This window comes from Coregonus clupeaformis, unplaced genomic scaffold (genome assembly GCF_020615455.1).
Source record: "Coregonus clupeaformis isolate EN_2021a unplaced genomic scaffold, ASM2061545v1 scaf2862, whole genome shotgun sequence".
NCBI lineage: Eukaryota > Metazoa > Chordata > Actinopteri > Salmoniformes > Salmonidae > Coregonus > Coregonus clupeaformis.
Window position 1 is genome coordinate 1 of NW_025536316.1, and position 62,427 is coordinate 62,427.

The 62,427-nt window shown below is 46.0% G+C and overlaps 1 protein-coding gene and 2 pseudogenes across 1 annotated transcript; all 3 read left to right on the plus strand.

Moving 5' to 3' along the window:
- Positions 1-30,700: 30,700 nt before the first annotated feature.
- Positions 30,701-31,086, plus strand: LOC121583434 (cortexin domain-containing 1-like). The gene has a single exon (XM_045219888.1). The coding sequence runs from the start codon at positions 30,764-30,766 to the stop codon at positions 30,944-30,946; it is 183 nt and encodes a 60-aa protein (XP_045075823.1). The 5' UTR covers positions 30,701-30,763; the 3' UTR covers positions 30,947-31,086.
- Positions 31,087-41,413: 10,327 nt separating this feature from the next.
- On the plus strand, positions 41,414-42,552 carry LOC123489201 (annotated as a pseudogene).
- Positions 42,553-44,642: 2,090 nt separating this feature from the next.
- On the plus strand, positions 44,643-46,091 carry LOC123489200 (annotated as a pseudogene).
- Positions 46,092-62,427: the final 16,336 nt, after the last annotated feature.

Below are 62,427 nucleotides of genomic sequence, written 5' to 3' on the forward strand. Positions count from 1 at the left end.
GACAATAGGCAAGCAGCTTGGTGAGAAGGCAACAACTGTTGGCGCAATTATTAGAAAATGGAAGAAGTTCAAGATGACGGTCAATCACCCTCGGTCTGGGGCTCCATGCAAGATCTCACCTTGTGGTGTCACAAGCCGGGCTAGAACTCCGGTCTCAGATGTGGAAAGCTGGGGGTACTACCCCTTAGCCACAGAGGAGGTGTTGTAGGACCCAAATGAAACACCCAAGGCAATACTCCAGGTAAGTTGATTTAATGTTCCGAAACAGGAGGCAAAACAAAACAACTCCACGAGGGAGAAAAACAAACTAAAGATAACTTCAAACAGCTTACTAGGACAGACACGGTGGGACACAGCAGGAGACACATAGTCAGGACGCAATAACCAAGTGAGAAACAAGGGGAAAACACACAGCTAAAATACTAAAGGGCAAACAAGGCACAGGTGACCTGGATCAAACTAATGAGGACACACGAGGAAGAACTAAGGCAGAGGGGGGGAACACAGCTGACCTCTAGAGGCCCGGAGACAAACAGGAGAAGCAGGAAGCTGACAGGGACCCCCTCCTCTAGGAACGACTCCTGACGTTCCTTCCAGAACACCCTGGCCCCCGGGGTGCGAAAATCTCGGATCAACCCTGGGTCCAGGATGTCCCTGGCTGGAACCCAGGAGCGCTCCTCTGGCCCGTAGCCCTCCCAGTCCACCAGATACTGCAGAGAGTTCTGGACCCTCCGGGAGTCCAGTATCCGGCGGACTGTGTAGGCTGGCTGGCCGTCAATGATCCTGGGAGGTGGCGGGGGTCTGCGTGGGGGGCAAAGGGAGAAGACAAGACAGGTTTAATAAGTGAAACATGGAAAGTGGGGTTAATTCTAAGGGAACGAGGGAGAACCAAACGATAAGACACAGGGTTAACCTTTCTAGCAATGCGGAAAGGGCCGATGTATCTCTGGGAAAGCTTCTTGGACTCGACCCGGAGGGGCAGGTTCTTGGTGGCCAACCAAACTCTCTGACCAGCTCGGAAACTAGGGACCGTCGCGGTGGCGATTAGCCTGACTTTGGTATCTCTGGGAGGTCCGAAGGAGGGCACGCCTGGCCTTCTTCCAGGTCCGCCTACAGCGTTGGACAAAGCGCTGGGCCGAGGGAACACCAACTTGCGCCTCCTCCTCTGGAAATAATGGAGGGTTGTAACCGAACTGGCATTCGAAGGGGGGACAATCCGGTGGCTGAGGACTGGAGGGTGTTGTGGGCATATTCAGCCCAAATGATATAGGTGGCCCAAGACGTGGGATTACTGGCCGCCATACACCGCAGGGTGGTCTCCAGATCCTGATTAATCCGTTCCGTTTGACCATTAGACTCTGGATGGAACCCTGACGATAGGCTGGCTGTGGCCCCAACAAGCCTGCAGAAGGCCCCCAAAACCGGGACGAGAATGGGGACCTCGGTCAGAGACCACGTCCAGGGGAATACCAAATATCCGGAAGACATGGTTCATGAGGAGCTCAGCAGTCTCCTTAGCCGAGGGCAGCTTGGGCAGGGGAATAAACCGGGCAGCCTTAGAGAAACGGTCTACCACCACTAGGATGACGGTGTTGCCCTGGGATAGAGGAAGTCCCGTAACAAAGTCCAGAGACAGGTGTGACCATGGCCTTCGAGGAACAGGTAAGGGATGGAGCAGTCCCTGGGGTCGCTGGCGTGTCGACTTTCCCTGGTTGCACACCGGGCAGGCCTCCACATAGACCTGCACGTCCTTCTTGATGGACGGCCACCAAAACCGCCGTCGGAGGAACTCCAGTGTGCGAGCACTGCCTGGATGGCATGTCAAGGGCGACTCATGACCCCACTGCAAGACGCGGCCCGAACAGAGAGAGGAACGTACAGGCGACCCGGCAGGACCACCGCCTGGATCGGGCTCATGGACAAGAGCTTCTCGTCCCTCTTTCTAGTTCCCACTGAAGAGGTGCGACGATCCTAGACCTCGGAATAATCGATGCCAAGGGCTTCTCTCGTACCTCGGGAGAATAGACTCGAGACAGGGCATCCGGCTTGACGTTCTTGGTGCCAGGTCGGTAAGACAGGAGGAACTGGAATCGATTGAAGAAAAGGGACCATCGTGCTTGCCGAGGGTTCATCCGCTTAGCCTGTTGGAGATATTCCAGGTTCTTGTGGTCTGTGAGAACCTGGAAAGGGTGCTGAGCCCCTCAAGCCAATGGCGCCACTCCTCCAAGGCCAGTTTTACCGCAAGCAACTCTAGATCCCCCACGTGGTAGTTGCGCTCGGCCTCAGACAGGCGGCGAGACATGAAGGCACAAGGGTGTAATCTCCCATCCGCACCCCTCTGTGACAGGACGGCTCCCACCCCCACCTCTGAGGCGTCCACCTCCACCACGAAAGGTCTTTCTGGGTCAGGGGTCACCAGAATCGAGCAGAAGTGAAGCGGCGCTTGAGATCCTCGAAGGCCCCTGCTGCTTCCGGACCCCAGTGAATCCTGGTCCCTCCTCCCTTGGTAAGCGTCGCCAAGGGGGCTACCACCGAGCTGAAATTCTTGATGAACTTCCGATAGAAGTTAGAAAAGCCAATGAACCGTTGAACCTCCTTGACCGTGGCAGGTGTGGGCCAATCGTGGACCGCCTTGACCTTCTTGGGATCCATCTCTAGGTGCCCAGGAGTGACAATAAACCCGAGAAACTGAGTCTGAGAAACATGAAATTCACACTTCTCAGGCTTAACGTAGAGGTGATTGTCAAGGAGCCTCTCGGAGAACCCGGCTAACATGCCCCTCATGCTCCTTCAGTGACCTCGAGAAGATGAGGATATCGTCCAGGTACAGCTAAAACGAACAGATTAAGCATATCCCGGAGAACATCATTAATCAGGGCTTGGAATACTGCGGGGGCATTGGTGAGCCCGAACGGCATCACCCGATATTCATAGTGCCCCGTGGGCGTGTTGAACGCCGTCTTCCATTCGTCTCCTGGCCGGATCCGCACGAGATGGTAAGCATTGCGGAGATCCAGCTTAGTAAAAATGGAAGCCCCTTGAAGCAGCTCAAAAGCAGTGGCCATGAGAGGAAGGGGGGTATCGATTCCGAACCGTGATCTTGTTGAGTCCCCGGTAATCAATACAAGGCCTAAGACCCCGTCTTTCTTTTCAACAAAAAGAAGCCCGCCCCAGCCGGGAAGTAGAGGCATAGATGAGGCCGGCTGCCAAGGACTCCTTAATGTAGGTGTCCATAGCTGCGTGCTCGGGGAGGACAAGGAAAAGATCCGACCTCTAGGAGGGCAGCACCCAGGGAGTAGATCAATGGCACAGTCATACGTGCGATGAGGCGGTAAGGCAGTAGCCCGGGCCTTGCTGAACACTGCCTTGAACCGATGGTAAACACTGGGGACTCGGGAGACGTCAACAGACTCTTGAAACTGGGTACTAGGGGCTGAGGGACTCTGAAGCATGCAGGTGAGTTGGCAAGTGGGACCCCAGCTTAGAATGGTGCCAGTAGGCCAGTCGATCTGGGGATTATGTCTGCATAGCCAAGGGTGACCCAGGATAATAGGATACTGGGAGAGTCAATAAGATAGAAGGTCTCCTCCTGCTGGTGTTGAGAGATGGTAAGTCGCAGGGACTGAGTCGCCTCGGTAACCTTTCCTGGTTCCAGAGGTCTGCCATCTAAGGCTGTAACGGCCTGGGGGTTGAGGAAGTAGTTGGGTAGGGATCTTAAGTTCCTTAGCCAAGGTTACATCCAGGAAATCACCTGCGGCACCGGAATCGATCATAGCCTGGACCCGATGCTGGTGGCCCCCCAGGACAGAGTGGCTGGAATAGCCAGGACAGCGTTAGTAGGAGGCGCTCTAATTCTCCCCATCACAGCCCTCCTGTAGCTGGGCGGGGACAGGCGTTTCCCAGCTTCGGGGGCAAGTGGAGCGGAAGTGGCCGGCAACCCCGCAGTAGAGGCACCGACGCTCCCTCATGCGACGTTCCCTTTCGTTGGGAGAAAGCCTGGAACGGCCTAACTGCATGCTCTCCGGGGAATCCTGGAGCAGTTCAGGAGCCGGGAAGCTCTGAATGACGGAGTCCAAACAGGAGAAACAGAGCTGCTCAGAGGAACTTGGGACTGAGACACCTGACGGCGAGCCGTTCTCCGCTCTCTTAGACGATTGTCCAGGCGGATGGCCAAGGCTATGAGGGACTCGAGATCTCCAGCTGGTTCCCGGGTGGCTAACTCATCTTGAAGGGGCTCAGATAACCCTCCCTGAAAGCAGACCCTCAGCGCTTCATCATTCCATCCGCTCCTTGCTGCTATGGTCCGGAACTCAATGGCAAAATCTGCCGTGCTTCGGGGGCCCTGACGGAGAGACAGTAGGCGCTTGGAAGCCTCCCGCCCACTGACAGGATGATCGAACACCCGCTTGAACTCTTCTACAAATGCAGCGTGGGAGTCACAACAGGCCTCCTGGGACTGCCACACCGCAGAAGCCCAGGCGAGCGCCTTGTCTGAAAGAAGGGTAATGATGTAGGCAATCTTGGAACGGTCTGTGGGAAAACTTGAGGGTTGGAGCTCGAAGGTGAGGGAGCATTGGGTGAGGAAACCCTGGCAAGAGCTTGGATCCCCAGAAAAGGGCTTGGGAGGTGGTAGTCGGGGCTCCGCCAACCGAGAAGGCCGGTCGTCACTGGGGGTGACCTGGGGGGAAGGGGAGAGGACCAGGGAGGCGTTCAAAGAGCTGGCGGAGGGAACTCATCATTTCGGCCAGGAGTTGAGAATGACTAGCCATCAGCTCCTCTTGTCGGCTGAGAACGGCTTCATGGCGCTGGAAAGAAGCCTCATGTCGAGTGATCACCGCCAACAGGTCCTGGGAACTGAGTGTTTCTGGGTCCATGAGTGACTTGGTTATTCTGTCACAAGCCGGGCTAGAACTCCGGTCTCAGATGTGGAAAGCTGGGGGTACTACCCCTTAGCCACAGAGGAGGTGTTGTAGGACCCAAATGAAACACCCAAGGCAATACTCCAGGTAAGTTGATTTAATGTTCCAAAACAGGAGGCAAAACAAAACAACTCCACGAGGGAGAAAAAACAAACTAAAGATAACTTCGAACAGCTTACTAGGACAGACACGGTGGGACACAGCAGGAGACACATAGTCAGGACGCAATAACCAAGTGAGAAACAAGGGGAAAACACACAGCTAAAATACTAAAGGGCAAACAAGGCACAGGTGACCTGGATCAAACTAATGAGGACACACGAGGAAGAACTAAGGCAGAGGGGAACACAGCTGACCTCTAGAGGCCCGGAGACAAACAGGAGAAGCAGGAAGCTGACATGTGGGGCATCAATGGTCATGAGGAAGGTGAGGGATCAGCCCAGAACTACACGGCAGGACCTGGTCAATGACCTGAAGAGAGCTGGGACCACAGTCTCAAAGAAAACCATTAGTAACACACTACGCCGTCATGGATTAAAATCCTGCAGCGCAAGGTCCCCCTGCTCAAGCCAGCGCATGTCCAGGCCCGTCTGAAGTTTGCCAATGACCATCTGGATGATCCAGAGGAGGAATGGGAGAAGGTCATGTGGTCTGATGAGACAAAAATATAGCTTTTTGGTCTAAACTCCACTTGCCGTGCTTGGAGGAAGAAGAAGGATGAGTACAACCCCAAGAACACCATCCCAACCGTGAAGCATGGAGGTAGAAACATCATTCTTTGGGGATGCTTTTCTGCAAAGGGGACAGGACGACTGCACCGTATTGAGGGGAGGATGGATGGGGCCATGTATCGCGAGATCTTGGCCAACAACCTCCTTCCCTCAGTAAGAGCATTGAAGATGGGTCGTGGCTGGGTCTTCCAGCATGACAACGACCCGAAACACACAGCCAGGGCAACTAAGGAGTGGCTCCGTAAGAAGCATCTCAAGGTCCTGGAGTGGCCTAGCCAGTCTCCAGACCTGAACCCAATATAACATCTTTGGAGGGAGCTGAAAGTCCATATTGCCCAGCGACAGCCCCGAAACCTGAAGGATCTGGAGAAGGTCTGTATGGAGGAGTGGGCCAAAATCCCTGCTGCAGTGTGTGCAAACCTGGTCAAGACCTACAGGAAACATAGATCTCTGTAATTGCAAAGAAAGGTTTCTGTACCAAATATTCAGTTCTGCTTTTCTGATGTATCAAATACTTATGTCATGCAATAAAATGCAAATTAATTACTTAAAAATCATACAGTTGAAGTGTACCTATGATAAAAATTACAGACCTCTACATGCTTTGTAAGTAAGAAAACCTGCAAAATCGGCAGTGTATCAAATTCTTGTTCTCCCCACTGTATAGTGCACTATTGTTGACCAGGGCCCATTAGGCTATTCCCTATATAGTACACTACTTTTGAACAGGGCCCATAGGGCTTTGGTCAAAAGTAGTGTACTATATAGGCAATAGGCTGCCATTTGGGACACAGCCTCTGATTCAGCCCTTTCTCTCCTGCCTTCTTATCCCTGACTGACTAACTGACTGACACTTCTGCCCAGGGCTCACTCAGGGGAGAGGTTATCAGTGTGTGTGTGTGTGTGTGTGTGTGTGTGTGTGTGTGTGTGTGTGTGTGTGTGTGTGTGTGTGTGTGTGTGTGTGTGTGTGTGTGTGTGTGTGTGTGTGTGTGTGTGTGTGTGTGTGTGTGTGTGCGTGTGTGTGTGTGTGTGTGAATGACTGACTGGGGATTGACTTAAGCTCTTCCTGTCAGGTTTTGGCCATGACTGTTCGGGTTTTGGTCACTAGATGTCCCCATTGCACCTTTTTTGTACCTTTTGTTTTTTCTTGATCTAATTATTGTTTGCACCTGTAGGTCATTCCCTTGTTAGTATTTAAACCCTGTGTGTTCCTCAGTTCCTTGCTCAGTGTTTGTAGTTAGCACCCAGCCCCAGCCCAAGCCTTGTGTTATATGGATATTTCTCTGGTGGGATTTTTACCACTTTGTGGAGTTTCTTTGTTTTTGGAGGTTTTCCTCTTTGTGCCTCTTGGCTTTATTTTTTGGACATTGTGGATTTAGTTTCTTTGCCTGAGGATTTTGTTCTTTATTAAACCACCATCTCTAGTACTGCTGTGTCTGCCTCATCTTCTGGGTTCTGACAATTATTAGTGACTGTTTCTCGCACCGGGTCCTGACAGAAACACTGAGCCATTATTATGAACCCAGAGGCAGCCAGTACCCAGGATTTTTTTTTCCATGCTGTCCCACCAGGAGGGGACTGTCCAACGCCACGAAGCTGCTCTGGTTCAGCAAGAGGCCTTAATGGCTAGACATTCTCAACTTCTGTCAGAGATGCTGACTTCCATAAAGCAGATTTCGGATCGACTTTCCCCGGCAACCGCTTCTGCTCCAGTTCATCCGATTCAAGGGCTCCTGGCAGTTAATCCCTGGCGGAACCTCGTCTGCCGCCTCCTCAACGGTTCTCAGGGGACCCAAGTGTTTGTAAGGGGTTTTTCACCCAATGTTCTCTCTCCTTTGAGCTGCAACCATCGTCGTTTCCCACCGACCGGTCCAAGATAGCATATATCATCACCCTGCTGTCGGAAAAGGCTCTAGCCTGGGCTACTGCTGTGTGGGATGCCCAAAGTCCCTGCTGTGCCAGCTACTCTACCTTTGCTGAAGAATTCAAGCGAGTGTTTCAAGGTCCTACCAACGGCCCTGACTCAGCCAAACAGCTCCTGATTCTCCGCCAAGGTCGGCGCAGCGTGACGGACTATGCCATCCAGTTCCGCACTGTGGCAGCAGCAAGTGGCTGGAACGACGAGGCGCTCACAGTGTGTTTTTTTGAAGGGCCTTTCTGACACCATCCAAGATGAACTGGCCACTCGGGAACCACCGGACAACCTCGAGTCCCTTATCAAGTTGGCTTCACGCATAGACCAGCGTCTGAGAGAGAGAGAACAAAACCATAGACCGCTCACCCTAGTTCCTATCGGTTCCAACTCCGAGTCTCCACCTTTATCCTCGCTGGCTCCACCAGAACCCATGCAGGTTGGACGCATCTCCCAGGCTGAGAGAGATCGCCGAATGAGGGAGCAATGCTGTCTATATTGCGGCAAACCGGGCCATTTCCGCTCCACGTGTCCCGGGCTCCAGGGAAACGCACTCTCCCGTGCAGGCCTGGGAGGACGGTAACGGGGAGACATAACCTCCTCCCATCTATCCAACTCCCGCCTGCTCATTCCTGTTACCCTTTCCTGGGACGACCACGAGGTTTCTCTTCAAGCCTTGGTAGACTCTGGAGCCGCAGGTAACTTCATGGATGGGATCTGGGCGAAGGAGAATGGCGTTCCTTCTGAACCTCTAAGTGACCCCATAAGGGTTACTACGTTGGATAGAAGTCCTTTGGGATCTGGACTTGTCACTCGTGCCACTACCCCCTTACGACTTTCAGTTTCCCAACACAAGGAAGTGATGAACTTTCATCTGATCGCCTGTTCCGAGTTTCCTCTCGTCCTTGGCTATCCCTGGCTTCACAGCCATAACCCTCACATCGACTGGTCTGTGGGCACTATCAAGCAGTGGGGTCCCACGTGCCAAGCCACTTGTATCTTCCCGAGTTCCCAGAGTTCTCCTTCCGAGTCTCTAGAATCCATCGACTTGTCCCGAGTTCCCGAGTGTTACCATGACCTCAAACTGGTATTTAGCAAACAGAGGGCCACCAAACTACCACCCCATAGACCTTACGATTGCACCATCGACCTGTTGCCAGGGACCTGCCCTCCCAGGGGGTCGGATCTTTTCCCTTTCTCCTCCCGAACGAGGTTGCTATGGATACCTACATCAAGGACGCTCTGACAGCAGGCCTCATGCGTCCATCTACCTCGCCGGCGGGAGCAGGGTTTTTCTTTGTGGCCAAGAAAGACGGCGGATTACGACCTTGCATCGACTACCGGGGACTCAATGCCATAACCGTCCGTAACCGCTACCCGCTACCTCTTATGGCCACAGCCTTTGAGCTGCTCCAGGAAGCAGTTGTCTTCACTAAGCTTGACCTGCGAACGCATACCATCTGGTGCGGATCAAACCCGGGGGACGAGTGGAAGACCGCTTTCAACACGCCTACTGGTCACTACGAATACTCGGTGATGCCCTTCGGCCTGACCAACGCTCCGGCTGTGTTCCAAGCGCTCATAAACGGTGTGCTTAGGGATATGCTTAACATCTTCGTGTTTGTGTACTTGGATGACATCCTCATCTTTTCGAGCTCCCTTCAAGAACACACTAAGCATGTCAGACAAGTGCTCAAACGCCTCCTAGACAGCCATTTGTACGTTAAGCCGGAGAAGTGTGAATTCCATTCCTCTCGAGTACAATTCCTGGGATTTATAGTGGAACCCGGACGAGTCCAGATGGACCCCAAGAAGGTAGAGGCGGTAGCGGATTGGCCCACCCCCAAGTCCGTTAAGGAAGTTCAACGTTTCCTGGGCTTCACCAACTTTTACCGCAAGTTCATCAGGAACTTCAGCTCGGTGGCAGCCCCTCTCTCGGCGGTAACCAAGGGTGGCAACACAAGGTTTCTGTGGGGAAGAGAAGCTGAGACGGCCTTCCAAGGACTCAAGCAGCGCATCCTCTCTGCTCCCATCCTGACACTACCAACGGCGGAGGAACCTTTTGTGGTGGAGGTAGACGCATCAGAGGTTGGGGTTGGAGCTGTCCTGTCTCAGAGGGGTGAAGACAAGAAGCTTCATCCTTGCGCCTTCTTCTCTCACCGGCTTACCCGGCCGAGAGGAATTACGATGTGGGGACCGTGAACTCCTAAGCGGTTAAGATGGCATTGAAGGAATGGAGACACTGGCTCGAGGGGGCTTCTCAACCGTTTCAAGTGCTTACGGACCACAAGAATCTGGAGTATATCCAGCAGGCGAAGCGGTTGAACGCCAGACAGGCTCGATGGTCTCTTTTCTTCAGCCGATTTCAGTTTATCCTCACCTATAGACCCGGGTCGAAGAATCTCAAACCGGACGCCTTGTCACGAATCTACTCTCCTGCCATTCGAGAAGATACTGACATGACTGTCCTTCCGGCCGCTAAGATCGTGGCTCCGATCTCGTGGCAAGTGGAGGATACCGTGAAACAAGCTCAAGCCATCGAACCGGGCCCTGGTGGAGGTCCTGCTAATCGGTTGTTTGTTCCCAAGGCAGCAAGGTCCCAAGTCCTTCGGTGGGGGCACTCCTCTCGCCTCACCTGTCACCCGGGCATAGGCCGCACCTTGGAGTTCATCCAGCGTAAGTTCTGGTGGCCCACCATGAAGGAAGACATTGCCACTTTCATCAAGGCCTGTTCCGTGTGCTGTCAGGGCAAATCTTCTCACCTTCGCCCTCAAGGACTCCTTCACCCTCTATCTATTCCCCCACCGACCCTGGTCCCATATCTCATTGGACTTTATTACTGGCCTTCCTCCGTCCCATGGTAATACTACGATCCTAGTCATCATCGACAGGTTTTCTAAGGCGGCCAGGTTTGTTCCTTTGACCAAATTACCTTCTGCCAAGGAAACAGCTGAGTTGGTGATTAACCATGTGTTCCGAGTCTTTGGGATCCCGCAAGATATGGTTTCCGACAGAGGTCCCCAGTTCGCCTCAAGGTTTTGGAAGGCCTTCTGCCAACTCATAGGGGCCACGGCCAGTTTATCTTCCGGGTACCATCCGAGTCCAATGGCCAAACTGAGAGGATGAATCAGGAGCTGGAAACCACCCTCAGATGCATGGTTTCCAACAACCCGTCCACTTGGTCATCCTTCATTGTTTGGGCGAGTACGCGCACAACACCTTGTGCTCCTCCTCCACTGGTATGTCCCCGCATGAGTGTCAGTTTGGCTATGCACCTCTATTGTTCCCGGACCAGGAGGCAGAAGTCAGAGTGCCTTCAGCCTCGAGGTTCATCAGACGCTGTCGGCTTACGTGGAAGAAGGCACGTCTTAATCTTCTGCGTTCCTCTCAGCAGTACCAACGACAAGCCAACAGAGGTCGCCGTCCCGGTCCTACCCTGTACCCCGGCCAGAGAGTATGGCTCTCAACTAAGAACCTACCGCTACGGGTGGAGTCTCGCAAGCTGTCCCAGAGGTTCATCGGTCCCTTTAAGATTGCCAGGAGAGTCAATCCCGTTACTTTTCGCCTGCACTTACCCAGATCCCTTAAGATCAATCCCACATTTCACATTTCTTTATTAAAACCTGTTGTTTTTTCTCCCCTTATTCCGGCAGGCAGACCTCCCCCTCCGCCCCGTGTCATCGGTGGCCAGTCGGCTTATACCGTCCACCGGATACTGGATTCCCGCCGGGTGCAGCGGTCCTGGCAGTATCTGGTGGACTGGGAAGGCTACGGTCCCGAGGAGCGCTCCTGGGTTCCTGCCAAGGACATACTGGACCCTGACCTCATTCGTCAGTTCAGGGCCCTCCACCCTGAGAAGGCTGGTAGGAACGTCAGGAGCCGTTCCTAGGGGGGGGGATTCTGTCAGGTTTTGGCCATGACTGTTCGGGTTTTGGTCACTAGATGTCCCCATTGCACCTTTTTTGTACCTTTTTGTTTTTTCTTGATCTAATTATTGTTTGCACCTGTAGGTCATTCCCTTGTTAGTATTTAAACCCTGTGTGTTCCTCAGTTCCTTGCTCAGTGTTTGTAGTTAGCACCCAGCCCCAGCCCAAGCCTTGTGTTATATGGATATTTCTCTGGTGGGATTTTTTACCACTTTGTGGAGTTTCTTTGTTTTTGGAGGTTTTCCTCTTTGTGCCTCTTGGCTTTATTTTTGGACATTGTGGATTTAGTTTCTTTGCCTGAGGATTTTGTTCTTTATTAAACCACCATCTCTAGTACTGCTGTGTCTGCCTCATCTTCTGGGTTCTGACAATTATTAGTGACTGTTTCTCGCACCGGGTCGTGACACTTCCCATGATTGCAGCTTGTTAATCATAGCAGATCATTATGAGAGGTGTGTGTGTCAAACTATATTACAGCTGAAATAATTTAGACATAAGCCATTTATCTACTTCCACAGAGTCTCTTCTGCTTTCCATCTGTACCACTCTCTGTCTCTCTGTCTCTCTCTCTCTGTCTCTCTGTCTTTGTACTCTCTGTCGCTCTGTCTCTGTACTCTCTGTCTCTCTGTCTCTCTCTCTCTGTCTCTCTGTCTTTGTACTCTCTGTCTCTCTGTCTCTGTACTTTCTGTACTCTCTGTCTCTATGTCTCTCTGTCTCTCTGTCTCTATGTCTCTCTGTCTCTCTCTCTGTGTCTCTCTGTCTCTCTGTCTCTCTGTCGCTGTCTCTCTGTACTCTCTGTCTCTCTGTCTCTCTGTCTCTGTACTTTCTGTACTCTCTGTCTCTCTGTCTCTCTGTCTCTCTGTCTCTCTGTCTCTCTGTCTCTGTCTCTCTGTACTCTCTGTCTCTCTGTCTCTCTGTCTCTCTGTCTCTGTCTCTCTGTACTCTATGTCTCTCTGTCTCTCTGTCTCTCTGTCTCTCTGTCTCTCTGTCTCTCTGTCTCTCTGTACTCTCTGTACTCTCTGTCTCTGTACTCTCTGTCTCTCTGTCTCTCTGTCTCTCTGTCTCTTTGTCTCGTTGTCTCTCTGTCTCTGTACTCTCTGTCTCTCTGTCTCTCTGTCTCTGTCTCTCTGTCTCTGTACTCTCGTTCTCTCTGTCTCTGTACTCTCTGTACTCTCTGTCTCTGTACTCTCTGTCTCTCTGTCTCTCTGTGCTCTCTGTCTCTCTGTCTCTCTGTCTCTGTACTCTCTGTCTCTCTGTCTCTCTGTCTCTGTACTCTCTGTCTCTTTGTCTCGCTGTCTCTCTGTACTCTCTACTCTCTGTCTCTCTGTCTCTCTGTCTCTCTGTACTCTCTGTCTCTGTACTCTCTGTCTCTCTGTACTCTCTGTCTCTGTACTCTCTGTACTCTCTGTACTCTCTGTCTCTCTGTCTCTCTGTACTCTCTGTCTCTCTCTCTCTCTCTCTCTCTCTCTCTCTCTCTCTCTCTCTCTCTCTCTCTCTCTCTCTCTCTCTCTCTCTCTCTCTCTCTCTCTCTGTCTCCCTGTCTCTCTCTCTATCCCACTCTGTCTCAGTTTCTTTGTCTCTCTGTCTCTCTCTCTCTCTCTCTCTGTCTCTCTGTCTCTCTGTCTCTCTGTACTCTTTGTCTCTCTGTCTCTCTGTCTCTCTGTCTCTCTGTACTCTCTGTCTCTCTGTACTCTCTGTACTCTCTGTCTCTCTGTCTCTCTGTCTCTCTGTCTCTGTACTCTCTGTCTCTCTGTACTCTCTGTCTCGCTGTCTCTCTGTACTCTCTACTCTCTGTCTCTGTCTCTGTACTATCTTTCTCTCTGTTTCTCTCTCTCTGTCTCTCTCTCTCTCTCTCTGTCTCTCTGTCTCTCTCTCTCTCTCTCTCTCTCTCTCTCTCTCTCTCTCTCTCTCTCTCTCTCTCTCTCTCTCTCTCTCTCTCTCTCTCTCTCTCTCTCTCTCTCTCTCTCTATCCCACTCTGTCTCAGTTTCTTTGTCTATCTGTCCCCCCCTTCCTTCTCTCCACTTCTCCCTCTCTGTATGGGGGTAATGCTTCCCAGACCCCCTCATGCATAAATACAGCACCTCCAATGCAAGGTACAGTGAGAGATGGTGTTTGTGTGTGTGCGCGCATGCGTGCACATGCATGTTCGAGTGTGTGTGTGCTTGCCTGCGTGCTTGCGTGTGCACATCTGTGCGTGCGTGCAAATGCATGTTTGTGTGTGTGTGTGTGTGTTTACTTACTAATGGCTCGGTCCCCATATGGCCCTGCCTAGTGGTTTAAGCAGAATCACTGCAATATGAAGCCTTTTCACCATTCTAATTAGCAGCCCATATAGCAGCCATTATCATTGATCACAGTATGCTATTAGAAAGGCACCAATGCACTTTGATGTCAGACTTGACTCTGGCTATTCTTTCTGGCTACTGTATCCTTGGGGCCAGGAGTTTTTCATTTTTTTCAATTTGTTCTACTCTGGGCCTTAGCTAAAGCCTAAATCTAGGGAGTTTTCCCTGATGGTATGATCTTAGTAAAAGCTCTACCATACTAGTTTATTGACCTTATGATCTTATTTAGTAAAACTCTACTATAGTAGTTCTAGCCTTTACCAAGGGTCCAGAGTTTTTCATTTAGGTACGGTATGTATGCTGTAGGCTCAAGACAATAATATAAATCACTTTAGACAATTGGAGGTTTTCAAGTGAATTTGTATGCTAGAGACAACCTGGAATAAGTGGGTTGTTTTAACATTAAAAACACATTACATTTATTCTACCTTGCTTCAGGTAACACAAGTAATCTGGTTGATTTGTATGCAGAAGGTGGGGGCAGTTTCCACTGAGAAGGCAGAGGGTGGTGGGGGTGGGTGCTAAGACCTTAGAATATCATTAATTATACTGAGCTATATTCAGTACATTGTGTATTGTCTTGCCCCCACTTAGATATCCTACAAAACACTTTCTGATATAATCTATCAAACTACAGTCCATCAAAGGCCAGGCAATGCAATCAAATGACCTCTGAACTCAAGGAAAAGAGAAACCTGTATCATTCAGAAATGGAGCGTGTTTTTCTTTACAATGACAAACTGAAGGAGATGTTTGATGGGTCTGGCTCTGTCTTTTCTCTCCCTCTCTCTCTGTCTCACCCCCCCTCCCCCTCTCTATCTCTATCTCTCACCCCCCACCCCTCCCCCTCTTTATCTCTCTCTCTCCCCCCCTTTCTCTCTCTCACCCCCCTCTCTCTCTCTCTCACCCCCTCACCCTCCCCCTCTCGCTCTCTGTCTCACCCCCTTCCCCCCTCTCTCTCTATCTCTCTCTGTATATTTGCATAAACAGATGGATATATCAAAGCTGTATGGTTGTACATGTTGCCTCGGTGCTGGCTGAGTTAATTCGCAGATGAAAGGTGGCTGTTTTGTCGGAAAAGGCTTTGGTTGACGGAGTCAGCTGTAATTCTCCATTAAATTGCTAATGGAGTTACCAAGGTTACAGTTGCATGAGTCGTTGAGAGAGAGAGAAAGAGAGAGAGAGAGGTGGGGCAGGGGTAGAGAGAGAGAGGGGACAGACAGACAGACAGACAGATAGACAGACAGACAGACAGACAGACAGACAGACAGACAGACAGACAGACAGACAGACAGACAGACAGACAGACAGACAGACAGACAGACAGACAGACAGACAGACAGAGAGAGAGAGAGAGAGAGAGAGAGAGAGAGAGAGAGAGAGAGAGAGAGAGGTGGGTCAGGGGTAGAGAGAGAGGGGACAGACAGACAGACAGACGCAGAGAGAGAGAGAAAGAGAGAGAAAGAGAGGCCGACAGACACAGAGAGAGAGAGAAAGAGAGGTCGACAAACACAGAGAGAAAGAGGCAGGCAGACAGACAGGACAAAATTACGTGGAAGGATTCCTACTTGGTTGTATTGACAAATACGGCGCATGTGACAAATACATTTTATTTGATTACTACCAAAGACTCTTATTTCCAAGCTATACAGCAAATGCTCTGGCAAACAGAAACCTGAAAACACCATCCAACCTGGCACTGAGTGAGTAACGTTTAGTCTGAAGCTACTTTTTAAAGCCAAGAAGAAAAATACATTACAATGATATATTTTACTTTATAAAGACTGAATGCTAAGTTAAGGCTGCCAAGCTTGCTAGGACAGAACGATGTTAGCGATGGGTGGAAACTCAGGATACTAGACAATGAGGACTCTGAGTCAGCCAATGTCAACCTGTGTAAGTCTGGAACAGTAATGGTACAGGGCAACCCCAAACAGTTTCAGATGGACTTTCACATAATCAAAGAGATAGCTCAGCAGGATAAGCTCTCTCTTGAGAAAGATACCCCCACCCCAAGCGTGTCAGACCAGACCTCTTCATTATACAACCCCACAGACGAGCAACCCCAAGCGGAAGGTCAACCTTCCAGCACAGAGTACTACTCCCTCATTGAAATGAAGGATACATTCACGCAGCTGGAGGTAAAGCAGGTGGAGCTGGAATAGCAGGTGAACACACTCCAGTCAGCACAAAAAATTGTCCAGCTCAACAACACCCCCTCAACCAGACCCGGATAGCTGGAGGTGGAGAGAGACATATCTGGACTGTGGTGAGACAACATCAACAGGAGAAAGAGCAGGAGCAGGAGAAGAACATAGCACTAGAGGAGAGGATCAAAGTGCTGGAGGAGAGGGTGAAGGGAATGGCGTGTGACAGAGAATAACCCATTAGAGAGCTGGCCACCCCCGCAGAGAAGCCAGCAGAACAGCCCACCTCAGAACCTGACCAAAGTCTCGACACCACAGCAGAACAGTCCACCCCAGACCCTGACCATAGCCTCGACATCACAGCAGGACAGACAAATGAACAACCCAGAAGGTTAGGACACCAGAGTTTATTTTCTTGTATATATTTCCCATTTGAGTCCATAAGAAGTACAATATGTGGCTTGTGTATGTCCTCAGTGGGTGTGGGGGGGTTGTCAGGAGCGCTATCAGGGTGGGATCCCACCCCCTCTGAGCACCCCCACTGTCAGCCACCCTGATAGCCCTCCTGACAACCCCCCCACACCCACTGAGGACATGCACAAGCCACAGATTGTACTTCTTATGGACTCAAACAGGAAATATATACAAGAAAATAAACTCTGGTATCCTAACCTTCTGTCTGAGGATCAACTAGGGTCACCCAGCCACATAATAATACATATTAAATACACACATTAATACACACACAGGCACAAACGACCTGAGAGCACAGCAGGAAAGGGTGGCCACAGCACTCAAGGGAGGGATTGAAAAAGCTTATTCTACTTTCCCCAATGCACAAGTGGTTATCTTAAACCTGCTATCACAAAAAGACTTCCACCCTGCTACCATACAACAGGTAAACGCAAGTATTTCCCGTGACTGTGCCTCAAAACCAAATATTTACCTGGCCCACCACTCCACCCTGGACATGAACAGCCTTTACGACCAGGTTCACCTATACATAGCAGCAGTGCCCACATTTGCCCGGACCCTAAAGGACCTTACATTTACATTTTTTACATTTTAGTCATTTAGCAGACGCTCTTATCCAGAGCGACTTACAGTTAGTGAATACATATATATATATTTTTATACTGGCCCCCCGTGGGAATCGAACCCACAACCCTGGCGTTGCAAACGCCATGCTCTATCAACTGAGCTACATCCCTGCCGGCCATTCCCTCCCCTACCCTGGACGACGCTGGGCCAATTGTGCGCCGCCCATGAGTCTCCCGGTCGCGGCCGGCTGCGACAGAGCCTGGACCTCACCCTCAACCACAGCCCGAACACCTCACACAGGATCAACAGATCAACAGACACCCCGCCCAGACCAGCGAGACTCTCTCCCAGACCTGCGGGACCCCCCGGACCTACACATAGACCCACGCCGAGAGGACCTACATCCAGACCACAGCACCATCAGCCACATCTACACCCCCACCCCCACCAATTAACACCCCCCAAGTCAACCATGCCCACCACCCCAATTAGGCCCCCTCAGATCAGACCTATGGCCCTCCTGCCCACCCCATGCCACCCACTCCTGCAAAGAGGGCTTCAACATGAAAGTCACACATACGCCCAGGCCGTGAGCAGGCAAACAGGCCCAACCCCCACTATTACACTAGCCCAAGCCAATGGCATGTACCAAATGCTCAGCAGGCTCTGCTCACAATTACTGGCCTGAGACCAAACCACACGACCAACAACATTAGACACTTTATGGAACACAAAGCCTTCACTATTTCATCCTGGAATATCCAAGGCCTAAAGGTCATCTGCCTTTGGCCTAAAGAGCAGGAACCTGGACTTCACCAAAGAAATCGGAAATACAGACATTGTCATCCTACAAGAAACATGGTATAGAGGAGATGGACCCACTGGTTGCCCTCTAGGTTAGAGAGAGCTGGTAGTCCCATCCACCAAACTACCAGGTGTGAAACAGGGAAGGTACTCTGGGGGTATGCTAATTTGATATAGAGCAGACCTAATTCACTCTATTAAATTAATCAAAACAGGAACATTTTACATTTGGCTAGAAATTCAAAAGGGAATGATCTCAACAGAGAAAAATGTCCTCCTGTGTGCTACCTATATCCCCCCCCACCAGAATCCCCATACTTTAATGAAGACAGCTTCTCCATCCTGGAGGGGGAAATCAATCATTTCCAGGCTCAGGGACATGTACTAGTCTGTGGCGACCTAAATGCCAGAACTGGACGAGAACCTGACACCCTCATCACACAGGGGGACAAACACCTACCTGGAGGTGACAGCATTCCCTCCCCCATATGCCCCCCTAGGCACAACTATGACAACATAACCAACAAAAATGTGTCACAACTCCTGCAGCTCTGTCGCATGCTGGGTATGTACACAGTCAATGGTAGGCTTCGCGGAGACTCCTACAGTAGGTACACCTATAGCTCATCTCTTGGCAGTAGTACTGTAGACTACTTTATCACTGACCTCAACCTAGAGTCTCTCAGAGCGTTCACAGTCAGCCCACTGACACCCCTATCAGATCCCAGCAAAATCACAGTCTACTTGAACAGAACAATACTCAATCATGAGGCATCAAAGCCAAAGGAACTGAATAATATTAAGATATGCTATAGATGTAAGGAAAGTAGTGTTAAAGTGTGAAAGTAATCCCTTTTAGACAACTTCCTGGACAAAACTTTTCACTGTAGTAGTGAATGTGTAAACTTGGCAGTAGAAAACCTAAACAGTAAATCTGACCACTCAGCTTCCCTATCAAATCTTACAATTTCAAACAGAAAACCGATTTTTTTTTACAACAATAACAAATGGTTTGATGAAGAATGCAAAAACCTAGGCAAGAAATTGAGAAACCTATCCAACCAAAACAGAAAACCTGAGCCTACGCCTTCACTATGGTGAATCACTAAAACAATACAGAAATACACTACGGAAAAATAAGGAACAGTACGTCAGAAATCAGCTCAATGTAATTGAAGAATCCATAGACTTTAACCACTTCTGGGAAAATTGGAAAACACTAAACAAACAACACAAAGAGTTATCTATCCAAAACTGAGATTTATGGGTAAACCACTTCTCCAATCTTTTTGGCCCTATAACAAAGAACGAATAGCAAAAACATATACATGATCAAATACAAATCTTAGAATGAACTATTGAAGACTACCAGAACCCACTGGATTCTCCAATTACATTGAATGAACTACAGGACAAAATACAAACCCTCCAACCCAAAAAGGCCTGTGGGGTTGATGGTATCCTCAATGAAATGATGAAATATACAGACCGTAAATTCCAATTGGCTATACTTAAACTCTGGCATCTTCCCCAATATGGAGGACTGATCACCCCAATCCACAAAAGTGGAGACAAATTTGACCCCAATAACTTCTATGGGATATGCGTCAACAGCAACCTTAGGAAAATCCTCTGCATTATCATTAACAGCAGACTAGTACATTTCCTCAGTGAAAACATTGTACTGAGCAAATGTCAAATTGGCTTTTTACCAAATTACCGTACGACAGACCACGTATTCTCCCTGCACACCCTAATTGACAACCAAACAAACCAAAACAAAGCCAAAGTCTTCTCATGCTTTGTTGACTTCAAAAACGTTTTTGACTCAATTTGGCATGAGGGTCTGCTATACAAATTGATGGAAAGTGGTGTTGGGGGAAAAACATGCAACATTATAAAATCCATGTACACAAACAACAAGTGTGCGGTAAAAATTGTCAAAGAACACAAATTTCTTTCCACAGGGCCTTGGGGTGAGACAGGGATGCAGCTTAAGCCCCACCCTCTTCAACATATATGTCAACGAATTGGCAAGGGCACTAGAACAGTCTGCAGCACCCGGCCTCAACCTACTAGAATCTGAAGTCAAATGTCTGCTGTTTGCTGATGATCTGGTGCTTCTGTCATCAACCAATGGGCCTACAGCAGGACCTAGATCTTCTGCACAGATTCTGTCAGACCTGGGCCCTGACAGTAAATCTCAGTAAGACAAAAATAATGGTGTTCCAAAAAAGGTCCTGTTGCAGGATCAAAAAACAAATTCCATCTAGACACCGTTGCCCTAGAGCACACAAAAAACGATACATACCTCGGCCTAAACATCAGCGCCACAGGTAACTTCCACAAAGCTGTGAACGATCTGAGAGACAAGGCAAGAAGGGCCTTCTATGCCATCAAAAGGAACATAAAATTCAACATATCAATTAGGATCTGGCTAAAAATACTTGAATCAGTTATAGAACCCATTGTCCTTTACGGTTGTGAGGTCTGGGGTCCGCTCACCAACCAACAATTCACAAAATGGGACAAACACCAAATTGAGACCCTGCTTGCAGAATTCTGTAAATATATCCTCAGTGTACAACGTAAAACACCAAATAATGCATGCAGAGCAGAATTAGGCTGATACCACCTAATTATCAAAATCCAGAAAAGAGCCGTTAAATTCTACAACCCCCTAAAAGGGAGTGATTCCCAAACCTTCCATAACAAAGCCATCACCTACAGAGAGATGAACCTGGAGAAGAGTCCCCTAAGCAAGCTGGACCTGGGGCTCTGTTCACAAACACAAACAGACCCCACAGAGCCCCAGGACAGCAACACAATCAGACCCAACCAAATCATGATAAAACAAAAAGAGAATTACTTGACACATTGGAAAAAATTTACAAAAAAAACAGAGCAAACTAGAACGCTATTTGGCCCTAAACAGAGAGTACACAGTGGCAGAATACCTGACCCAAACTTAAGGAAAGCTTTGACTATGTACAGACTCAGGGAGCATAGCCTTGCTATTGAGAATGGCCGCCGTAGGCAGACCTGGCTCTGAAGAGAAGACAGGCTATGTGCACACTGCCCACAAAATTAGGTGGAAACTGAGCTGCACCTCCTAACCTCCTGCCAAATGTATGACCATATTAGAGACACATATTTCCCTCAGATTACACAGATCCACAAAGAATTTGAAAACAAACCTAATTTTGATAAACTTCCATATCATTTGGGTGAAATACCACAGTCTGCCATCACAGCAGCAATATTTGTGACCTGTTGCCACAAGAAAAGGGCAACCAGTGAAGAACAAACACCATTGTAAATACAACCCATATTTATGTTTATTTATTTTCCCTTTTGTACTTTAACTATTTGAACATAATATGACATTTGAAATGTCTTTATTCTTGAGTGTAATATTTACAGAGAGAGAGAGAGAGAGAGGGGTGGGGTAGAGAGAGAGAGAGGGGTGGGGCAGGGGTAGAGAGAAAGAGAGAGAGAGAGAGAGAGAGAGAGAGAGAGAGAGAGAGGCGGGGTGGGTAGAGAGAAAGAGAGAGAGAGGTGAAGTGGGGGGTAGAGAGAGAGAGAGAGAGGTGGGGCGGGGGGTAGAGAGAGAGAGAGAGAGAGGGAGAGAGAGATGGGGCGGGGGAAGAGAGAAAGTGAGAGAGAGCGCGCGAGAGAGGTGAGGTGGGGGTAGAGAGAGAGAGAGGTGGGGCGGGGGAAGAGAGAAAGTGAGAGAGAGAGAGCACGAGAGAGAGATGGGGTGGAGAGAGAGAGAGGGAATGAGAAAGGGAGACAGAGAGAGAAAAGAAGTACAGGAATAGGAAATCTGAGAGACAGAAAGAGAGAGAGAGATGGAGAGAGCAATAACCAACCTTTCATAAGGGCAAACAGCAGCGAGAAAAACGTGTCTTTGTAAGAAAACACCTTATTATTAGGGTGATGTATGTACGGTAATCCCAAAAGTGCTGACACAGGTTCCCTCTTAACTTTTACCTTGGTCCCTCAGGTGCAGAATCAAAGAGGCTCTTTGAAAGCCAGCTGATGGATGGGAAAGGGAGAGATGCATTATTAAAGCTGATTATTTTCTCCTTTCCCCTCTGGCCGGGTCTCTGTCACTCTGTCTCTCGCTCTCTCAGAAGGACAAAACTGCTGAGTCAATAAGGTACACAACAGTCCACAGTGCAGTGCACCTGTCAAGGGAAAATGTCTGCTAGTAGAAGATGGTTTCTGCTAAAGGGTAAAGGACTGCAACAGGCCTCTGTCTGAATAGCAGTTGGACTGTAAGAACCAGTGGAGGCTTGTATGTGTTAAAGCCACTGAGACAGACTGACATGTGGTTTAGGTCTGTAGTTTACAGAGAGAGAAAGAGACTGGAGAGAGAGACTGATAGATCTAGAGAGGGATAAAGAGAGAGGTGAAGAAATGAGGAAGACAGAAAGAGAAACTCTTGCTCATACTCAGGTGTCTCCTGTAAAAGCCATTGAGAGTTTCACTGTGCAGCCTGACCTGGGCTTTCAGTCCAATCAGGCCAGTCAGCTCCAGTCCGCCAGATCGTACATCACCCAGTCAAAGCTATTCGCTGCTCTGGCACCCCAATGGTGGAATAAGCTCCCCCACTACGCCAGGACAGCGGAGTCACTGACCACCTTCCGGAGACACTTGAAACCCTACCTCTTTAAGGAATACCTGGAATAGTATAAGTAATCCTTCAGGAACATCCTGCTATACCAGACTGGGTTAGTCAGGAACACTGATGCTATACCAGACTGGGTTAGTCAGGAACATTCTGCTATACCAGACTGGGTTAGTCAGGAACACTGCTGCTATACCAGACTGGATTAGTCAGGAACACTGCTGCTATACCAGACTGGATTAGTCAGGAACATCCTGCTATACCAGACTGGGTTAGTCAGGAACATCCTGCTATACCAGACTGGGTTAGTCAGAAACACTGTTGCTATACCAGACTAGGTTAGTCAGGAACGCTACTGCTATACCAGACTGGATTAGTCAGGAACGCTGCTGCTATACCAGACTGGATTAGTCAGGAACACTGCTGCTATACCAGACTGGATTAGTCAGGAACACTGTTGCTATACCAGACTGGGTTAGTCAGGGACATCCTGCTATACCAGACTGGATTAGTCAGAAACACTGTTGCTATACCAGACTAGGTTAGTCAGGAACGCTGCTGCTATACCAGACTGGATTAGTCAGGAACGCTGCTGCTATACCAGACTGGATTAGTCAGGAACATCCTGCTATACCAGACTGGGTTAGTCAGAACATCCTGCTATACCAGACTGGATTAGTCAGGAACACTGTTGCTATACCAGACTGGGTTAGTCAGGGACATCCTGCTATACCAGACTGGATTAGTCAGAAACACTGTTGCTATACCAGACTAGGTTAGTCAGGAACGCTGCTGCTATACCAGACTGGATTAGTCAGGAACGCTGCTGCTATACCAGACTGGATTAGTCAGGAACATCCTGCTATACCAGACTGGGTTAGTCAGGAACATCCTGCTATACCAGACTGGGTTAGTCAGAAACACTGTTGCTATACCAGACTACGTTAGTCAGGAACGCTGCTGCTATACCAGACTGGATTAGTCAGGAACGCTGCTGCTATACCAGACTGGATTAGTCAGGAACACTGCTGCTATACCAGACTGGGTTAGTCAGGAACATCCTGCTATACCAGACTGGATTAGTCAGGAACATCCTGCTATACCAGACTGGGTTAGTCAGGAACACTGTTGCTATACCAGACTAGGTTAGTCAGGAACATCCTGCTATACCAGACTGGATTAGTCAGGAACACTGTTGCTATACCAGACTGGGTTAGTCAGGAACATCCTGCTATACCAGACTGGATTAGTCAGGAACATCCTGCTATACCAGACTGGGTTAGTCAGGAACATCCTGCTATACCAGACTGGATTAGTCAGGAACACTGTTGCTATACCAGACTGGGTTAGTCAGGAACATCCTGCTATACCAGACTGGATTAGTCAAGGAACATCCTGCTATACCAGACTGGGTTAGTCAGGAACATCCTGCTATACCAGACTGGGTTAGTCAGGAACATCCTGCTATACCAGACTGGATTAGTCAGGAACACTGTTGCTATACCAGACTGGGTTAGTCAGGAACATCCTGCTATACCAGACTGGATTAGTCAGGAACATCCTGCTATACCAGACTGGGTTAGTCAGGAACATCCTGCTATACCAGACTGGATTAGTCAGGAACACTGTTGCTATACCAGACTGGGTTAGTCAGGAACATCCTGCTATACCAGACTGGATTAGTCAGGAACATCCTGCTATACCAGACTGGGTTAGTCAGGAACATCCTGCTATACCAGACTGGGTTAGTCAGGAACATCCTGCTATACCAGACTGGATTAGTCAGGAACACTGTTGCTATACCAGACTAGGTTAGTCAGGAACACTGTTGCTATACCAGACTGGATTAGGAACACTGCTGCTATACCAGACTGGGTTAATCAGGAACACTGTTGCTATACCAGACTAGGTTAGTCAGGAACACTGTTGCTATACCAGACTGGATTAGGAACACTGCTGCTATACCAGACTGGGTTAATCAGGAACATCCTGCTATACCAGACTGGGTTAGTCAGGAACATCCTGCTATACCAGACTGGGTTAGTCAGGAACATCCTGCTATACCAGACTGGGTTAGTCAGGAACATCCTGCTATACCAGACTGGGTTAGTCAGGAACATCCTGCTATACCAGACTGGGTTAGTCAGGAACATCCTGCTATACCAGACTGGGTTAGTCAGGAACATCCTGCTATACCAGACTGGGTTAGTCAGGAACATCCTGCTATACCAGACTGGGTTAGTCAGGAACATCCTGCTATACCAGACTGGGTTAGTCAGGAACATCCTGCTATACCAGACTGGGTTAGTCAGGAACATCCTGCTATACCAGACTGGGTTAGTCAGGAACACTGTTGCTATACCAGACTGGGTTAGTCAGGAACATCCTGCTATACCAGACTGGGTTAGTCAGGAACATCCTGCTATACCAGACTGGGTTAGTCAGGAACATCCTGCTATACCAGACTGGGTTAGTCAGGAACATCCTGCTATACCAGACTGGGTTAGTCAGGAACACTGCTGCTATACCAGACTTGGTTAGTCAGGAACACTGCTGCTATACCAGACTGGGTTAGTCAGGAACACTGTTGCTATACCAGACTGGATTAGTCAGGAACACTGTTGCTATACCAGACTAGGTTAGTCAGGAACACTGTTGCTATACCAGACTGGATTAGGAACACTGCTGCTATACCAGACTGGGTTAATCAGGAACATCCTGCTATACCAGACTGGGTTAGTCAGGAACATCCTGCTATACCAGACTGGGTTAGTCAGGAACATCCTGCTATACCAGACTGGGTTAGTCAGGAACATCCTGCTATACCAGACTGGGTTAGTCAGGAACATCCTGCTATACCAGACTGGGTTAGTCAGGAACATCCTGCTATACCAGACTGGGTTAGTCAGGAACATCCTGCTATACCAGACTGGGTTAGTCAGGAACACTGTTGCTATACCAGACTGGGTTAGTCAGGAACATCCTGCTATACCAGACTGGGTTAGTCAGGAACATCCTGCTATACCAGACTGGGTTAGTCAGGAACATCCTGCTATACCAGACTGGGTTAGTCAGGAACATCCTGCTATACCAGACTGGGTTAGTCAGGAACACTGCTGCTATACCAGACTTGGTTAGTCAGGAACACTGCTGCTATACCAGACTGGGTTAGTCAGGAACACTGCTGCTATACCAGACTTGGTTAGTCAGGAACATCCTGCTATACCAGACTAGGTTAGTCAGGAACATCCTGCTATACCAGACTGGGTTAGTCAGGAACACTGCTGCTATACCAGACTAGGTTAGTCAGGAACACTGCTGCTATACCAGACTGGGTTAGTCAGGAACATCCTGCTATACCAGACTGGATTAGTCAGGAACATCCTGCTATACCAGACTGGGTTAGTCAGGAACATCCTGCTATACCAGACTGGGTTAGTCAGGAACATCCTGCTATACCAGACTGGGTTAGTCAGGAACATCCTGCTATACCAGACTGGGTTAGTCAGGAACATCCTGCTATACCAGACTGGGTTAGTCAGGAACATCCTGCTATACCAGACTGGGTTAGTCAGGAACACTGCTGCTATACCAGACTGGGTTAGTCAGGAACATCCTGCTATACCAGACTGGGTTAGTCAGGAACGCTGCTGCTATACCAGACTGGATTAGTCAGGAACACTGTTGCTATACCAGACTTGGTTAGTCAGGAACATCCTGCTATACCAGACTGGGTTAGTCAGGAACATCCTGCTATACCAGACTGGGTTAGTCAGGAACATCCTGCTATACCAGACTGGGTTAGTCAGGAACATCCTGCTATACCAGACTGGGTTAGTCAGGAACATCCTGCTATACCAGACTGGGTTAGTCAGGAACATCCTGCTATACCAGACTGGGTTAGTCAGGAACATCCTGCTACTCGACAACACTGAGGCTGGGTCTAAAGCGGCACCCTATGGATCCTGGTCAAAAGTAGTGCACTATATAGGGAATAGGATGCCATTTGGGATGAAGCCTAACTGTTGCTCCCAGACTGGGTTAGTCTGAGCTCTTACTGCAGACACACCGCTCTTTCAAGCACACACACACTGACACTGAGCACTGGCAGACAGACTGTGGCACTGGCTCACCACATAGACCATGATACAGGTAGATTGTTTTGCTGCAAAGCTCTTAGTATACATCATTGTGTTTTAGTAAGTTAGTGTAGTTTAGTTGGTTTGAAAAGCCCTTTCACGAATGAACAGATATTGCTGTATCATTATTATTTGTGATAAAACTCAAATTTGCACACGTAGCACATACTCTACATGTATGCATCTTTGGGAGTTAATAAAATCAGCGATTGATGAGGGTGTTTACAGGGCAAGCACAATCTCTTGTGCCATTAAGGACTAGGTCTCTTGGCAGAGTGTGTAGTATACAGAGGGTTTGCCATAACTAAAATACTATCCTGTCTTTACCCCACCCAGTGTCAACATAGTGTTATTCAGAAGCTGAATTCTACTGATATACAGGTGTACGAGCTTAATTTGACCAGTATTGTAGCAGCAAAATAATGCAGCAGTAACAGGATTTGAACATTTATTCCATAAAGGCTATTAGCTGGACAAAATTAGACTACATGAAAAGTGCAATACTGTTAATATAACCATGTTTTAGTGTGGGTTTTCTGTAAATGTATGTAAATCACAAAGCTCATCTGCATTTTCTGCAGTGCAGGAAAAGTCTCAGCAGCAAAAGAGTGATCAAATGAAGATCCTACACCTGTATAGCTGAACAAAATAAACACCTACTGTAGGCTACTGTATATACTGTACTAGAGGACTAATATAATACAGGTCTGGGATGTCAATGTTTTTTATATTTAAAAAAAACTGAATATGACAAATACATTGGATTACATTATGGAAGCAGTAGAGCCAAAGTGAGAATAGCTTCACGTTTTAAGGATAGTGGCTGAAGAAATCCCATGAAAAAAGGTTAACAAGCAAAAAAAAGTCTGGGAAGTATGTGAAGAACAGCAGAGGTGAAACTGTGGCCTCTGTCTTTCAATCCCTTCTTTATAGCTTAATTCAGGGTTCCGTTCCTTATCTAATTTCCGCAGTAGATGGATTTATGGACCTCTGGTCAGGATGACTCAGAACCTGCTTTTTCACAAAGTTACTTTTTTAATACTTTGTCTTCGTTTAATAATGTTTTATAGCCTTTGTATGATGAAAATACTAAAGGTGTAACGATATAAAAACTTCAACGTTTTGCATTGACCAGGCTTTTATTTTTTCACAAAGTAATTATTTGTTGATTGCATTGTTTTATGCAGTTTAATATTTCCTGTAATGAATGTATATTTACACTGAACAAAAATATAAACGCAACATGCAACAATTTCAAAGATTTTACTGAGTTACAGTTCAAATAAGGAAATCAGTCAATTGAAATAAATTCATTAGACCCTAATCTATCGATTTCACATGACTGTGAATGCAGAAATGCATCTGTTGGTCACAGATACCTTTAAAAAAAGGTAGGGGCGTGCATCAGAAAACCAGTCAGTATATGGTGTGACCACCATTTGCCTCATGCAGCATGGCACATCTCCTTCACATAGAGTTGATCAGTTGATTGTAGCCTGTGGAATGTTGTCCCACTCCTCTTCAATGGCTGTGTGAAGTTGTGCTCCTGAGTGGCGCAGTGGGTCTAAGGCACTGCATCGCAGTGCTAACTGTGCTACTAGAGATCCTGGTTGAATCCAGGCTCTGCTTCGCCGGCCGCGACCGGGAGACTCATGTTGGCGGGGGCGCAGATTGGCCCAGCCGTCCAGGGTAGGGGAGGGAATGGCCGGCAGGGATGTAGCTCAGTTGATAGAGCATGGGTTGCAACGAGGTTGTGGGTTCGATTCCATGGGGGGCCAGTATAAAAAAATATATGTATTCACTAACTGTAAGTCGCTTCTGGATAAGAGCGTCTGCTAAACTGACTAAAATGTAAATGTAAGTTGCTGGATGTTGGCGGGAACTGGAACACGCCGCCGTTCACGCCAATCCAAAGCATGATGAATGGCACGACAATTGGCCTCAGGATCTCATCACGGTGTCTCGTGCATTCAAATTGCCATCGATAAAATGCAATTGTGTTTGTTGTCCGTAGCTTATGCCTGCCAATAACCCCACCGCCACCAGGGGCATTCTGTTCTACAACGGTGACATCAGTAAACCGCCGCCCACACGACGCCATACAAGCGTCTGCCATCTGCCCAGCACAGTTGAAACCGGGATTAATCCGTGAAGCGCACACTTCTCCAGCGTGCCAGTGGCCATCGAAGGTGAGCATTTGCCCACTGAAGTCGGTTATGACGCCGAACTGCAGTCAGGTCAAGACCCTAGTGAGGACGACGTGCACGCAGATGAGCTTCCCTGAGGCAGTTTCTGACAGTTTGTGCAGAAATTATTTGGTTGTGCAAACCCACAGATTCATCAGCTGTCCGGGTGGCTGGTCTCAGATGCAGGTGAAGAATCCGGATGAGGAGGTCCTGGGCTGACGGGTTACACGTGGTCTGCGGTTGTGAGGCCGTTGGACGTACTGCCAAATTCTCTATGGTAGAGAAATTAGCATTCAATTCTCTGGCAACAGCTCTGGTGGACAATCTATGCACCTGTGTAATGATCATGCTGTTTAATCAGCCTCTTGATATGCCACAACTGTCAGGGTGGATGGATTATCTTGGCAAATGAGAAAAATAGTCACTAACAGGGATGGAAACAAATTTGTGCACAACATTTGAGAGAAATAAGCTTTTTGTGCGTGTGGAACATTTCTGTGATCTTTTCTTTCAGCTCATGAAACATGGGACCAACACTTTACATGTTGTGTTTATATTTTGCTTCAGTGTACAGGTGAGTTGTATCCGACATACACTACATTATACAGACGTGTTGAATACTCGTAATACTTTATAATAATGTTCTCTAATAAATAATGTATAAACTATTAGTCTGTTCTCCAAACGATTAATTGAAGGACGTTATTAAAAGCGTTATTGTGCTGTCTTTATTACTGTCCATAAGGATGTTTGTTTATTTGTTTGTTTGTTTATCTATCAGTTGTGAATGGGCCTGGTGGACAGCATTCATTACAGAGCAGTAGTGTAGTACCACTAATGAGAATTTCATGAGACCCAGTTTCTATTTCCTGCTTGGACACTAAAAGTGACGGATGCCCTAATCCTTTATAACATCAGACATCGACTAAGCGGCTCCGTTATGTCCAATAAATATAAACACAGGCATAATTCATTACTGTACTTTGCACGCTGTCCTCTAAACTTTATATTTCCCTGTGTAAAACTGGCAAGGCAGTATCACTCATTCTGGTGGTGGGATTTATTTTCTTGAAAAGACATGTACTGATTTAGGACCTGTAACTCTAAATGGGTTTTCTGGCTAGTAGAATTAGGGTATACTACTGTGTCTATAAAATAACTCCTGCAGAGACTGAGGCTGTCCTAATATGGACACTGTATATACAGCTCTAGAACAGGGCACAATTGCCCATATAGTCCTGAATAAATTAGGGACTTTCAACACTCATCATAGCGGTTGTCCTAAACAAAAAGCTAATATAGAACATGATCCTGAAACGTCCCTGGTCCTGCATGTGTCTGCTCAAAGTTCAGCGTGTAGTGGACAGAGCCTTGGGGAATTGATCAGCTCCTTGTTTAATAGTGCGCTTGAGTGGTGTGCCCTCTGAGAGCTCATGTACATGCTGATTCAGACACACACACTACACACTACACACACAGACAAACGTTTGCGCGTATGCACACACACAGACACAGACACACACAACTGGACACACTACTTCACAGACGCATTTATGTGCACACACTAATTTATGCGCACACACACACACGCACACACACACACACACACACACACTGCTGAGTAGTATTGAATAAAACAGTGATTTGGATGTGGGTTATTTGTATATTAGGTACTTTCCTTAAGGCAGCAACTTCCTGTTAGCATTTACTGTGAAAACAATGTAAAGCTGACTGACTGGCTAGAAGTAGCTGGGAATGTCTTTACCATATTCACTCTTTTTCCCCTCTGTTCTGTCTTTCTCTTTTCACCCTCCTGCCTCCTGCCTCCTCCCGGTTTCTACACTCCTGCCTCCTCTCTTCCCTCCTCCTGCCTCCTCTCTTCCCCCTCCCCCCAGAACCATTCTCAGGATGGTAGCGGTCTGTGTGTGTGTGGTGGAGGACAGTGACAACATAGAGACCCAACAACAGCAGCAGCAGCCATGGAGGAGGGGGCCACTCCCGACCCAGAGTTTGTGGATGTGGACCAGGGCATGACGCTGGCCTGTGTGGCCTTCCTCTGCCTTCTCCTGGTGGCCATGATCATCCGCTGTGCCCGGGTCATCATGGACCCCTACAGCGCTATACCCACCTCCACCTGGGAGGAGCAGCACCTGGATGACTAGTGGGAACCAGCTGTGCTGTTACACATATAGGCATGTGCGTGAGGGTGCAGACGCACAGGCATGCAGGGACATGCACATGAACGCAAGCGTGGGTAAACACACACACACACACAGGAAAGGAGAGGAGAAGAGAGGAGAGCTTGACCAGAGAGGAGAGGAGAGGAGAAGAGAGGAGAGCTTGACCAGAGAGGAGAGGAGAGGAGAAGAGAGGAGAGCTTGACCAGAGAGGAGAGGAGAGGAGAGGAGAGGAGAGGAGAGGAGAGGAGAGGAGAGGAGAGGAGAGGAGAGGAGAGGAGAGGAGAGGAGAGGAGAGGAGAGGAGAGGAGAGGAGAGGAGAGGAGAGTTATGGTCCCAAATATTAACGCTGCCTGTCAACACATCCATTGTCTGGTATCAGTCAGTACTTGAGAAGTACTGCAGTGGACTGGGTGACAATCAACCATGGTCTGGACACGTTACAGTCTGAGTCTACACCTTCACCCTGCAAACTGCTTCCGGTACATACTAGGCAAGACTGGTCATGAAGAGGAATACTTTATTTAGTTTATTAGGACTTTTTTCCGTTAATTCTTATTGATCTTACAAAAGCATCTCAAGTTTTGTACATTTTATAAGGAACATTTACAATGACTTTGGCTACATAATAGTATTGCTAATGAAACAGGGCCTGTGTTTTTGTGCTTATCGACTAATAAGGCTCAGAGCAACTTTATCCATGTGTCATGTCTGAAAATGTGTGTCAGGCAACAGTATGACAAAGCAGTGGGGAAATAATGTCATCTGTTACAGTCTACACATACACACGCAATACACTCCCCACCAAACTGCAGAGCAGGCACTTCGCTCATGGCAATGAACCTCATCCCCAGCCTTGTCCTCTTCCATTCATAAATCATCCTTATTTGTGCTGCTGTCTGCCCATTAGCTTGAGCACAAAACGGAATATGTTGGTCTAGTGTTTCTATGTTCTGTTATGTTGACTTATGTCTATAGCCAGTGCATTTATTAATTGTGAAACGATTGTCTGACTTGCATGTTATGAAGTGCCTCAGCTGACACCACAGAATAGCCAAGCTTGGCTGAATTCCAAATCAACCCCTCCCCTCTATTCTATGGATAGGTGTGAGCAATAGGGTGAATATTCCTCCTAGCCTATCAAAAGGCAAGATGAAGCAATGCAATCACCATTATACATGATTTAACCTGTCCGATACTTTCATCGGTGCATAGGGGGTAGAGGGGTTAGGGACTACGGTCGGTTTGGATTTTAGCAGATTATTGACAAGCATTAACCGGCAAATTAGATGCAGGTGACGATTTGATATAAACCCAGATTGTGCTACATTTATCCTGTCTATAATAAAGATTATAATGAATTACAAAAACCCTCTTTTGGAGGAGCGAGTTGTCTTTGTGTGAGATTGTAATTAGCTGTAAATGAAAACCTAACGGAGTCTAATCTTGCATGATCTCCGACACGTAATTGGGTCGTGTGGAAAGCCTGATAAGATTTAGCTCAGTGGTCACCCATGGGTAACTCTAAGTTCCCTAAGGGCCATTCTCATCAACCCCTATTTCAATAGAAGACTTAGAAATAGTTGGTGTGCAGCTACCATTTTGAAGTCCGTGTTACAGCTTGAGTCCAACTCACCACACTCTTGGTATGCGTCCCAAATGGCACCCTATTCCCTATATAGTGCACTACTTTTATAAGAGCCCTATGGTCAAGTGTACTAAAAAGAGAATATGGTGCCATTTGGGACGAAGGCTTGATGTAAACTCTTCACAATCTTGAGGTTTCAAGGTTAGGTCCACTGTCTGCAAACAGACCAGCTAATGCATATTAGCATTATGCTAATCAGGTTAAATTAGAATAAAACAAAGTTTGAGGAAAATAAATGTTTCTCAGGAGACAGGGCTGTCATGTAGATGGGTCTAACTCCTTTTTATGATGAATATATCTCCCTTTTCTGTCTCTCTCAGTTTCCCCTCCCTCCCTCCCTCTCTCCCTTCCTCTCTACCTTCCTCTCTCCCTCTGTTTTTCTAACCCTGTTTCTCTCCACAGCAGAATGAGGCCTCCAGCTCTGACACTCACTGTGTGGTAAAGGTCAGAGTTGTTCTCATGTTTCAGGGGCACAAGGACAACATTCATAACATTCAGCAGGTGTGTGTTACTCCATCATCGTGTCTGATGCTTACAGTCTGCTGAGGGTATGAATGGACATTTCACACCTTCCTCCTCCTCCTTTGACTCTCCCTTCTCCTCCCCTCCTCCCCTCCTCTCCTCCCCTCCTCCTCTCCTCCCCTTCTGTAGGAGAGCAAACAGTTGTCCCTTCAGCTGTCCTTGTGAAACCCCAATCTCTCTATGCATGCCACACACACACACACACACACACACACACCCCACAGGTGTGCTTAGTCCCCTCCTGTACTTCCTGTTCACCCATGACTGCGTGGCCACGCACGACTCCAGGACTTAAAATGGTCCACACACATGCACACAGTCGTGAAGTAGACGTGACAGCGCTGCATTCCCCTCAGGAGATAGAAAAGATTTGGTATGGGCCCTCAAGTCCTCAAAAAGTTATACAGCTGCACCACTGAGAACATCTTGACTGGCTGCATCACAGCTTGGTATGGCAAATGCCCACCCTCGGTCGCATGGCGCTACAGAGGGTGGTGCAGACAGCCCAGAAAGTCACTTGGGTCGAGCTCTCTGCCATCCAGGACCTCTATATCAGGCAGTGTGAAAGGAAGGCCCAGAAAAATTGTTAAAGACTCCAGCCACCCAAGCCTTAGACTGTTCTCTCTGCTTCCGCACGGCAAGCGTTCCCAGTGCATCAAGTCTGACATCAACAGGCTCCTGAACATCTTCTATCCCCAAGCCATAAGACTGCTAAATATCTAATAAAATGGCTACGTGGACTATCAGTATTGACCCTTTTATCTTATTTTTGCACTGACTCTATGCACACTCACAGGACTCTACACACTTACTCACACACACTCACACTGACACTCCAGCACACACACGCACACACACGCACACACATAACACTCACATACAATCATCATATAGGCTTACCCCTATACATACAGTATCTACCCCTACCACTCTAGTATACCTGCACATTGTAAATATGACCCTGGAACTGACCCTGTATATAGCCACTGACCCTGGAACTGTCCCTGTATATAGCCACTGACTCTGGAACTGACCCTGTATATAGCCACTGACCCTGGAACTGTCCCTGTATATAGCTACTGACCCTGGAACTGTCCCTGTATATAGCCACTGACCCTGGAACTGACCCTGTATATAGCTACTGACCCTGGAACTGACCCTGTATATAGCTACTGACCCTGGAACTGACCCTGTATATAGCCACTGACCCTGGAACTGACCCTGTATATAGCCACTGACCCTGGAACTGACCCTGTATATAGCCACTGACCCTGGAACTGACCCTGTATATAGCTACTGACCCTGGAACTGACCCTGTATATAGCTACTGACCCTGGAACTGACCCTGTATATAGCTACTGACCCTGGAACTGACCCTGTATATAGCTACTGACCCTGGAACTGACCCTGTATATAGCTACTGACCCTGGAACTGACCCTGTATATAGCTACTGACCCTGGAACTGACCCTGTATATACAGTAGCTTTCTTCCTTACTCATGTGTTTTTGTTCTACTTTACTTTATTTTATAAACTGGGTGGTTTGAGCCCTGAATGCTGATTGGCTGACAGCAGTGGTATATCAGCCCGTATACCACGGGTATGACAAAACAGTTATTTTTACTGCTCTAATTACATTGGTAAACACTTTATAATAGCAATGAGGCACCTCAGGGGTTTGTGATATATGGCCAATAGAGCTCGCAAGAAAGGCATTTCACTGTATTTGTGCACGTGACAATATAACTTGAAACTTGAAACACACACACACATACAGTCACACCCGCCAGCTGAATGTTAAGCAATGCTTGCCTATCAAATCTCATGAGCCTTCAATCTAGCACACACTATGCGCGATCCCCTTTTATAAGAAGGCAAACGAGTGACATTTCACGACACACACAGATACCATCGCCTTAGGGCTGAATCTCCCTCCTATCTCCCCCATATCTCACACTCGGGTGTGAAATTGCCCTCAAAAACAAAGACAAAATCAAATCCTATCAAATGGCTGGGGGAAGGAGGAGAGATCTGACGTTTGAAATCCCTGTGGTTTTCCAAGCAAGGAGGAATGAGGAATAAGTTTAGCTTATTAAATGGCTCCTACACAGGAGCGTGTCGGTTCAGCCGCCCAGGGAAATGACTCCACTTGAACCCGCCACTAGGCTTCTGCTACAGTCAGAGAAGAGTTTCCCTGGCATTGAAATTGTTTTTATTAGCTTGGCTTGGCTCGGCTTAGGGTTGCAAAATTCTGGTAACCTTCCCAAAATTCCCAGGTTTTCCAGAAATCCATGTTGGAAGATTTCTGCAATCAGGAGGGAAAACCTAGGAATTCTGGGAAAGTTAGTGGAATTTTGCAACCCTAACTCTGCTAGACTGTCTACTACCACTCCACATCCTGAAAAAAAAATACAAGAATAAGGCACTCCTTAGTTAGTCTTTTAGAATGATATTATAAAAGTCTAGGGTTGAACAGTTATAAGAACTAAACATAAGCAAGACCTACAATATACTGTATTTGGTTGTACTTTTAAACAGACAGAGTTCATTTTTACCCACAATTTCGATCTTGTCTCATCGCTGCAACTCCCCAACAGGTGTGGGAGGCGAAGGTCAAGTCATGCGTCCTCCGAAACATGACCCGCCAAACCGTGCTTCTTAATACTCGCCTGCTTAACCTGGAAGCCAGCCGCTTCAATGTGTCAGTAAACACTGTTCAACTGACTACTGCAGTCAGCCTGCAGGAACCCGGCCCACCACAAGGAGTCGCTAGAGCATGATGAGCCAAGCAAAGCCCACCCGGCCTAACCCTCCCCTAACCCGGACGACACTGGGCCAATTGTGAGCCGCCCTATGGGACTCCCGATCACGGCTGGTTGTGATACAGCCCGGGATCGAACCCGGGTCTGTAGTGACGCCACTCGGGAGGCCCAGACAAAGAGCTTTTATATGAACAGCTGCTGTTTTAAAACTTTGTATGGCAATATAATTCATATATAATTTAATGTCACCCTGCCATTTTAAAACAAAAGATGGTTACTGTAATATCCATCCAAAAGCACAAATAACCAAAACTAAATGGTTCAAAGTCTCCATACCAAAGCATGTTCCGACTGAGTCAGAGTGGATACAATACCTAATGGTGGTTCATATTTGGCCAGAAGTATTTCTAGGAAACTGGTCTTTTAGAGAAGTCTAATCAAGAGTGGCCTCAAACCTTTCCCTTCCTTTTCCTGTTTCATTGATTTAACCTCTTAAATGTAATGGCAGAAATGTAGATTTCCGCCTAAATAGACATACCCAAAAGTAACTGCTTTTAATGAGCAGATATATGATAAGGATATTCATACACTTGGTATCATTGGAAAGACCACACCTGGGAGATGATGAGGAAATGGTCATAACATAGATAGGAATTTCACAGTTCATATCACACAAGATCAAGCATACACAAAGTAACCGGTTTTATTTTTTTATTTCTTATTTTTTCAAGTCATCTTTCATGGACAAGCTATAAGTCAATTATTGATGAATAGAGCTGTAAACACATCAGATGGTCAAAAACCTCTGGGATTGATAGACATAACAGCTAGAACTTTACTGACGTGTAATAAGGGGTGTCAGGTGCGGTCACAGGACATCTCCAAGTGTCCCCTCAACCTCTCCAAAGTGTCCTAAGTGTGTAAATTAGGTCATTCCACTGCTATTACACATTGAATATGCCTAACAGTTATTAGTCACGATAAAAACACAATTTCTACAATATCAGCCTCTCTCAAACATTGTGGTGGTGTCAGGGGACATCCAGGGGACATCCAAGTGTTCCTTCAACAGCTACAAAGTGTCCGAATGGGGTAAGTCCACTGCTATCACACACTGAATAAGCCTAAAAGATATTGGTCCCACATACAAATGCACAAATGGACACATGCTGCATGCACACAGACACTAGCACAAATATTTGTCACAGACAGACAGACAGACAGACAGACAGACAGACAGACAGACAGACAGACAGACAGACAGACAGACATGAACATGAACACACACACACATTTTCAGGTCAGCATCAGCATGCTACAGTACTCGGCTAGGCGAACCGAATGAGTGTGAACAGAACGTCTGCTCGCATACTCCCTTAAGATGAAACCACACAGAGAGACAGCGTCATCAACATTTGTGTGGGAGAGTAGAGAGCGTCAATTCACATACACAGGGTAGCATATACCGTTTTAATTTTCATGAGAATCCATAATAAACAGTTGTATTTGTTATGTTCGGCTGTGTAGTCCTTGTGAATTATTGTTGTGTATTCCTGTTAACTAACTTTATATGTCCTATTTTTAATTTTTTATTTAACCTTTATTTAACCAGGTAAGCCAGTTGAGAACAAGTTCTCATTTACAACTGCGACCTGGCCAAGATAAAGCATAGTAGTGCGATAAAAACAACAACACAGAGTTACATATGGGGTAAAAAACATAAAGTCAAAAAAATACAACAGAAAATATATATACAGTGTGTGCAAATGTAGCAAGTTATGGAGGTAAGGCAATAAATAGGCTATAGTGCAAAATAATTACAATTAGTATTAACACTGGAATGCTAGATGTGCAAGAGATTATGTGCAAATAGAGATACTGGGGTGCAAAAGAGCAAAATAAATAACAATATAGGGATGAGGTAGTTGGATGGGCTAATTTCAGATGGGCTGTGTACAGGTGCAGTGATCGGTAAGGTGCTCTGACAACTGATGCTTAAAGTTAGTGAGGGAGATAAGAGTCTCCAGCTTCAGAGATTTTCCTATGGGAGCCAGCATACATGTTTTCAAATAGTATGTATTATTGGCACTGGCAGTTAAACTTATCAACACTAAATAGACACTTTTTAACTATACATATCACAATTCCAGACATAACAATGCAACAGTCTATTTTAACACAACAGTCCATTTAACATAACATCAGTCTATTTTCGGGCAATTTATGCACCTTTTACCAGCATTGCTTTGTGTAGACTTGCTTTCTAATAGCTTTGCGTTCTAATTTGACGCGCTATGACGCTGTTGACGCTTCCAGCCCGTCTGTTTTCTCTCAATCACCACCATGCGTTCACGCGCGTAAAAAAAGTAACTTTTCGTTTGATTTGGGCTTTAAAATCGAGGGCTGCATTCCCGCGGGATGCCCACGGTCCCGACAGAGATCATTGCAGAGCGGTCTGCATTTTTCATGCTGTGGGCCGGAGCAGGCAGTCAGACAGACGACTTTTTGTTGTTGTCCCGCAGATTATTTGGAAAAGTCGTCTTTCTGTTTGTATGCGTTAGCCAACATATTGTATTAAAAGCACATATGTTTCGGCATTATTCACACAGAATTCGATGCTTCAAATTCAGTAGCCTCTCTCCACTCCTAGCTGGGCGTGCGGAGTTCAAGTGCTCCTAGTATGTGTTGTCTCCCTTGAAATAGAGGAGGCTGCCTACATCGGCGGAGAATACTTAAATATGAAATTAACTTGGCCGGCAGGGATGTAGCTCAGTTGGTAGAGCATGGCGTTTTGCAACGCCAAGGTTGTGGGTTCGATTCCCAAGGGGGGCCAGTATGAAAAAAATATATAAAACAATAATAATGTGTGCACTCCAGTCACTCTTGATAAGAGCATCTGCTAAATGACAAAAAAACAAAACAATAGTGAGCGAAAATTGACAATTTATTTGTCTCTGCCTGCAAATCGTCCTCCTAAAACGTAGGCTATATACACTGCTCAAAAAAATAAAGGGAACACTAAAATAACACATCCTAGATCTGAATGAATGAAATAATCTTATTAAATACTTTTTTTCTTTACATAGTTGAATGTGCTGACAACAAAATCACACAAAAATTATCAATGGAAATCAAATGTATCAACCCATGGAGGTCTGGATTTGGAGTCACCCTCAAAATTAAAGTGGAAAACTACACTACAGGCTGATCCAACTTTGATGTAATGTCCTTAAAACAAGTAAAAATGAGGCTCAGTAGTGTGTGTGGCCTCCACGTGCCTGTATGACCTCCCTACAACGCCTGGGCATGCTCCTGATGAGGTGGTGGATGGTCTCCCTGAGGGATCTCCTCCCAGACCTGGACTAAAGCATCCACCAACTCCTGGACAGTCTGTGGTGCAACGTGGCGTTGGTGGATGGAGCGAGACATGATGTCCCAGATGTGCTCAATTGGATTCAGGTCTGGGGAACGGGCGGGCCAGTCCATAGCATCAATGCCTTCCTCTTGCAGGAACTGCTGACACACTCCAGCCACATGAGGTCTAGCATTGTCTTGCATTAGGAGGAACCCAGGGCCAACCGCACCAGCATATGGTCTCACAAGGGGTCTGAGGATCTCATCTCGGTACCTAATGGCAGTAAGGCTACCTCTGGCGAGCACATGGAGGGCTGTGCGGACCCCCAAAGTAATGCCACCCCACACCATGACTGACCCACCGCCAAACCGGTCATGCTGGAGGATGTTGCAGGCAGCAGAACATTCTCCACAGCGTCTCCAGACTCTGTCACGTCTGTCACATGTGGTCAGTGTGAACCTGCATGCATCTGTGAAGAGCACAGGGCGCCAGTGGCGAATTTGCCAATCTTGGTGTTCTCTGGCAAATGCCAAACGTCCTGCACGGTGTTGGGCTGTAAGCACAACCCCCACCTGTGGACGTCGGGCCCTCATACCACCCTCAAGGAGTCTGTTTCTGACCGTTTGAGCAGACACATGCACATTTGTGGCCTGCTGGAGGTCATTTTGCAGGGCTCTGGCAGTGCTCCTCCTGCTCCTCCTTGCACAAAGGTGGAGGTAGCAGTCCTGCTGCTGGGTTGTTACCCTCCTACCGGCCTCCTCCACGTCTCCTGATGTACTGGCCTGTCTCCTGGTAGCGCCTCCATGCACTACGCTGACAGATACAGAAAACCTTCTTGCCACAGCTCGCATTGATGTGCCATCCTGGATGAGCTGCACTACCTGAGCCACTTGTGTGGGTTGTAGACTCTGTCTCATGCTACCACTAGAGTGAAAGCACCGCCAGCATTCAAAAGTGACCAAAACATCAGCCAGGAAGCATAGGAACTGAGAAGTGGTCTGTGGTCACCACCTGCAAAACCAGTCCTTTATTGGGGGTGTCTTGCTAATTGCCTCATAATTTCCACCTGTTGTCTATTCCATTTGCACAACAGCATGTGAAATTTATTGTCAATCAGTGTTGCTTCCTAAGTGGACAGTTTGATTTCACAGAAGTGTGATTGACTTGGAGTTACATTGTGTTGTTTAAGTGTTCCCTTTATTTTTTGAGCAGTGTACTATATGAAAAAATGTACCAAGTGTCACTGTCATCCTTCTTGCTGCTTCAAGTTCAGTAGCCATACCTGCGAGATGTTGTCTCAATTAAATAGAGTAGTCTATACTCTATGCATGGGCAGAGAAGCACGGGGCAGTTATCTTTCCAAGGAAATCTACTTCCTAAATATGATTAGGCTATAGTTTTTTTTTACATTGCCTAGAAATAAATATTGATCACCCATATGTCTCTGTCTGAAAATCGTCCCACTCCTAAAAGGTAGGTTATAAAAATAGCTCAAGACAAAGTGAAAGTCTCTCCAACTCTTCTCTCCTCAAACTACATCTAGCATATTGGCGCGGGATGTTCCCCAATGCTGGACGGGGGCCTGCTTTAAAAGATCTTCGCTTAAAACACGAGAAAAAAGCAGCAATAGTACTTTTGTCCATTTTGAGACGCCATAGACAGTTCACACTTCCTCAAAATAACTCAATAAATCTTTCATTAATTTGTTGACCAATCAACGATAAGGGGGCGCAGACTTCAGCTACCGATTCGGCTCGCCTCGAGAAAAAATGTTGTGTGCCCGAACAACCGAAAAACTCTTAGCGAAGTCCAAAACGAACATAAACGTCACAAAATGTCATCATAATGTCTTCACAAACTCTTCCGAACTGTTTCGGCTGGGAGGCATGGAGACGCCTATTCCATTGAATGTTTTTTTGTGTCATCTGACTGGTGTTTGGCTGCACATGCAACATGCAACATGATTCACCCACCCTCTGTTCTCATTCCACCCTCAGTTTTTTAAAGGCTTGAAATAAAATTCCCACCTCTACTTGTTTTGACTCTTTCAACAACATAAAATTATCCTACCTTGTTTTTAATCAGCTAAAGTCTGTCAGACTCACTTGAGAGCTAGAAACCTGCTACATGAAGCTGCTGGAAAAGTAGTGAACACTTTCTAAATCATGGACAAACTGTCTGTCTTTTTGTTTGTATTTTTTATGTTATGAAATGTCAATGTCCATAACTGTATAATATAACTCCTCTCCCTGGTTCAGGATCACATTCTCTGTGGGCACTTGCAACATTTATAAGCGGAGAGACGCCTTTCCCTGAGTTTACGGTTGTGGTGATGTTGGATGACATTCAAGTGGCTTACTATGACTCCAACATGAAACACTTTATCTACTGGGTACATAACACCCCTAACAAAATACATGATAACGAAGTTCAGGACGGAGCTTATGTATTTGGAATTATGTACCACCAGATGAAAGAGAGATCATTTAACCTAAAGCACCACTTAAACCTCACAGAAGGTGTTCAAGTTCAGCAAAGAATGGCTGGCTGTGAGATGTTGGACAATGGTGAACCAGCCATGTTCATGTTTAAGGAGATTTTTAATGTAATTTATACAGATTATGCAGCATATTTCAACATTACACATTTGACATACGATGGTGGGAAACTACTACCAGGATATTATGGGATAAGGCAAGCATATGAAAGAGTACTATTTGAGAATGCTTGGCTTCCCATTTGCATCAGAACACTGAAGACAATCCTGAAGAGAGAGAAGAATGTTGTGATGCGTAAAGTACCTCCCAGACTCAGGTTGATAAAGAAAGAGGTTTCTGGAGGGCTCCAGGTGAGCTGGTTTGGTTTCTACCCCCGCCACATCAACCTGACCCTGCTGAGAGACGGCCAGCCAGTGGCAGAACAGGAGCTGACAGGGGGGGAGGTGCTGCCTAGTGGAGACAGGACCTACCAGCTGAGGAAGAGTCTGGAGGTCAGTACTGAGGAGCTAAAGAAGAGACACAACTACACCTGTACTGCCTCTCACCTCAGTCTGGACAACAAGCAGGATGTCAGTTGGGAGTCTGGGGCAGAGAGAGTACACCTATCCACACTCTCAGGTCTACTGGTGATGCTGCTGATTGTTATTCTATTGGGCATTTTCATTTGTGTCAAAAGGAGGTGGAGATGCACTGCCTCCCAGTCGAAACTTGCCAACGTTGATGCAAAAGTGTCAGAGGAAATGAACCTTTCTTCAGATTCTGAGACCTAATATATGATGGGACACTGATGCAGATTTGTCAATTCAGCTCAATTCACAATGAAAATATGACTGCCAGAGCACCTATGAGGGCAGGCACAAAACATGCAAAATATTATGTTATTGTCGGTCAATCTTCCCCTTCCCCTCAACAAGGGATGTAAAGGATCAGTTTGGGGAGACTGTTGACAATAACAAATATCTGGTCATTATTAGTACAGATCTGCATTTACATATTTTATATGCCGGTTTGGCAACCTGAGCATTAAAAAAGGTAATCTTGTAGTGGTTTCTGTTATGTGATCTATAATTTCTAATCATGACTATTCATTAATTGCACAATTCTATCTGTGCTGTATTAGCTGATATCCAGTATCTTAAAGAAGGAGAATCATGTGATGATGTGTATGAGGTCTGTTTATTATTGGAATGACTTTACAGTGTCTCTGTTTTGTATTGTATGTATGTCACACCCTGGCTCTGGGACTCTATTTGTTGAGCCAGGGTGTGTTTATTTCTATGTGTTTATTTCTATGTTGGGGGTTCTAGTTTGTTGATTTCTATGTTTGCCTGAGTGACTCCCAATCAGAGGCAACGAGTGTCAGCTGTTGGCTGGTTGTCTCTGATTGGGAGCCATATTTAAACTGTCTGTTTTTCCCTTTGTGTTTGTGGGTTTGTTCCGTGTTCGGTCATTGATACCGTGGACTTCACGAAGTCGTTTCTTGTTTTGTATCGTGTTTACACTTTAACTAATTAAAGTATGTTTGTTCATCACGCTGCGCCTTGGTCTCTCCCTGCCGATCATGACAATGTAGTGTATGTTCATCCTAGCTGCACAATAATACCCTTTATTACAGACAATAAAATGTAGCCAAATTGATTAATGGATTGATTAATGTTAACTACTGACATTAATTCATGTAATTAAAGCAATGTCAAGTATACCGTAACTTCTCTCAGGAACTTTTTTATCACTGTGGAAGGGAGAGAAATCCTGACACTCGATTTCACTCCAGTTTAAGAATGGCATGAGTATTAAACTAATGTGAATGTTGTATGCATTATAAACAATTAAACAGTTTTAGGATAGAACACCTTTATTGGGGAATGAATCTGTTCGATTGTAGTCAGTGCCATGAAAAGTCATTTTCTATTTTACAATATGTACACCTCTCATTCTAAACATCATTTGTTTAGTGTTACTTTTCCCCAGTCAAATATTCAGGCCTACATTTCCACTTCAAGGCTGGACCACAACATAAAACGTAGCTTTTGAATATAAGACCTAGTTTAATCAACTGTTATTTTGTATTGAACACTGAATGGTATATCAAAAGGCTGCAAAGCCAATGTCTCCATTCCACATTTTGAAATAAGTATTCTTCCATGTTACCTGCTTCCTAATGAGAACAACTAGGTTCAAACCTAGGTCTACTGCGCACCACAATACTGTGTTAGCCCTCTGAGCTAAAGCCTAGAGCCACTGGCCATATTAGATTTCCTAAACCTGCTTTGTGCATTTTTCCATGTAAAAGCCATAAACATCTATATCTAACCTACATTTCATTACCGATGTAAAGGGCAGGTGCTCAGAGGCTACATTCCAAATGGCACCCTATTCCCTACATGGTTCACTATGGGCCCTGATCAAAAGTAGTGTACTATATAGAAAATAGGGTGCCATTTGGGATGCAAAATAATCATTGGCTTTAGTAATTCCCGTGACATACCATTGTTTCCTATCGTTTGGCAAATCTCAGTTTTGGACAAGACTGACTTTATGACAAAAATTACCCTATTTCCACTTTGTAGTACATTTTGACACTAGAATAAATGTTTCGGACTCATATCGATGCAACACAGGCCATTTTCTAAACGAGAAGTTGCTTTTCAGGGCAGTGGCTCTTTAATAACGGGAAGCATAAAAATAGCAGACATAGATCAGGTCTAGCACTTCTTAGACTTGCTTTCAATGAGAATGACAGATCTATAACTACAATTTCTACTTGAATTTGGTCAGGTCGCGCAAAAAGCTACATAGCCAACTGCGTAGTATATTTTGTTTCAAAGCTAATTGAAAGGGGAAGTCTGTTAGACTCACTTGAGAGCTTAGAAACCTGCTACTCGACGCTTCACACTTTCTAAATCATGGACAAACTGTCTGTCTTTTTGTTTGTTCATTCGTTTTACACCATTGTCAACTCAGGTAAGATGGACTTAACTTTATCTCAAACTCAATTAATACTTTTTATGTTATAAAATGTCAAAGGTCCATAACTGTATAATATCACTCCTCTCCCAGGTTCAGGATCACATTCTCTGTGGGCACTTGGAACATTTATAAGCGGAGAGACGCCTTTTCCTGAGTTTATGGTTGTGGTGATGTTGGATGACATTCAAGTGGCTTACTATGACTCCAACATGGAAAACTTTATCTACAGGGTACATAACACCCCTAACAAAATACATGATAACGAAGTTCAGGACGGAGCTTATGTATTTAGATCTTTGTACCACCACATGAAAGAGAGATCATTTAACCTAAAAGCACCACTTAAAACCTCTCACAGAAGGTGTTCAAGTTCAGCAAAGAATGACTGGCTGTGAGATGTTGGACAATGGTGAACCAGCCCTGATCATGGCAAAGAACACTTCAATGCAGTTTTAGTAGATCATGCAATATATTACAACATGACACATTTTATATACGATGCAGGTAAACTACTTAAAGGATGGGATGGAATAAGGAAAGAATATGCAAAAGGACTTTATGTGAATGTTTTCCTTCCCATTTGCATCAGAACACTGAAGACAATCCTGAAGAGAGAGAAGAACGTTGTGATGCGTAAAGTACCTCCCAGACTCAGGTTGATAAAGAAAGAGGTTTCTGGAGGACTCCAGGTGAGCTGCCTGGCGTTTGGTTTCTACCCCGCCACATCAACCTGACCCCTGCTGAGAGACGGCCAGCCAGTGGCAGAACAGGAGCTGGCAGTGGGGGGAGGTTCTGCCTAGTGGAGACAGGACCTACCAGCTGAGGAAGAGTCTGGAGGTCAGTACTGAGGGAGCTAAAGAAGAGACACAACTACACCTGTACTGCCTCTCACCTCAGTCTGGACAACAAGCTGGATGTCAGTTGGGAGTCTGGGGGCAAGAGAGAGTACACCTATCCACACTCTCAGGTCTACTGGTGATGGTTCTGATTGTTATTCTATTGGGCATTTTCATTTGTGTCAAAAGGAGGTGGAGATGCACTGCCTCCCAGTCAAAACTTTGTCAATTCAGCTCAAATCACAATGAAAATATGACTGCCAGAGCACCTATGAGGGCAGACACAAAATGTGCAAAAGATTCTGTTATTGTTGGTCAATCTTCCCTTCCCCTTAACAAAGGACTGTAAAAGATCAGTTTGCAGAGACTGTTGACAATAACAAATATCTGGGCATTAGTCCAGATCTGCATTTATATATTGTATATGCTGGTTTGGCATCCTGCTCATTAACAAAGATAATATTTTAATTATTTATGTTATGTAATCTGTCATTTATAATCATGACTATTCATTAATTTCACAATGCACTTTATATCTGTAGTCAGTGCCATGAAAAGTCCTTTAGTGTTATCTTTTCCCCAGTCAAATATTCAGGCTTATATTTCCACTTCCAAGGCTCACCACAACATAAAACGTAGCTTTTGAATATAAGATCTAGTTTAATTAACTGTTATTTTGTATTGAACACTGGCTGGTATATCAAAAGGCTGAAAAACCAATGTCTCCATTCTGTTATGATTTAACTGGATAAGAACCCAAATGCAGACAAGTACACCAAGCCAGAGAAGTTTTAACAGGTTTATTTACAATGTTCAAAGTCCAGGTTTCCAAATATATGGGAAGAGCAAGTCCAGGTACAGGGAGGGTAACAGATCCAGATCAGGGCAGGTGTGGTACCGTAATGTCCTAGTGTCCGTGGTGAGTCCAAAAGAGAGGTCCGGTAATGGAGAGCAGGATGGTGGTGGCAGGAGTGAAGCGGAGGCAGGAGTCAGGTTCCAAATATCTGTGGCACAGGAGAAAAGTAAATAGAACAGACCAAAAACACAAAGAGCAAAATAACCAGGTTGAGTCGGCAGCGAGACTAACATGGTCGTCTTGACTATGATCTGACGATGAGTGGTAAGTTTGACCGGGTCTTAAAGGCTGAGGTGATATGGTGAATGAGCTGCAGCTGGAACCCTGACTCCCGCACACCAGACTTCACTCCTGCAATCAAGGACAGACAGAGGGGAGGGAGAGAGCAGAGAGAGCTACCTATCAGCAGTAGGCCTAACAGTACCCCCCTCACGGACGCCACCTGGCGGCCGACGGGGTTTATCGGGATGTAACCATGAAACTCTCGGACCAGATCAGGATCCACAATGAAGCTCCTGGGCACCCAGGAACGTTCTCGGGACCATAACCCTCCCAATCCACCAGGTACTGGAAACCACGACCTCGGCGGCGAACATCCAGAAGTCGCGGACAGTGTAGAACCGGACCCCCACCCACGATCTTGGGCGGAGGAGGGGGACGAGAGGGCGGGCACAAAGGGCTAACCGACACAGGCTTAATCTGGGAAACATGAAAGGTGGAATGAACCCGTGGGAGGCAGGGGGAAGCTGTAGCTTAACCGCGCAGGGGTTAACAATAGACAGTATCTTGAACGGTCCTATAAAAGGAGGCGCCATCTTCTTAGACTCCACCTTCAATGGAAGGTCCCGTGACTTCAGCCATACCTCTTGACCAGGAGAGTAACCGGGAGCCTGGGACCGGTGACGGTTGGCTTGCCTCTGCATGTACGCCCGAAGCTCGGGACAGAGCTACCCTGGCCTTCCTCCAGACCTTGAAGCAGCGGCGCATGTGGGACTGCACCGAGGGTAACCGCAAGTTCCCTCTCTTGGGAAGGGGAACAGGGGAGGTTGATAACCCAGAGCACACAGAAAAGGAGACAAACCAGAGGAAGCGTTAGTCAAGGGTGTTATGAGCATATTCCACCCAGGGGAGCATGGAGCTCCATGACCCAGGGTTAGACCCAGTGACACAGCGAAGAGCGGTCTCCATCTCCTGGTTCGCTCTCTCGGCTTGCCCGTTGGTCTGGGGGTGATATCCAGAGGACAGGCTGGATGTAATGCCCAAAGCTTTACAGAAAGCTTTCCACACCTGGGAGACAAACTGGGGACCCTGTCAGGAGACAATATCCTGTGGGTAGACCATGAGAGCGGAACACATGTTCAACCAAAATATCAGCCGTCTCTCTGGCAGTGGGCAGTTTAGTAGGGCCAAAAAATGAGCGAACTTAGAAAAACGATCAATCACCGTAAGAATGAGCAGTCTTACCAGATGAGGGGGAAGTTCAGTGACAAAATCCATAGCGATATGCGACCAGGGCCGGCTGGGTATAGGTAGAGGTCGTAGATGACCAGCGCCTGGCCTGGGTGGAGTTTTTACTTCGATGCACATACCGTACAAGCAGCAATGAAGGCTCCCGAGTGTCCGCCTCGCCATCGTGGCCCACCAGAACTTCCGTCGCACAAGTCAAGGGTCCGCGAAACTCCGGGGTGACAGGTAAGGGGAGACGAGTGAGCCCACTGAAGTACCTGGGAGCCCGAGCAGACTCAGGGACAAACATCAGTTAGGAGGACCCCTCCCAGGGTCAGGGGCTTGATGATGTTGAGCCTGTCTAACAATCCCCCTCGATGTCACATGTGATGACTGCAATACTGCAGGTAGGAGGCAAAATGGGTTCAGGGTTACTACCAGTATCAACAGCCGAATGAACACGAGACAGGGCGTCAGGCTTGACGTTGCGTGACCCAGGACGGTAAGACAGAGAAAAATTGAATCTCCCCCAAAAATAGTGCCCACCTGGCTTGACCGGGGGTTGAGCTGCTTCGCTGACTGGAGGTAAGCCAGATTTTGCTTATGATCCGTCCAACGATGAAGGGTTGTTCCGCCCCCTCCAACCAATGTCACCACTCCTCGAGAGCCAGCTTAACGGGCGAGCAGTTTACGATTTCCAACATCATAATTCCTCTCTGCCTGAGAAAGTTTCCTTGAGAGAAAAGCACAGGGATGCAGTTTGTTATCTTCAGGAGAACGTTGTGACAACACTGCACCTACCCCAGTGTCGGATGCATCCACCTCCACGACAAACTGGCGGTCGGGGTCGGCTGCATCAGAATGGGAGCAGAGGCGAAGCGATGTTTCAGTTCTTCGAACGCTGATTCGGCCCCTTCATTCCAAGCGAACGGTCGTGAGATGGAGGTGAGAGCGGTGAGTGGGCGCCGCAATGCGGCTGTAGTCCTTGATGAACCTCCTGATAGAAGTTCGCAAACCCCAGGAATCGTAAGTTGTTTATGCGGGTAGAGGAGCTGGCCAGTCCGTGACAGACAGAGATCTTAGCTGGTCCATCCGCAGCTCTCCCTGAGCTATGATGTAACCCAAAAAAAGAGGTCTCAGACACATGAAATTCACATTTCTCCATCTTCACAAACAGTTTGTTCTCCAACAACCTTTGCAACACCTGGCGCACATGCAGTTCTGTTCCTGGGAGGACTCTGAGAAAATCAAGATATCATCCAGATAGACAAAAACAAACCGATTCAACATGTCCCGAAGGACATCATTGACTAGTGCCTGAAAAACAGCAGGGGCATTAGACAACCCAAAGGCATAACCCGATACTCAAAATGTCCCAAGGGTGTGTTGAAGGCAGTCTTCCATTCATCACCCTTACGAATGCGCACCAGGTGATACGCATTTCGTAGATCCAGTTCGAAAGATGGTAGCACCATGAAGGAGGGGAAAAGCAGAATTAATCAAAGGCAGAGAATACTTGTTCTTAATGGTGATGTTGTTAAGTCCACGGTAATCAATACAGGGTCTGAGGGTCTTATCCTTCTTAGCAACAAAAAGAATCCCGCTCCTACAGGTGACAGGAAGGACGCATAATACCTGCCAAGGAGTCCCGAATGAGTTCTCCATAGCCTCCGTCTCCGGCCGGGAGAGATTGTAGCAGGCGACTGCTGGGGAGGCGGGGGTCCTGGCTGGAGGTCGGCGCAGTCGTAAGGCCGGTGAGGAGGAAGAGGAAGTAGCTCTGTGTTTGCAGAAAACGGATGCCAGGTCATGATACACGTCAGGAACAGCAGAAAGATCCATGGACTCAGTGGAGGTTGAGGCACAGTACTGGTAGGGGAGTCTGAGCGGGAGAACACAAACAATTCCACATGACAAAATGTGCTCCATGAAACAATGCTACCTGTCACCCAATCAATGTGTGGATTGTGTTTTATGAGCCAGGGGATACCAAGGACCAGGGGAGTCTGTGGGGCAGTCGATAATATGGAATTGAATGTTCTCCTGATGATTTCCCGACACTCTAAGACAAACAGGAACAGTCTGATGGTGTCATGGTCAACAATTGTCCATTTAGACCCTTAGCCTGCAGCGGACAGTCCATAGGAACAGTCTCCAAATCCATTTTGTTGAGCCCACTCTCTATCCAAAAAGCTTTGGGCACTTCAGAGTCAATCAGCGCACTAACAGAGAAATTCTGGGACTGCCACTGGAGGGATGCCTGGAGCAGAATGCGGGGGAGAAGAGGAAGAATCAGCTTGCTCGGCTCACCAAAACTTCTCCCATTAAGATGAGCCGGCCCTTTTCCCGGACGAACTGGGCAGGAAGGAACAAAAATGACCAGCCTCTCCACAATACAGGCAGACCCGAGCCTGAATCAGCAAGTCACGCTCCTCTGAGGACAACCGTAGCACGACCCACCTCCAGGCTTCGGTTCAGTGCTCTCGTCTCGACTCGGGAAGACACGGCCTCTCCGTAGGGGACGATGCAGGGAGGAGTTTGTTGATGACAGACAGGTTGCTTGGAATCCAACACTCCTCTCCGCGGCGCTCCCGAATCCGATTATCAACCTGATAGTGAGTGAAATAAGATTATCCAGCGTAGGCGATTCATCATATGACACCAATTCATCTTTTAAGGTCTCAGACAAGCATTGATGAACACTCCTTGTAATGCCTCGTCATTCCAACCACTCCACTGCTGCTAAAGTCCGGAAACTCACTGCCATCTCCCGCACACTACGAGCCCCCCTGCCGAAGAGAAAACAGCCGTTTCGCAGCCTCCTTGCCTCTTACGGGGTGGTCCAAAACCTTCCTCATCTCCGTGGTGAAGGCAACGTAAGCGTTGCAAATGTCCGACAGCTCTCCCCAGACCGCGAGATCCCCAGGCACGAGCGGAACCGGCTAGGGGTAGAGTTGATAAGGTAGGCATACGGGCTCTTTCTGAGGCGTAGGTGAGGGGCTGTTGTTCAAACACTAACGAGCATTGGTCAAAAAATCGCCACAGGTTCCCATGTTCCCGTCACCTAGCGCTCTGGAGCAGGGAGCAGGGAAGGCTCTCTGATCTGGGCTGAAGGGGTAGTAAGGGCAGATGCTTGATTGGGTAATTGAACCTGATTAAGCAGCACCTGACTGTCCTCAGCAATCGTTTTAAACAGGGTATCATGTTGGCCAAGTAAAATGCCCTGATTGGCTATTGGCAGTCCAAATTTGAGTGCACTCTGGGTGGTATCGAGCTACTGTCTGCTGGGTTCATGTTGGTCAGATCATACTGTTATGATTTAACTGGATAAGAACCCAAATGCAGACAAGTATCACCAAGCCAGAGAAGTTTTAACAGGTTTATTTACAATGTTCAAAGTCCAGGTTTCCAAATATAAGGGAAGAGCAAGTCCAGGTACAGGGAGGGTAACAGATCCAGATCAGGGCAGGTGTGGTACCGTAATGTCCTAGTGTCCGTGGTGAGTCCGGAGACGTCCGGTAATGGAGAGCAGGATGGTGGTGGCAGGAGTGGCGGAGGCAGGAGTCAGGTTCCAAATATCTGTGGCACAGGAGAAAAAAGTAAATAGAACAGACCAAAAACACAAAGAGCAAAATAAAAACAGGTTGAGTCGGCAAAGCGAGACTAACATGTGTTCGTCTTGACTATGATCTGACGATGAGTGGTAGTTTGACCGGGTCTTAAAGGGCTGAGGTGGATATGGTGGAATGAGCTGCAGCTGGAAACCCTGACTCCCGCACACCAGACTTCACTCCTGCAATCAAGGACAGACAGAGGGAGGAGAGAGCAGAGAGAGCTACCTATCAGCAGTAGGCCTAACACATTCCACATTTTGAAATAAGTATTATTCCAGTGTTACCTGCTTCCTAATGAAACCAGCTAGGTTCAAACCTAGGTCTCCTGCGCACGACATTACTGTGTTAGCCTTCTGAGCTGGGAAAGCCTAGAACCACTGGCAACATTAGATTTCCTAAACCTAGCTTGGTGCATTTTTTTCATGTAAAAGCCATAAACATAACTTACTTACATTTCATTACCGATGTAAAAGCGCAGGTGCTCATAGACTGTAGTTATAAATGGCACCCTATTCCTACATAGTGCACCATGGGCCCTGGTCAAAAGTAGTGTCCTACATAGACAAAAGGGTGCCATTTGGGATGCAGCTATAATCAATGGCTTTAGTCAATTAAGTTCCCCAGGTCTGCACACTCCAGTGTTTTACCTAAAGGAAGAAAAAGGCTGAATTGTATTTGTCTTGGAGACTAATGCCTCATAAAGAGTAAATATCATTTGTCAATCTGAAATGAGTCAGAGTTAGTGCTGCCTTCCCTTTCCCAAATAAAGTATTGTTCATTGTGAAACTTGCCTGGTTGTCATTCATCCTTCCTGAAATTGCACTGGGGCACAAAATAACCAACAATGTCCATATCTGACACACACACAGCCACACAGTCAGCACACACAAGCAGGGGACGGACAGACTTGGAGGTCAGGGTTCCCCCAGAATGCATGTGATAGCAAAAGTGTAGAGTTGTAGGAAATTAGCTTTAAAACTGCAACATTTGCTTTTAGTCTCACGACAAAAATGTGTAGAATAGCATTATAAAATTGCTAACTTTTCTTTCTGTACCATGGCAAAATATGTTGGAAATGTAGGAAGTTAGCTGATTCTCCTGCTCGCGAGGCTATTGTAAAATAGTGAACACTCAAAATCATGGGCAAACTGTCTATCTTCTTGTTTTTCTTTCCCTTTTACACCATTGTCAACGTAGGTCAGATGGACTACTTACTTTCTATCCAAACTCATTTAATGATTTGTTATATTATAAAATGTAAAATGTTCATACAGTGGCGAAAAAAAGTATTTAGTCAGCCACCAATTGTGCAAGTTCTCCCACTTAAAAAGATGAGAGAGGCCTGTAATTTTCATCATAGGTACACGTCAACTATGACAGACAAATGAGAAAAAAATATCCAGAAAATCACATTGTAGGATTTTTAATGAATTTATTTGCAAATTATGGTGGAAATAAGTATTTAGTCAATAACAAAAGTTACTCAATACTTTTTTATAGAGTACCCTTTGTTGGCAAAGACACAGGTCAAACGTTTTCTGTAAGTCTTCACAAGGTTTTCACACACTGTTGCTGGTATTTTGGCCCATTCCTCCACTGCAGATCTCTCTAGAGCAGTGTGATGTTTTGGGGGCTGTCGCTGGGCAACACGGACTTTCAACTCCCTCCAAGATTTTCTGTGGGGTTGAGATCTGGAGACTGGCTGAATGCCACTCCAGGACCTTGAAATGCTTCTTACGAAGCCACTCCTTTGTTGCCCGGGCTGTGTGTTTGGGATCATTGTCATGCTGAAAGACCCAGCCACGTTACATCTTCAATGCCCTTGCTGATGGAAGGATGTTTTCACTCACAATCTCCACGATACATGGCCCCATTAATTCTTTCCTTTGAAGCACGGATCAGTCGTCCTGGTCCCTTTGCGAGAAAACAGCCCCAAAGCATGATGTTTTCACCCCCATGCTTCACAGTTGGTATGGTGTTCTTTGGATGCAACTCAGCATTCTTTGTCCTCCAAACACGAAGTTGAGTTTTTACCAAAAAGTTATATTTTGGTTTCGATCTGACCATATGACATTCTCCCAATCCTCTTCTGGATCATCCATATGCACTCTAGCAATCTTCAGACGAGCCTGGACATGTACTGGCTTAAGCAGGGGACGTCTGTACACTGCAGGATTTGAGTCCCTGGCGGCGTAGTGTGTTGTTACTGATGGGGCTTTGTTACTTTGGTCCCAGCTCTCTGCAGGTCATTCACAGGGTCCCCCCCGTGAGTGGTTCTGGGATAATTTTGCTCACCGTTCTTTGTGATCGTTTTGACCCCACGGGGTGAGATCTTGTGTGGAGCCCCCAGATCGAGGAGATTATCAGTGGTCTTGTATGTCTTCCATTTCCTAATAATTGCTCCCACAGTTGATTTCTTCAAACCAAGCTGCTTACCTATTGCAGATCCAGTCTTCCTAGCCTGGTGCAGGTCTACAATTGTTTCTGGTGTCCTTGGACAGCTCTTTGGTCTTGGCCATAGTGGAGTTTGGAGTGTGACTGTTTGAGGGTTCTGGACAGGTGTCTTTTTATACTGATAACAAGTTCAAACAGGTGCCTGATACAAGTAACCAGTGGATGGACAGAGGAGCCTCTGAAAGAAGAAGTTACAGGTCTGTGAGAGGCATCTTGCTTGTTTGTAGGTGACCAAATACTATTTTTTCCACCATAATTTGCAAATAAATTCATTAAAAATCCTAAATGTGGGTACTTGCAAACACATATAAGCGGGAGGACGCCTTTCCTGAGTTTACGTTGTGGTGAGATGGATGACATTCAAGTAGAAAAAGGTGAATTGTATTTGTCTTGGAGACTAATACCTCATAAAGATAAACATGGTCATTTAATCTGAAATGAAGTAAGAGCTAAAGTGCTGCTTGAGAGCAAATATTATTATGTCACAAATACTTCGTATTTGCTTTTCGGAAAACATGCACACTTCGCACACACACACGCACAGATAACACATACACAGACACACACAACACATGAGGCTATCTCGGTCATATATCCCCATGCTATATTTAATTAATGAATCAAGTCTTCTTAATTATCTGGCATTTCTAACCAGATCCTGCCCTCTAGCAGTTCTGTCCTTCTGGGATTGTGTAACGAAACAGTGGATCTTGTATTCTACCAGCCACAACCCAGACGACACCATCGGAATTAACACTGTTGCAGAAGGCTACGGTGACGAGAAAGAAAGTGAAACTCCAAAACATGGTAGTCTCCTAGGGGACACACTGGCACAGTCAACACACAAGCAGGGACTGATGTATGCACGCAAGCACACACACACACACACACACACACACACACACACACACACACACACACACACCCACGCACAGTTTCCACTGAACGTTTTAATAGTGTCATCTAACTGGTCTTTGGCTGTGCGCAACATGCAAAATGACTGTGGTTGGACAAAATCAAGACACCAAACTAAATCCAATGGCAGTAAACATGTTAAAATTGCATTGATTTACAGAATAAATAATCTAAAGGCCCCAATTTCCAGATTAAGGCAGGTGAAGTCATTTCCAGATGACACCAGAGTGAAAGCACACTTCTCTCTTCCTCATTTCAATCCTGTTGGCAAACACACTGAGGCTTGTTGTGCGAATTAAACTGAACGTCTTTACTTCAGATCCCCAGTGTGAGCAACTCTTACAGGAACTTGTGTGACCCTCACACCTCCCAGGGTCCTACTGATCTCCCCAAACAACTCCAAACACCACAGACAAACCACAAACAAACCAACCCTGGGACCAACCCCAAACAACCAACCCAAACAATCCCAAACAACCATAAACAGGTACCCAAACGACACAAACAACCCAAAAACCCCAAACAGATAACTCAAAACCAGATATCTCAAAACAATCAAACTAGCTACTAGCTAAGCCCTGGACCAGAGCTAGAATGTGGCCAAAGCTAGACCGAGTTAATGTGGCGGACCAGAGTTAGCTAGCCACTAGCTACACCCTGGATCATAACTAGTTAAATCGCGGACCAGAGTTAGCTAGCCACTAGCTACACCCTGGACCAGAACTAGTTAATGCCCGGACCAGAGTTAGCCCCCAGAAGCCACTAGGCTAAGCACCCTGGACCAGAACTAGTTAAAAAGTGGACCAGAGCTACACCAGAGCTGGAAAAATGTGCAGAGTTAGCTAGCCACTATCCATACCCTGGACCAGAACTAGTGACAGATTATAGCTCTGGTCCAGGGTTAGAGCACTGCATGCGCACATAACTAAGACACATAGAAGATCCCATCTGGAAACGCAGTTTAGCCATGCACTTTGAGGTTCAGCAGACCAGGTGGCCTCAGCGCTTGCATAATCTGTAAGCTGGATGCTTTTCGATTGTTTGGGGTTGTTTATGGTTGTTTGGTGTACCTTTTTGTCATTGTTTGGGGTTGTTTGTGGTTGTTTGGAGTTGTTTAGGGATCCTGTTTGGGGTTGTTTGTGGTTGTTTGGCAGCCCTGTTCCACAGTGTATTTATGCAAATAATTCAAATATTTTCTTTATTTGAACAAAAAATACAAATTAAATATATATAATTGAATTCCCACCAAAATCCCCGAACTCCATGCATTATTTGTCCGCAGTAAAATGTTTTATGTGCTACAGATCCTACTTGAATTTGATCACTCTTTTTGTCACTGAGAATTTGTCTGCACAACAGGAAGTGCAAACTTGTATTTGAGGTTTAAAAGGCTTCGTAAAGTTTGTAATTCACACTTTAAAATATCAATGGACTTTGACCTGCCCTAACAGGAAAATATCAACCCCTATAAAAAAAAATCATTATTATAATCCACATAATAATTGACATTTCCTGTTGCTGCAGGATTATTTTCCTGCTGTAGCAAACTGGCTCAAATTAAAAATGCATCCTGATGGATCCTGATGGATTTTAAAAAGTATGTTTGGAGCATCTTCATCCATTGTCCAACTGTCATATTTTATTATAAATTCTTTTTAGAACCTTTTTAACAATTTTGATGACTGTCGCTATTGTTTGTGTTTTTTTGTGGTTGTTTTAAGTTTGGGGTATCTGTTTGTGTGGTTGTTTGGGGTACCTGTTTGTGGTTGTTTGTAAAATCCTGTATGTAGTTGTTTGGGGTACCTGTATGTGGTTGGTTGTGGGGTACCTGTATGTAGTTGTTTGGGGGTAAACTGTATGTGGTTGGATTGGGTTGTTTGTAATTTTTTGTAGTTGTTTGGGGTACCTGTTTGTGGTTGTTTGGGGTACCTGTATGTAGTTGTTTGGGGTACCTGTATGTGGTTGGTTGGGGTTGTTTGTAATTTTTTGTAGTTGTTTGGGATACCTGTTTGAGGATATTTGTAGTTGTTTGGGGTTGTTTGTAATTTTGTGGGGGGAGGGTTGCTTGGGGTTGCTTGTAATTGGTTTGTGGTTGTTTGGGGGACCGTTTGTGGTTGTTTGTAATTTTTTTGTAGTTGTTGGGGGGTACTTGTTTCTGGTTGTTTGGGAGTACCTGTTTCTGGTTGTTTGGGGTACCTGTTTCTGGTTGTTTAAAAAGTTACCTGTTTGTGGTTGTTTGGAGTACCTGTTTTCTGGTTGTTGGGATGTAACCTGTTTGCTTGTGGTTGTTTGTGGTTGTTTGGACTGATTAGTAGGACCTCACATCCTTGCCACACACTGCATGTAATCATTCTTAAAGCAACAGCATTCAATACTCAACTGAGCGTTAGAACCCGACATTTACTGAACACATCCAAAATGCCAACAGTCACATTCATAAAAATGTTTATAATAGTTTCCCCTTCGTTTATCACAGAAAAGTCATGTGTCCTCTAAGTTCATGAATTTAGACAACAAGTTATTACAAGGGTATATTTTGTGCAAGATTTTAAAGTGATTTAAAAATATATATTTGATATACAAAATTCGTGAGGGGAGCAACGAAGCTTTCTTCCATTCCAATGTCAGTTAAGTATGCGTTCCAGAAGAATGTTCTTAGAGTAAAAGAATAATTACAAAATCCCTTTAGAATGTATATACATTTCTCATCCAGCAGGGGGGCATCCCTTCTAACAAAAGTTGTGCATCTACAGTATCTTGACATGCTCTCCAAAACACAAATGAGATTTCATTAATTGGAGTAAGTCCTGAAGGAATTGCTTTGCATATAGAATACAGTTCTTTAATGTATTGGGGGTTATATGTTTCTAGGTAACTTTCATAAAAGAGATATTCCCTTCTTTTATCAAATAAATTAAGCACCGATATATATTTATATCAAAAGGGAAGAATAAAGACTTGTTTTTAACAACATTATTTGTTGTTCCACATAGGAAGTGTTTTGGGGGAGAAGTTGTGGACATAACACAGTTTCCAGGCTAAAAGGGCTTGTTCGGGAAATTTGGACAGTTTGTTGGGTAATTTTGCTGGAGAATAGTTGCAATTCCACAAAAGTAAATGGAAGACCAACCAATTTCTTACAAATATGACAAGGAATAAAAGTACCATATGGTTTTTGGAGTTTAAAAAGGTATTGTTGATATCAAAATGAAATCGAGTAATTCCAGCGACCATCAGCTCTTTAGTTTGAAAATTACAGATTTCTTAAGTTTGTGTTGTTTTATTTTTCCATATAAAGTCCAGGAAAGTTTTGTTGATATCCTTGCTGGTTGGATCAGCTAAAATAGGGATAAAGCAGGGTAAGACGACGTTACAGACCCTCTGATTTGGACAAAAAACCCTTCCAATAGTAGAGAGGTCACACTGGAGCCAGTTATTAAAGATGGATTTAGTTTTCTTTAATCTCTAAGAGAAATTGGAGAGTTGACAGACAATATAGTTTTTGCCATATGCACCAGAATATTTCACATTACATTTTCACTGGAATATTCTCAATAGATTGGTAATTTGAGTTACAGAGGGACAATATTTCACATTTATTTAAAAGTTAGGTTCCAGACCAGAAGCTGAAGAGAATGATTTGATATTAAGTGCAATAGTAACTTGATCCTTGTCTTTTGGAAACAGAGTTGTATCATCAGCTAACTTTAATATTTGTATTTATTTTCCAAATATTAGCTAATTCCTTTTAACATGTGAGGAACTACTTAAGTAAAAATACTTGGAAAGTACTACTGAAGTAGTTTTTTGGGGGTGTCTGTACTTTTACTTCACTAACCACAATACCTGTGTTCGCCCTCCGTGGCTTTAGCAAAATCGAAATGCGTGCCACCATGTGGGCAAAACAGGATGTTGGCTTAGATTGTTAACATGTAAACTATATTTTGTATCCAATGTTTATTGAAAACAAATACATTCGCACAATGAATTCCACTGTTATTTCAAATACAGCGTTACAGTTGTTGGTTAGCTAGCTAGCTGAATTGTAGCCTTATTTGCATTGACATGAAATCAGTCAAAACCCCCTCAAAACAAGACATGGTATCAATAACATGATGAAACATGCTGAAATAAGCGACTTGGCAGTGTCATTCTTGCTAGCAATCTGGCCATCCAGAATCAGCATACAGCTGATTTGTGCACCCCATGGAAGCGCGCACATCGTTTTCGTGATGTTGTAGTCAGCCAACCCATCTATGTAAGCTAGATGCTAAATAATTGTATTGTAAACACACACACACACAATCCTATTCACTTACTCCTACAAATACAACAGCCTCTGTGTTTGCTGAGCTGCATCTTCAATTCCGTATGTGATCGAAATAAATATGACCCATTTTAATGTTAGGAGCTTGTTTTCAATCAATGCTGTTCCTATGCAAGAACAATGGACAGGGCCAATATCTTCTAAAGGACAACACCCACGCCACAGGCCACAATCTGGTTGCTCCCCACGAGTCTTTCCTTTGAGAACATACACACATTCACACACACATCCTCATGCCTCACGAGTTACGCCACACACAAACTGCAATTTACTTTCTACTGGTCGGGTGCCAAGGGCAGAGGACTCTGCCGTGCACCAAAGGGGCTTCTACTCTGGACAGAGCAGACCCCGCCTCCTACGCCTCGGGAACTAATCAAGGGACTAGAAGAAGGACCCCCTTCCCCGTGTTACATTGTATAAAGTAATGCTGTAAACTCTGTTTTTTATCCCTTTTCAACTGTCTCCATAAGAGGCAACTGAATGGGTCCATGCATGTAAGCTTGAGCAGTACCAGCTATCTCTGTTGTTTAATAAACTGCCTTTTGCTTAAGCATATTCCTCTCTGTCTAGCGTGGTTGGTTTGTACTTCCTCTCCTTATGGTTCCACCAACATATGTCCATCTTCTTATGAATTGGGAGAAAAAAAACTAACAGCTATGCAGCTTTGTTTTTTCAACAGATAACTTCACATTAGCTAGCTAATTGAGTTGGCTTTAGTCTTCAAAAGTAGCTAACATCATGTTAGCCTTAAGTTAGTAGCTATGTTAATTAGTCGTTTTTAGCATATTTTGGACAGTACTTGATTAGACAGTAATTGGTTAGTTAGTGATACTTTGTCGGGTGGTGAAAGGAGTTCCAGCAGTTGGATTCAGTGTCCAGATAGCTAATCAATAATTGTACTGTCAAAACCCTGCTCATAAAATTTGCTAGCTTACAATGAAGCCCAGCACTGCTAGCTACAGACACGGGTAGTCCCCTCAACGTTAGTTAGTTAGCTTAACGTTATCTGTCAGTGAAGCTTTTGAGTCAACTGTTGAAATTTAAGTTACTCGAATCTGGCTTACTGTGAGGTCAATAACTCTGAATAACATCATCATAGGCTAACAAAAATGTGCTATAGTAGGAGTGTAACGGGTAATAAAATTGTTACATTCCTGCATAAAATGGGTATTTTGCCACCTCCTGAAGATGAGTGTGTTTACATTGTCTAATACACTCAGTAATAAAGGTATGGGATTCTGGGTAATCCAGAGCAGATTTATGGAGAATTGCTGTGGGTGAGTTGAACATTGTATAAAGTTGACATCAGATCATAAAACCCACGCTTGGAAAAGAGGTTGCTGGGCCAGTTCTTCATCTGGATGAGGAGTATTCTCAACTGCATCTTAAAGCAACTATCTGGTAAATCTTAAGTCAATTCGCTTTCCAGCGATTGCATGAGCCAGTTCACTGTCCATGTATCACAGTCCTCTTCTTCACAGGAATCTCTCCTCCTCTCTGTAAACGTTCCTTCTACTCAAGGTGGGAATTGACAATGGAAGCCATCTGTGAGATACCAGGTACACTTCCACAGATGGCTTCATAAGAAACAACTTCTCATTTAGAAAATGGCCTATGTGGCATCGATATAAGTCAGAAACATTTATTGTACTGTCAAAATTGACTACAAAGTTTAAATAGGATAATTTTTCTTAATATGTCAGTCTCGACCAAAACATTGTTTTGTTAGACTTGTGGTCGTGGACTTCACAACATAAATATAGGTTGGGTTTGTTTCAATCCTGCACACGGCTGGCAGCACACCCAGGTCAATTTAAGTTGACTTTGAATATCCCTATGGGCAGTTAGGGACCATCGGTAAATTTCACAATGCATGGGACAATATGTTAAAATTCCAATAGCTCCACATTTCAATGACTTCAAAACCTCAAACCAACGAGTAAATTGTAGAAAATGCATATACTGAATATTGAAAGCATTTAATGAGAAAACTAAAAGGTATGCAACATGAAAATATTGTCTTATTTACTTTGTGTAATTTATTGACGGTCCCTAATAGCCCTGGAGATAGGCTATCCAAAGTTAGGTCGCCAATAACTAGCCGGCTGAAGCTAATTGGCAAAATAATTTGGCTAACTCTTCCCACATCAAACCACACCCTGGAAACCAACTCACGGTTGAATTCAGTCGTGGCCGCTAGCATTTCTTAATTAACCAAATCTAAACGAGGCCAAATCGTGAAGTGCAGTCATCCTTTAAAAAACAAACTAATGACATGTTGCACCTCTACCTTGCTACCTTTCAGATGAGCCGAGGAGGAGGACAGATGAGAACAGCAGGCCAGTAGAGCACTTAGAACAGCAGCAGCCAGGGGCAAATGGTAGGGAAGAGGATGATTTACGTGACCCAGACACAGGCCCAAAACAAGTTAAACTACCCAGTATCCCCTTGACCGTTTTGGATTGCCGAAAACTAAAGAGACACACCAGACAAGATACAGACAGCAACAGAAGAATAGGATATGATGGAGAGAGACACCAAGAAGAACAGAACAGGCCATAACAGAAGAGGATAGACAAAGGGAGACAGTAAACAAACAAGAACCTGAGACAGACAAGACACAAACAGCAACAGACAAGACACAGAGAAAGTGACAGAAGATGGCAGATGGAGGGAACAGGAGTGGGATGAGCACAGACTAGACTGTGTCATGAAAGCCTCACTCTATAGATTCTAATTAGTTTGATTTATTTGCACAGAATTATAACAAGGTGAAATACAGACAGTGAAAAGTAAAACATGGTTTCAAATAATTTGGAGTGAGGTGAAAAGGCCTGTGAAATTAATATTTAAACAATTGTTTATAACCAGGACAGGACGAGAGAGGAGGAGTAGCAACATATACAATACTAAGAGACAGCAACAGAAGAGGGCAGACAAGAGAGACAGCAGAGGGCAGACAAGAGAGACAGCAAGAGAAGAGGGCGGATGAGAGACAGCAACAGCAACAAAGAAGAACAGCAGAAGAGAGACAGACAAGAGAAACAGCAAGAGAAGAGGGCAGACAGAGACAGCAAAGAGAAGAGGGCAGACAAGAGAGACAGCAAGAGAAGAGGGCAGACAAGAGAGACAGCAAGAGAGAAAGGGCAGACAAGAGAGACCTTAAGAGAAGGGCAGACAAGAGGAGACAGCAAGAGAAGAGAGGGCAGACAAGAGAGACAGCAAGAGAAGAGAGGCAGACAAAGAGAGACAGCAAGAGAAAGAGG

Bases quoted from the DNA above. Each gene is read 5' to 3' on its own strand.
- LOC121583434 (XM_045219888.1), top strand. From the start codon at position 30,764: ATGGAGGAGGGGGCCACTCCCGACCCAGAGTTTGTGGATGTGGACCAG.